The sequence below is a fragment of the Pleurodeles waltl genome, chromosome 2_2 (genome assembly GCF_031143425.1).
Source record: "Pleurodeles waltl isolate 20211129_DDA chromosome 2_2, aPleWal1.hap1.20221129, whole genome shotgun sequence".
Taxonomy (NCBI): Eukaryota; Metazoa; Chordata; class Amphibia; order Caudata; family Salamandridae; genus Pleurodeles; species Pleurodeles waltl.
In genome coordinates, this window is record NC_090439.1 from 375,085,272 (window position 1) to 375,157,207 (window position 71,936).

The window sequence follows — 71,936 nt, forward strand, 5'->3', positions numbered from 1 at the left end:
ATCTAAGTGAACAGTTACCAAACTGCATGAATAGAGGTGTATGAGTTTACATCCAGATAAGTAATCAAGCTGAACAGTGTAACAAATGATCCATGTGAGTCATGTACACTATACTACAAGAGAGCTTACTACCACTCACCTTTATAAGGGTTTCCTTGGACATCAGACTGCAGTCAGACATAACACAGTGTCCCCCATCATAAACCTGGAAGCACTGTATGTGACATTGAAAACATACTTAATGAAAAAAACACGTTTGGATCCATAGTAACTGTGATTGGTGGTTGCAATGAATGGTCTAATCTTTGCAAGTTAGCTTTGGGGTAGCTGCCAATGTTAGAGCTCATTTGTGATTTGTTTGTAGCATAAGACATAAAATGTAATACAAAAGAAATACTGTACACTCATGCCAAGGTCCTGATCTACAAGCATGTCACACATACTGTAAAGGGTTTACAACATATTTATTAAACAGTAAAAACAGAAGTGAAAAATCATGGGAAAGCCTTACCTACTCTAATCTACTCTAACTACTCATAACCCAGAACTGTCCCTAACTAACCTAAGCTAAACTTACTTATCACATTTAACAAAATGTTCTAAACATCAAACCCCCACCCCTCTTATGAGATGGGACACATGGAGGACAACAGATACTAACCTAAACACATAGGGGGTCATTACAACATCAGCGGTAAAAGCCGCTTACCGCTGTGCAGAAGACCGCCAATACACTGCCGCGGAATTCCTCAACAGCTATTATGACACACATCTTGGAATCCGTCAAAATTCAGACACCCACACAAGTCCGCCACACCAAAGGTCAGTGTAAAACTGGCGAAAACAAAACCTCCACCTCCACGCCAACAGAAACCCACCCATGCTATTACGACACACGAATCCACGTGGCAGTCTTTCAACCGTGGTATTCCATTGGCGGTATACACCGCTGCGCTCAAAATACACACACATCTCCAAAACACCGCCACATTGGACAATTACAAATACACACACCTGATACACATACACACACCACTCCCACATACCCAACACAACATAAAACACACACCCACATCACCCACAAACCCCTACAACCACAATTCACGACCGAAGGCCAGAGAGACAGAGAGCACAGCAACTGAGAACCCCACCAAACAGAGGCCCACAACACCACCACCCATACAACATTACACGCACAATACACCACACACCACTACACATCACCACACATATCAACACTGACACCACCCCACACATCACCCACACCACCACATGTCACGCAAAAGACACCACCGGTTTTCCGAGGAGGAGCTCCGGGTCATGGTGGAGGAAATCCTATGGGTAGAGCCACAGCTATTTGGCTCACAGGTGCAGCACACATCCATAGCCAGAAAGATGGAGCTATGGGGCAGAATAGTCGACAGGATCAACGCAGTGGGACAGCATTCCAAGAAATCGGGAGGACATCAGGATGAGGTGGAACGACCTACGGGGGAAGGTGCGTTCAGTGGTCTCTAGGCACAACATTGCGGTTCAGCGGACTGGCGGCGGACCCCCACCTCCTCCCCCACAACTAACAACATGGGAGGAGCAAGTCTTGACCATCATGCATCCAGAGGGCCTCGGAGGAGTCGGTGGAGGAATGGACACTGGTAAGTCAAATCTTAACTATCATATCCCCCACCCTACCTGCATGCTATCACACACCCCCACCCTCACCCCCTCCCCTATCACTCCAACTCCTCACTAATGTACTAATAACACAAACCACCCATCCCAACACCAAGCCCTGCATGACACAACTAAGCATGGTCATCCAGAAATAAAGCATGCTCACTGCACATACCCATAACACCCCCCAACCATCATCAAAGCAACCCACACACAGGAATGCTTGCACTGGGGTACACACACACCCACCCATTGCACACCATTACACACACAGATGCAATAATCATGATCTTATGTCCCTGCAGGACCACTAAGGAACGTCACCACACCGGAGGGTCCAGACAACTCCACTCCACCCACAGAAGAGGCCCACAGTGACGATAGCAGCTCTGGCCTACTGGATCCTGATGACCAGCCCGGACCATCGTGGGCCTCGGGACAGTCGGTTCCCCTTGCACAGGCACAGCCCAACACTGACCTTCCACCCTCTGGTAACACCAGCACAGCACCCACCCAGCGGGCCCATACCGCTGTACCCAGGACAGGTCAATCAGCTGTGTGTCCACCACTACAGGGAACCCAGGATAACCCACCACCCCAACAACAACAGGGACCTGGGGGCAGTGGTAGTGGGCACACGGTCCAGGGGACGGAGGCACAGGAACACAGGGGAACTGGGAGGGCTGCTGTGCGACAGGGGGAGGACAGGCCAAGGGAACCCACTCTCCACGAGGCCCTATCCTCCATCATGGGAGCATACCACCACTCCCAGGAGACGATGACGATGGCGACGGTCCTGGCCAAGTTTCAGGAGACCCAGCGCCTGCAGGAGGAGCAGTATTTGGGGTTCAGGGAGGAACTCAGGACCATCAGCTCCGCCCTGGGCACCATCGTATGGGTGCTGAAGGACATACAGCAGACCATGAGGGACACCGTGGCACTCCAAGGGGCCCCTGACACTAGCGTGGACGATGAACTGCCCACCACCTCTGCCGGCGATAGTGGACAGGACGCCCCGCCACAGGACCACCACACCAGCACCCCACCCCCTGCAGAGGAAAACAACCACGCAAGCGGTCCCTGAGATCCAGGAACAGGACAGAGCAAGATGGCAAGACCCACGCCAGGAAATGAGACCACCCTGATTGTCCTCCCACTATCCCACTTTGTTACCCTGTCCATACTTAAACTGCCCCAGCTCCACTTCCTATGCCCATATGGGCAGTGCACCTGTGTGACCAATGGAATGGACTCTGCCATGGACATTCCTCCACCGTCCCCCATCACCATATTACAACCCCCCTCCATTTTTGAGCACTTCAATAAACACCCTTGAACCACAAAAAAAACCGAAGTCAGTCTGTGATTTTGAAAATATGTATTATCAATGGCGGTGTCATAATGCGTTTCCAATTGTAAAGCCAACATACCTATGTCACACATAACAAGTCCTTGAAGGATGCAAGCAGATGACACACGTTGGTAACCACACCTGTGAAACCGTAATAGAAAGGTACAACTCAGTGACCAAATACTGCTATTAAATGACAGACAGGATAGAGGTAGACGTGTGAAAGTTAATGCAATGGTAAAAATGAATATGTTCTCCCCTGTGTGTCACTGGAAATATTGCTGTATGACTGACTCCCCTGTTGTCGATGTCTTCTTCCTCAGTTTCCTCCTAATCACTGTCCACAGGCTCCACAGGCGCCACAACACCGCCATCTGGACCATCCTCCTGCAGAAAAGGCACCTGGCGTCGCAAAGATTGTGAATATCGAGCAGGCTATGATGATCTGGCACACCTTCTTCGGTGAGTAGAATAGGGAACCACCTGTCATATGGAGGCACCTGAACCTGGCTTTCAGGAGGCAGAAGGTGCGTTCGATCACCCTCCTAGTCCGCCCATGGCCCTCATTATAGCGTTCCTCTGCCCTGGTCCTGGGATTCCTCACTGGGGTCAGTAGCCATGACAGGTTGGGGTAACCAGAGTCCCCTAATAGCCACACCCGGTGCCTCTGGAGTTGACCCATCATATAAGGGATGCTGCTATTCCGCAGGATGTAGGCGTCATGCACTGAGCCAGGGAATATAGCATTTACCTGCAAGATGTACTGCCAAACATACCATCTGTACATTCATCGAATGATAACTCTTCCTGTTCCTGTACACCTGTTCACTCCTGTGGAGGGGGGGACCAGAGCTACATGGGTCCCATCAATGGCACCTATGATGTTAGGGATATGTCCCAGGGCATAAAAGTCACCTTTCACTGTAGCCAAATCCTCCACCTCAGGGAAAACGATGTATCTCCTTACGTGTTTCAGCAGGGCAGCCAACACTCTGGACAACACGTTGGAAAACATAGGTTGGGACATCCCTGATGCCATGGCCACTGTTGTCTGAAAAGACCCACTAGCAAGGAAATGGAGCACTGACAGCACCTGCACGTCAGGGGGAATTTCAGTGGGATGGCGGATTGGTGACATCAGGTCTGGCTCCAACTGGGTACATAGTTCCTGGATAGTGGCACGGTCAAACCTGTAGGTGACGATTAAATGTCGCTCCTCCATTGTCAACAGGTCCACCAGTGGTCGGTACACCGGACGATTCCGCCATCTTCTCAAATGTCCCAGCTGACGGTGCCTAGGAAGGACAACAGGGACCACAGAGTCAACATATTCCCAGTTATGTACCCACAGATACACAGAACAGGACACAAAACACTTCCTGTATGTGCGTTGAGTGCAGGCTTAGCTATGTGTGACGCAGTAGTAAATGAAGCCATGTGGGCCCCTGAAATGGCGGCTGCCTGACCTCTAAACTGGGACAATGGGAATGTGAGGTCACTGCGCTGGCGTTGTACCCCATCGCGGTAGGCGGTCATAGACCACGGCGCAATGCTGCATTGGTTAAGATTGGACCCTATGGGTCCCAGGAGCCAATGACGAAGTGCGCCGGCGGTGATGATACGCATCGCCGCGGACGTCACCACCATTTTCTATCTGTTCAATCACTCGATACCTGATCTTCGACAGGAGAGGACCTACACTGCAAGTGCTGCTGTGACCTTGGTCTGGAAGAGACAATGGCTGCTGCGCCTGGGGAAAGGGCCCCTGCCTTCACTGCTCAGGAGTTGGAGAAGCTAGTTGACGGGGTCCTCCCCAGTACACGCTACTCTACGGTCCTCCAGACCAACAGGTAAGTACACAGGGAGCACGTTGTATGGGCTATGCCTGGGTGGAGAGGGCTGGTTGTAAGAGGGAATGGGGCAGAGTTCAGGGAACATGAACGACTGTGAATGCATGTGCCACATGGCAAGGGTAGGGATGGGGGCAGTGCAGTTGGTAATGACTTGTCTTCTTCCCTTGTGCATGTCATGTAGGTCAATGCCCACCAGAAGAAGGACATTTGGCGTGCCATCGCCAAGGACGTCCAGACCCTGGGGGTCCACCAGAGACGGGGCACCCACTGCCGGAAAAGATGGGAGGACATTCGCCGCTGGAGCAAGAAGACGGCCGAGGCTCAGCTGGAGATGGCCTCCCAACGTGGGAGGGGTGCCCGTCGCCCCATGACCCCCCTGATGTTCTGGATCCTGGCGGTGGCCTACCCTGAGTTGGATGGGCACTTGAGGGCATCACAGCAGACACAACGGGGTGAGTACACTCACATTCTGATGACTTTGCGCGCAGTGGAGGGGTCTGGGTGGGGGAGGAGGGCTGTGGGTTTCCCTAGGCCAGGGCGAGGTCCGTAGGCTAGGCCCTTCCGGAATGCAGGGCATGTGGCACTCCACCCCACCTCAGTAGTGGGCCAAGTACAGGTATAGATGCCCCTGTGGCATCCATGTGTGCAGATATCCACCATAGCCATGTAGGCCATATCCCAGCAACTGCATCAGTAGAGGCCAAGAGCACTGCGTAGTGCAGGGGGCTGCTGTGTCTGTATTGTCCGCCAACGTTAGCGGTAAGCCATGCACTCAACCTGTCTTTCTTCTGTCGCCCCCTCCCCCTTTTTCTGCTCTCCCTGTTCTTTTGTGCATCAGCATCATCAGGCGGAGGTACAGTGGCACCGGGGCACGAGGGAGCTGCATCTCACAATCTCACATGGCCATGGAGGGCCACACCACGGACTCAGATAGCACCAGTGGGATGGAGGGCGAGGGGAGCTACACGTCGGTCACCGGATCACCAACCAGCGACATGGACTCGTCCGCCGATGGGAGCTCCCTTGTGGTGGCGGCACCATCTGTGCCCCCCACTTCTACAGGTACAGCCACCACCTCCCCTACCAGCACCGCCCTCCCAGCAGCCCCTCAGCATTTGCCCCGTGCCCGCTCACCCAGGAGGGTGGGCATCACCTTCGCCCCAGGCACTTCAGCCCCTGCCCCTGTCACCCCTGCTGCCCTCAGTGAGGAGGCCATTGACCTCCTCAGGTCACTCACTGTTGGGCAGTCTACCATTGTGAATGCCATCCAGGGTGTAGAAAGGCAGTTGCAACACACTAATGCATTCCTGGAGGGCATACATTCTGGTCAGGCTGCCCATCATCGAACCCTGCAATCTCTGGCCTCAGCACTGACGGCAGCCATTGTCCCTGTCTCTAGCCTCCCCCTTCCAACTTCCTCCACCCAGACCCAATCCCCTGTACCCCAGCCTGTCCCAAGCACACCATCAGACAAGCATGCATACACCTCAACACCCAAAAGTAGCTCAGGCAAACATAGGCACCACACAACCCACAGGCACTCACACAAGCATCACCCACATGCAGACACAACAACATCCACTGGCTCCACAGTGTCCCCCTCCTCGTGGTCTCCCTCCTCCCTCCCAGTATTGTCTACACTCTCACCCGCATGCACTACATCTACAGGCACTAGGACTCGCACCAGAACACCCAGCACCATACCCCGCTCACCTGCACTCACCACCCCCACTCCCATTTACACGTCCCCTGTGTCCTCTCCCAGTGTGTCTGTTACGCCCCCTCCCAAAGTACACAAACGCGGGCACCCACACACCCAACATCCATCCACCTCACGACAGCCTCCAGTACCTGCACCTGCACCCAAAACACCTAAAGTGACACCTCCTACAACCACCTCCTCTTCCTCCACTCCCAGACCCCCTCCAGCTACCCATCCCAGTGTTCGTCAGAAACTGTCCCTCAGCAACGGTGACCTCTTTGCCCCCACCCCTCCAAGTCATCAGTCCCGTCGTAGCGACTCAGCCAAAAAGACTCCAGTACTAGTGGTGCGTGTTACAGGTGTGTGGAGTGCACCGGCCACGAGGGCAGGCAGTGTGACACGGAGCCAAGGCACTGCCAGTCCACCCCCTGTAAAGCATCTCAAGTTGGAAAGTGGCCGACGGGACCGGGTGAAGACTCCTGGAGGAAAAACTACTCACAAGGGTCCCAGGGGGATTGCAGAGTCAACTGTGACTCCTCCAAAGGTGGGGAAGGGCCAGAAGAAGTCTGCACAGCCTGGTGTGAGCAGCACGGCGGAGAAGCGCGGCATCCTTCCCGGCTGGCGGGACGCCACCGACAGCACCGTCGTCACTGGTCAGGAGACCACCGCCGGAGTCATTGCCCAAGAGGGCACAAGTATCGTCACTGGTCAGGAGACCACCGCCGGAGTCATTGTCCAGGAGGGCACAAGTATCGTCACTGGTCAGGAGACCACCGCCACCGCCGGAGTCATTGCCCAGGAGGGCACAAGTATCGTCACTGGTCAGGAGACCACCGCCGGAGTCAATGCCCAGGAGGGCACAAGTATCGTCACTGGTCAGGAGACCACCGCCACCGCAGGAGTCAGTGCCCAGGAGGGCCCCGGCTGCCACAGCCCCGCTGGGCCATGAGAGACCGTCATGCCACACACCAATGCACAGGTCAGAGACCGCCATGGCAAAGCACCGCTGAACAGGGCAAGCACCGCTGAACAGCCCAGAGACCGCATTGGCAAAGCACCGCTGAACAGGGCAGAGAACCGCTGAACAGCCCAGAGACCGCCATGGCAAAGCACCGCTGAACAGGGCAGAGCACCGCTGAACAGCCCAAAGACCGCCATGGTAAAGCACCGCTGAACAGGGCAAAGAACGCCATGGCAAGCACCGCTAGCCCATGAGCGGCAGGGGCAGTGACGCAACTGAGACCGTCACGAGGAGAGTGATGCACTCTGGGCACCAGTCCCCCGCCAGAACCAGTGGAGAAAGACATCCACTCAGTCTGTCCTTGGCAGGATGAAGCACTCTGGGCACCAGTCCCCCTCCAGAACCAGTGGAGAAAGGCATCCACTCAGTCTGTCCTGCACAGGATGAAGCACTCTGGGCACCAGTCCCCCTCCAGAACCAGTGGAGAAAGGCATCCACTCAGTCTGTCCTGCACAGGATGAAGCACTCTGGGCACCAGTCCCCCTCCAGAACCAGTGGAGAAAGGCATCCACTCAGTCTGTCCTGCACAGGATGAAGCACTCTGGGCACCAGTCCCCCTCCAGAACCAGTGGAGAAAGGCATCCACTCAGTCTGTCCTGCACAGGATGAAGCACTCTGGGCACCAGTCCCCCTCCAGAACCAGTGGAGAAAGGCATCCACTCAGTCTGTCCTGCACAGGATGAAGCACTCTGGGCACCAGTCCCCCTCCAGAACCAGTGGAGAAAGGCATCTACTCAGTCTGTCCTGCACAGGATAAAGCACTCTGGGCACCAGTCCAGCTCCAGAACCACTGGAGACTGTTTTCCACTTGAGAGACTGTGGCTTTGCACTCCCCAGGATTGATCAGTGGGCAACCTACCCACTGTATAGACTTGAGAGACTGTGGCTTTGCACTCCCCATGATGATACAGTGGGCAACCCACCCACTGTATAGACTTGAGAGACTGTGGCTTTGCACTCCCCAGGATGGAACAGTGGGCAACCCACCCACTGTAGAGACTTGAGAGACTGTGGCTTTGCACTCCCCAGGATGTAACAGTGGGCAACCCACCCACTGTAGAGACTTGAGAGGCTGTGGCTTTGCACTCCCCAGGATGTAACAGTGGGCAACCCACCCACTGTAGAGACTTGAGAGGCTGTGGCTTTGCACTCCCCAGGATGTTACAGTGGTCAACCCACCCACTGTAGAGACTTGAGAGGCTGTGGCTTTGCACTCCCCAGGATGTTACAGTGGGCAACCCACCCACTGTAGAGACTTGGGAGACTGTGGCTTTGCACTCCCCAGGATGTTACAGTGGGCAACCCACCCACTGTAGAGACTTGAGAGGCTGTGGCTTTGCACTCCCCAGGATGGAACAGCGGGCAACCCACCCACTGTAGAGACTTGAGAGACTGTGGCTTTGCACTCCCCAGGATACATCAATGGGCATGGAGCCCCGTCGTGGATCTGGTGTGGTGCACTCTGCAGTGTTCTCTCCGTTTGTGGACAGGTATCTAGTGTGGGTTTCGCCCATGCATTGTAGTCCCAGTGGTCCACGGACATTGAAATGTGCATACCTGCACTACTAATCGTGATGTATATATTTTGAATGTGTATATAGTTCTGTATATATGAGCTTACTGTATGTGGATACATTACAATGGTTCAAGTAATTTGGTTTTGTCTTTGCATTCTTCCGGGGCGTTTGTGGGTTGTTCCTGTGATGTTTGGAAATGCATTGGTGTGTGTGTTGTAGTGTGTGAGGGTCGGGTTGAGGGTGGGGGTGTTGCGTGTGTGTGTCCCTGACTTTTGCCTCCCCCCTCCCCTATGTCGTAGGTGCAGTACTCACCGTTGTCTTCGGCGCCGCCATTGCTGGTGTTCGTAGAGGAGCAGGTAGACAAGCGCAGGGAGTATTTGGAGTTCGGGCTCCATGGTGGCCTCCTTCCTCGTGGAGTGTGTTCAGGTGAGCGTTTTCCCATTGCAAAAGCTGTTTCCACCATGTTTTTATCCACGGTGAATCCGCCCCGGAAAATGTGGCGGATTGGTGTGTTGTAATACTGTGGGCGGTACTTTGTCTTCCGCCTGTCTGTTGGCGGTGACCGCCGCTCTGCTTGTCTGTACCGCCGTGGCAGGCGGAGTGTTAAAGTGGCTGTCTATGTTGGCGGTTTCCACCACGGTCATAATTCCCTTTTTTTTCGCCGGCCTGTTTGCGGTATTACCGCGGCTTTGACACCGTCCGCCACGGTTGTAATGACCCCCATTGTACGGAATGGAAATCTAGGGCCACATGATCTGCAAGTTGTAAATGGACTTGCTAGTATAGTACTCATGTGGGAAAAATGAGTGTGTATACTAGGTTCAGACAAAAGATTTACTGATTTACATGTCTGTGTACCAAACTTGTATCATCAGTCCTAGGTACACTATTCACAAACCCATGCCTGTGTTTGAGGGTGGGGGTGGACTAACAACTAACAATTCCAAACAACCAGGACATCCAGGAAGCTTAGGAAAGCTGGACATGTGTTTGGCTCAACACACACACCACAGGTAAGGAGTATCTACAAATAGGAGACAGCAAACCCTTGACCAATCCCAGCGCCACACATGTCTGGAAATGCAGACCTTTGTCCACATCATATACTTCCAGTAAGCTATGACTTACAACAAACACAGTGATGCAAGAACACCCCTGGCCATGAGTTGCATGCACACCTAGGCCATTGCACTCAAGTGCCACATACTCGTAGCACTACACGTGGTGCTACATGCTGCTAGGAAGTTCAACCTACAGTTTAATAAGTACATTAGTGAATTGGGAAGAAGAAGTCTGTGGGTAAGCATTTAGCAACCCCATTCTGGGAGAATGCCGGTCTGACAGGCTGACTAAATCACAAATTAGGTCCAGTGCGACTCTTTCTGATACAAGTGTTATCCACATGACTCATCCCCATTCACATTGTGGGGCCTACAGGACTGACCTAGAATCCCTAAATAAGACAATAGGATAAGGATTGGCCGACTCAAAGATGGTGATAAAATGAAATTTTACTCATGGAACAAAACAAATGATTGGCCAGCGCATCACACCTTGCTATGTGTTCAATACACAGGAGTCCATCACACATCACCAGCAAACACAACACATAACAGGCATATCAACACTTACTGGAGTTGTCTGGGTCCTCGAATGTAGCCACCTCACCAACAGTGTAGGGTGCCGGTCCACCTGTAAGGCGTGGAAGGGAGAAATGTGCTCAATTTCTGTGCACTGACCAACAATTACAAAGACAAATACTATGTGTAATATTACATAAGTAAGTAAAGCCACTCAGACATGATGATACTGCATCCGATATAGCACAGCTAACATGTACATACCATTGGTCTCCAGTGAGTGTTACACACATATCTGCACACATGCAATGGCCCTAACTATGATGTGGGGGCAAACATGCTCCTTCATTAGTGAGCAGACATAATAATGGAGTGCATTTGTCTTATCATGTGTATCCAAGAAAGACCTCCAAAGCCACTTTCCTTGAGAAGTGCATTACCAGTCAACCAGCCATTGTGCCCATGACAAATTTATGACATACAGATACAATGTACAGAGGGACAGGGACAGTTGTTAGCCCTCATGTTGTTACAGTTTCTTCATTTGATGTGTCCCAGCTATGATGAGTTGCACCAACCATAGAGATATGAACCCATGTGCATACCTTTGGCCAGCCATCCCTAAACGAAAGGTGGAACAACAAACACCAAATACCAGTCTAAGATGTTAGCTGAGGACAGCTATAACTTATTCTCTATGTGTCCAAATCCAGATCTGACATATATCTGAAATGAAGAAGGGCCACAATAATCCTTAAGATTTTTGGAATTTCCGTGATCGCTTTCCTTACACACTCACCAGACACACATGAGACATATGTTTGGGCCTCATTGCTATCATCAATTGAAGTGAAGCCTGCACTCATTTTCAGCCTCATGTAGTGTTTCAAAAGTCAGTCTAGCTGTTGTGTCAACAAATGTTGGTAATGAATTGGAAATTTCTATACCTCACAGGCAAATGTGACCTATATCTATACATAATTGGCTCCTGTTTTGTGTTGCTGTTTGACACAAAGGCGGCACCAACTTACATAAAGAAAAAGTATTCAGTAAGTTTGCAGAGCTCCTGCTTCCTAACAGCTAGCTATTGTGGTCCTTAACATAGTACATAAATGACCCTGTATGTTTCCGAAGCATTCCACACACTCACCAACATTGCCGGAAGATATTGTACAAATCATCTGATGTCACTACAGAGCATTTAATCGTGCACATTTACATGATTTGTACTCACCAACAGGGCCACCAATCACAATCCCCAGGTGGTCCAGCAGATCGTGCTTCCTGGAGATAAGGTCAGCCCAGCGGTGCTTCAGCTGGTGGTCATTCCTTGGTGTCCGATAAATGAGTTGCAGGTGATGCAAGACCTTTGCCCACCGGAGCCTCCGTGCCTCAGTGTGATATCCCTGTATCACCTTCCCACCTGCCTCAATCATAAGGGGGAGGAAATGGCACACCAGCCATATAAAACCACCCAGCATCTCCTCACCCACCTTGCCAAGACGAGGCTTACCCACCATCTTAGCAGCAAAAGATAAATAGGGGATAAAGTGGAACAAAGGAGAATAGGGAGAAGTAAAGTAGAAAAAAATTAAATTAAAAAACTAAAACAGCCCAACTAGACCCAAACTAACACTACCCACAACAGACTCCCAACAAAACAAAGATAATACTATACAACACAATTGTACACAAAAAACACTCAGACAGGATACAACAATTTTTCATTCACAAACTGACAAGAAATGGACTACACAAGAGGCAAAAGCACAATTTGACCAGACAAAACTCTCAACACAGCCACACAGTCAGGAAGTATCACAGATTGCAAAGTGAAAGTGAAAGTACACCCACTGTACATAATCTGTAAACAGGATATCCTATGACATCATTTCCTGCCTAAAATGGCAGCTGTTTTTATCATTATGCGTCAAAAACATTGACGCATACAGTCTGGGTGTCATTTCTTTCGACGCACAGGAGTAGAAATGAGCCCGCATCCATATGTTTGGAAATAGTTTAACAATTAACCAATTTTCTGAGGTGCAGTGTGGAAGAGTCAATGGTGTTTTCAGGGCATTATGCGCCATTTTTTGATGCGTATGCGTCAAAATTTCAGGTCATTAACTGGGTTTGGTTCATTTTACCATTTCAATGTTATGTTACATTTGTGACACAACTGAGATAGGCTGATTGCACCCACTATGGTCATGACAGTGTATGGGCACATGTGAGGCATCATACTACTGCGGACCATGATCCGCTACTTCATTTACAGGATTTTCACTCTTGACTGACGCACTAGATGGCCAAACGTGTGGCCTACGTATATGTATTGCTCAAATTGGGCATGTTTGGTGTCAGGGGAGGATAGCAAGGTGAAGCACATAAGTACAATACCTCAATGCCTATGGCTCAATGTGTGCGCATTGGCTACTAATGTAGTTGTTGACCCAGTGTGTGTACATCATAAGATGCATAATTGCAAATATGCTTGTATGAATGTGAAGTCAATGTGTCCAACCCTCAGATGCAAGTCAGTGTGGAAATGAGAGAGGATATGTGTTACTCATACATGTAGCAACATCTGTTGTGTGCACCTCCTAGTTTTTGGGTAACGTAAACACCACAAATGACAGAGCATGCACCGAATAGATGGCAGATGCTTGTTCATGTCAATGGTCCCAAACTTGCCCATCACATGTCCTGGAATTTTGGATACTGCTTCCTAGGCACTTGTTGGTGAACCCACCGTGACTCAGGCACATGTACAGACTAAGTGGGTACCATGTTATTGACACGGAAAGCCAAAGGTGAACCATAAATGTAATGTCACACCACAGTTATGGTCATATGACTGAGCTACAACTCTCCTGTGGCAGTGGTGGACCAGCAGACGAAGCAGCACATGGCCACATATTTCCAGTGATCAATTGCACAGAGGTGTCTGGTTCAAGTGTGTGGTACAATGTTGATCCTGTATATTTTTAGGGGTCTATGTTGTCACAGTTACATCCAGGTCTCATCATGAGTCAGTGGCGGCTATTCCTGTGTTTATTGAGTATCCTCTGGAGATCAATGGAAGTAAAGCCAATGAGGACATAAGAACCTACATGGGGATGGTCCCACCCTGTCACTGCAGACGTGTTATGAGACTGTCAACAGGGCAACCTTGGTGTGCTGAGTGAGATCATATCTCAGGAGTCATGTTCCGGCAGGTGTCATTACAACATTTCTACACAGGTTGGCCTGTAAAGTTCCCACTGCATCTGGGAATTTCAAAGCCTCTGTGTTGATTAATCTTGCAGCTATTCAGCAGGCACAGGCCATCAATATGTTGTAAGCAATGTGATTCAGCGTGTGAACTGTCAGGGTCCTAACATGTGTGGACTTTTCATGCACATTATCAGGGGTTGCTGGTTCTGCTGGAGGCACCATACCCAAACGGCCCTGGTACACTGTCACACTTTGTCGCTCATGCATACATGAGACCCACCAAGGTATAGGCCATAATTTGGGTATTTGGAGACAAGTTCCCAATTATGGTACAATAAAAAAGCAGATTATGCTATACAATGTCTTTGAGTATGCATTGAGGAAGCACCTGACAAAATACCACTGGAGGAATGTGAGGGTTAGGAAAGCAAGTATGCTAAATGTGTAGCCACAAGGAACCTTGAGGGTACGCACAGACAGGTGCCAGTCAGGCTGACAGGATGCAGGGTCAATCAGGATCCAGCAATTTCACAAGGTACATACTCAGTGGTCTGACTAAGACTGGTCGGAGGAAGAACAAGACAGTTGACATGGAAAACTGTGTTTGTCCTGTGTTTTGGAAGGTGACACATAAACCCAAGGGCTGTGTTACACGGCTTATTTTTCTAGCAATGCATAACAGTGTAATCGACAAAATGGCAGCTTCTATGCTGTTCCAAGAATCTGCAAGGGCAGTGCATGTTCAAATGAGTGGTCTGCATGGAGGTGCTCACAGGTACGTGCTGCATCAGTTTCTCACAAGTCCTGTAGGTGAGATTTGAGTTCAAATGGTGAACAGTATCTTTCACATGGGAAGCAATCTAAAGGTGATAACAGGGCTTAGAGACTACAAGCCAGTGCATTATTTAACCTGACGTCCATGCAGACAGATGTACTATGACTATGGCATACCATAAAAAAGGGTGAAGCACACTGGATTCCTATTGTTAGTCTGTGTATGTGTAGAGGAGGGAATATCTGGGTACACATATTATCATTCCAGGGACCTTTTAAGACAGGTGGGGTGAGATCAGGAGCATGGGTGTGTCAGGAGTTAGGACATGGGCTGACATGTACATGGAATGCTTGTCACAGGTGTGGCACTTGTGCTGTCTATGTTCTGCTTATATGGAACTCTAGTCACAGATAGTCCTTCCAAAGATAGGTGCTGTATGACTTACTGCTGTCAAGGGTCTGGTCACACATTCCTGTTACCAATGCAATAGCACATCCACTGCCTCATGTATGAGGCTTTTTTCCCCTTATTGACTGATGGTGTCTTAGTTGTGCGCCATAAGTTGCGATGAACCATGTTGCCAACATGTATGTGTGAAATAGGTGTGGTCCTCTGCTATTGCCCTTCAAAGGTGAAATGTACAGGATATATGTAATTTACAGTGTGTGTGAATGTGACTGTTGTATAATACGCATCACAATTGCTTTGGAAATTTCTGTGTCCTGATCGGTATGTCAGCAATGCTCCATGAGGCTGCACTCTTATTCTGATAGTTAGAGATAAAGGTGAGCAAAAATGTTTACCCAGACCATGATATGGTGATTATTATCGGTGTTTATTTACATATGTTGATACAGAGGTGATGGTGAGTTGTTTCAAAAGAAATTGTTCACAATATGTTGGCGCCTACGCAATCCAGCAGCTGTGTTTTGTTGTTCCCCCGCATGTTGCAGGCCAGCATCCTCCTCTTCAGGCATTTGTGGCACTGGTTCTAATAGGGGAATGTTCCTTCATACACAAATGTTGTGCAGGATGGCACATGTTAAAATGATCTTGCAGACCATTTCTGGTGAATATAGGAGGCTGCCACCAGTGATGTCAAGGAACCTGAATATCGACTTGAGGATGCCAAAGGTCCTCTCGACTATGGTACGTGTCCTCCTATGTGCCTCGTTGTAGGCACGCTCTGCTTCAGTGCTTGGGTTGCCAAATGGTGTCATAATCCATGGCTGGATCCCATACCCCTGATCACCTGAAAGAGAAAATGATTGGGATCATGTTGATGTAGCTTGCCCCATTAATATCACCTTGCATGGTAGTAGTTGTCTTGTGTTGTCTGTGACTCTTTTGTGTTATTGTGTTGATTCCTAGGATTCTAGGATGTACCATCTGTATTGGGCTGTTTCCTTGGCTGAACGAGTGTTTGCCTGCTGACCGGTTGTCAGCAGTATGTTTCGGGATTTGCAGTACAGTGTGCACTCTCTAGCAATTAGACTTGTGATACAGGTGTTCCTGTGTCTTCACTGGGGTGAGATGATAGTTCCATACACAAATTCAATTTTACAGTAGTGGTAACACGTTAGCATCTATGTACCCTGGACATCCCATACCTTTAGACATATGCAATGGATTAATTTAAACATCAGTGAGACTCTTACACTTTACAATTAGCCAAACCTCTCCATACGTTGTGATCATTGACGTCTTGACATTAGACTCTACACTAATTTCAGATGTGTGACAAGTTCACTGCAGACCTATCAAACATGCCTAGCGGTGTCACAACGTCAGTGTGTTCCTGTTCACATGTCGCTGTCGTGGTGTATGTGTTGTTTGTCCTAGAGGGTTGCTGTGCAGTGTGTATATAAGTAGGTTTCTGTACTTACCAACAAGTAGTCCATTGCCATATCGTCCATCCTGGAAGTGTTGAGTGATGGTACAGCGACGGAAGATGAATGAGTCATGGACACTCCCAGGATACTTTGCCACGATATTGGTAAACAATCCTTGATGATCCACAATGGCCTGTACATTGATGGAGTGTGTGTGCTTCCTGTTGCGGTATAGGTGTTCAGTTACAGCAGGTGGCACAAGGCGTACATGTGCGCAGTCAATGGCACCAAGGACGTGTGGGAATTCATTAATGAGGTAAAACCCCTGTTTTGCCTCCTGCTGCTTCTGCTGTGTGTTTGGGAAGCAGATGTGGCGGGGTGTGAGTCCAATGATGACATCCAGTACTTTGGGCAGGAAGGCGGAGAATTATGGCTGTGATATCCCAGCAACCAGGGCGCCAGTGGTTTGAAAGGGGACACTTGCCAACATGTGAAGTACAGCTAGCAGCTTGTTTTCTGTTGGAATGGTGCAGGGCGTCAGCAAGCTGGGTGCCAACTGTGGCTCAATGTTGCGCAGCAGCTGCTGAATGGCTTGCCAGTTCAACCTGTACCTCTGGATGATGTCATATTGCCTGAGGCCATGAATGGTTGTCCTGCCTTCTGCGATGCCTTTGGGGTCCCTTCTGGTGTTGTGGTAGCTGCTGTTGTTGTTGCTGTGCTCTGCGTCTGCGTGCACGCTGGATGAAAAGCACCTCCATGTCTCCCTTTTGCTGCTCTGCTGTTGCTTCTGTGTGTTCTGATTAAATACAGGTGTGTTTGCCCCATTTTAATGCCTGCCCTGACCCAGGTGTTAATTTTTGACGCAAATCGGGCTGTGTGTCATTTTCCGACTCCGCCTCCCGGCCGTGTGGGATTTTTGCCCGGTAGCATAAATACGACGCACAGGCGTTTAAGTCATATTTTGGACGGGAACGCCTACCTTGCATATGATTAACACAAAGCGGTTTCCCGCTTACAGAAAAGGACACACACAGCGGGATTTTGATGTACGTGGGCTCGGGTGTCAAAGTTTAAAAATGGGGCAAAGTTTTTGGCGCACATTCGTCGCAGACGGAGTATAAATATGCCCCCAAGTGCCTGCACCAGGAGTCATGGTCAATGCTGAGTGAAATGACCATGTGCTGAGGGCTTGTAATTTAAATGCTACCTGTGGGCCTGCAGCATTGATTGAGTCACCCACATCATTTCATCTGCTGCTGTCAGGAGATGCTGCTACCACTGTGCCACTTCCTTCTTCATGACCCCACAATCTTGAAGATCCATTTCTATTTGTCCTGGTTCGGGGCCAACCACCCCTCAGCTCTTAAGCCACGCATTTGCTTGGTAAATCTAAAATCAACACGGCATCCCTGGTGTTACCATTCATCCGGGCCAACCTTCCAAGAGGCTAAGCCTCTAAAAAAAGGAGAAAAGAAGCTCGGGGGGACCAAACATCCTTGTCTGCTTCACATCCCCTTTAGTAAGGTAAGCATAATTTTTGCCTGTGATATTATCACACCCCTGGCAGCTGCTCCCAACTAGCCACTAGCCAGCCACCATGTTCCCCTACATCTGACTTTTCAAAAAACACCACTATCTATGTTGAGATTCTAATAATCTGGCAAGTATTAAGCACTTCTTGACCCATATTAGATCATATTAGATCATATACTTACTCATACATCCTCAACCATTTCATAAGCAATACACTGGATTTCATATCATTACCCATCCCTTCATTCACCTCTTTAAATACAGTCCTGTTTGATTTGTGCACTCTTTGTAGGTCACACACAATGATAAGCCTCACAAGGATAACTTGTATTCACATTTTTACAATATTTTAATGGGAAGGTCAAATAATCTATCATCATACTATAGTCAACATCATAATACTACATTGATTTACTCATCCACTAGCACTGTACCCTGTAGCATGACTAACAAGAACGCTTCACAAAATATATCAATCCTATAATTGTAGCACCTTTGTATTCCAGAAGAAAAATACAAAACATGTGCTAAAGAAAATTTCTATAGGATTTCACTGCAAGGAAACATATATGTAAAGCAGCCAACTGATCTCTCATAATAGCCTTATCCAAAAATGATTTTCACACAATGGCACAGAGCATAACATTCTGAAGAGCTGAAACATGACCAACTTAGTCCATGTCATCATTCACAAATCATTATTGACTACATAATCATTTCCTTTGTGCAAATTAAGAACAATAAAACAAACCTAGCTAACAACTGCTCCAATATACTGTAATTTCCTATTCAAAACAAGCATCTTCCATTGTTTACTAGACTTTACACTTCCCTTGAAATTGCACAACATTTTACTACAATGATTGGTAAGCTTCCACCATTATTAAACTATTCCCTAGAGAACTATCCTGCACTAAACAACTCAACCACCATAGATGCTTCAATCTTACCTTGGAAAGCAGGTCATATCTAACTTTTGAGGAAATCACTGCACAATTTGAACAAATGCTCCTACTACTTTCCCATTTTACACTTGACAACATCTTAGGAATGGTATGTACGCTCCAACTGTAGTCTCAAATTTGATCACAAAGTTTTCTTGAATGTAATTGAATTCATATAACAAAAACAAAGTTGTGCACATCCAGGGAATTATGTGTATTTTTGCTTCACACCTTTATTGGTGTTACACTCAGACACTATTTGGGGGCACAAGGAGATTAAGGGATGTCTTTTTGCTAACTGAAAAATCTGATATTTCAAACAACATGTTTGACGATCCAAAGAGAACAAATACCCACAGGACCACATCTAATTTTTCATAACAATGTTCAACCATACTCTCAGGAGACAAGGCTTACATTTTACGTCTTGTCAGGTATAGAGATATAATACTCCAATCCCACTTACACCAAGTGTATTTTAGAGATGGTAAGGCTATCAATACTCACAGAGATCATGAATGGGTAGTGGGACAGGGATCTCCATGTACTGGCAGGGGGGCCCTCAAGCTTTGTTACGTCACTGCAGCACACATGCAAAATGGTTCCCCTTTCAGTGAAAAAACCTATGATTGACAGGACATAAAAACCTTTTTGCCTTAAGCTACAAATGCGTATTGGGCATGACAACAGAAAGTTTGGCAGCACTGGAATAGAGAACAACAGCTACATATCTTACTAGATGTGGTTCTGATTTTCACTCTCCCCTTGACTTAACACAGTGCAGCCACTTTGGTAAATCTCTCCTAAATTTACCAGCAGCCTCTGAACTCTCAGATTGCTTGGGGATGGTGGTCATCAACTTGGATCAAGAGTTATAACATTAAACATGCTTCATGCTAGGCATCCATGCCACAATTCAGCTGCAGCAGACTTTGCTATTTTGGATTCAGGGTTTTTGTTTTGCAAAGAACTATTGCTTACTTGAGAGTTTACTAAAGGAGAGACTTGGAAGAAAGGGAAGTATTCTGAATATCAAGTCATGTTGGAAACTTAAATTTGAACTCTTTCATTTGACTTTGAACATTGTAAAAAATATTACAAAACATTGCATTTAAATTAGGAGTTTGATCATGTGATGGAACAGAAATAATTCTCATGTCAAGATAATGGTTATATGTTGTATGTTCAAATTCTTATGTACAATTGTTCTTAGCAAGTGATATGTGTAGAGATACAATTGAAGCATAGGATGGTATGCATGTTAATCCAAAGCTTTAATACTGTTTCAGAAGTGGTAAAATGCTTTTGTCATTTTTTTTTTTCTCGTGGATGGCACTAGCTAATCTTGTGCCACGCTTAAAGGCTTTGCTGTAAAAATGGCAGGAAACTTTGTCACTTACTGGTTCAATGTTGGTGGCAGTGCACTAATCCTATGCCTCAAAACTTTGCTAGAAAAAAATATATTTGAGATGAGCAAATACAGAGTGCTCCTGGTGTTGTAGGGTGTTATATATTGGAGCTGATCTCCACCTAAATTCAAAGGCTACCCAGAGTGCCATGCTTCTTGATTGCATATTTAGATACATATCAGAGAAAATTGTCCTACCTGGTCCAATGAAATGGAAACTTGTATCTGCATTCCTTACCTCTGCTGTGCAATTATATGAATGTAAGAGTATAAAATCTACTCCACCCAAAAAATTAAGATGATGAATTTAAACATCGAAACCAAGGACACCAAAATTAAATTGCAAATAATGCTTTTATTTGGCTCACTGTTGAAACTATTGTGTGTAACATGTAATGCTTTTAATAAAAAAATACTATAATGTAAATTTTTAAAATACAGAAAAAGCTTCCAAACACATTTTTAGAAGATAATGTATATTTAATACACTGTAAAAGCGTGGGCAAATTTTCTTGCATACCAAAATAATTTGTTACATGTTTATTATAAAGAGGATTTTATGTGAATGTTTCAGTGTGAAACAATGTAATTAGTTATTTTCCAAAAGTGCATTAATCTCTAACCCTTATTTTGTTACTCGCAACATGAAACCTCTTAACTTTGATTCTTTCCATTTATGAAACAATGGCTTCTTTAACCATATAAATGATGCATGAATTAATCAGTTTTAACTTTTTTATTTTCAAAATCAAATGGATGTATTTTTTTAAAAGGATATAACCGCTGAATGTCTTAAAAATGATTAAGACAACTATAATTACAAAATACCTATGATAGTAGTATTTATTACTTTTAGATTGTTTAACACTGTTTTATTTCATGTATTGAAATAATGCAATACTGATTTAATCATAGACCAAACACATTATGAAATGTACATAAATTGACAAGGTCACATTTACTGTTCTAAATCCAACACCAGGGGAAGTGAATAAGGCTGAGAGGGGTGCAGACTTGCTATTCTAACTTCTATTTAAAAAATAGTTTAAAAATACATTTATCTGAGGAGTTAAAGAATTATAAACCAAAAGCCTAAAAATGTGTTTCCACTCACACATTTAAAATAAGGACCCAAGTAATAAGAACTACTGATATTAATCCCATATGTAACCAACAATTCCATTACATTTTATAGAACACTAACATTTGTGTATTTAAAAGCAGCTTAGTATGAACACACTATCCAGAGCAACACCATACACCCCCCAAAATTAATAACAACATATATTGAAAACAACTTAGGCCCAATAATTACAACCAATATGACACCCTTATTATATAAATGTACTGTTTATGTAAGTGATAACAATAATGACCCATTCACCATCAAAATAACATTTACCCCTGAAATACAACTAAAGACAAGCTAGGAAAATATATACCAAACAAATCACAAATATAACTTACTATGAATGAATTTTCACTTAAACTCCAAAAATATTTATTAACTACCCTAACATTAAAATACTACCTACCTAGTTCTGTCAATAATATCCCTTAAGGTTGCCACTGTGTAGTTATAGTTAGGATTGTGTTTCCATAGAAAATTCACTTTTTTGTTTGCTCATATTTTTGGCAAATCTCAACGGAGCTTTCATAAAAAAGGTGTTTTTGCCTCAACTACTTCTTAGAAATTTTCAGGGGATCCATCAAGCAACGGCCAAGAAAAAGGGGGGAGGGTTTACACCAAGATTGACAGAAAGGAAGATAATGGACCAGAAAGAGGGCTTTTTGTGATTTGGTGGAAATCCGTTCAGTAGTTCTTGAAGCAATTAATGCTCAATAACTTTGTATATGTCACGCAGCAGAGACTCAGGGGGTCATTCTAACCCTGGCGGTAATTACCGCCATGGCGGAGGTCGGCGGTAGCACCGCCAACAGGCTGGTGGTGCACCGCTGGGCATTCTGACCGCGGCGGTTCAGCCGCGGCCAGAAACGGAAAGTCGGCGGTGTCCCGCCGACTTTCCGCTGCCCTTGAGAATCCTCCATGGCGGCAGAGCGCGCTCCGCCGCCATGGGGATTCTGACACCCCCTACCGCCATCCTGTTCCTGGCGGTTCTCTCGCCGGGAACAGGATGGCGGTAGGGGGTGCCGCGGGGCCCCTGCAGTGCCCATGCCAATGGCACTGCAGGGGCCCCCGTAAGAGGGCCCCAAAAAGAATTTCAGTGTCTGCCTAGCAGACACTGAAATTCGCGACGGGTGCAACTGCACCCGTCGCACCTTCCCACACCGCCGGCTCAATTCTGAGCCGGCGTCCTCGTGGGAAGGGTGTTTCCCGCTGGGCTGGCGGGCGGACTTTCGGCGGTCGCCCACCAGCCCAGTGGGAAAGCCAGAATGACCGCTGCGGTCTTTTGACCGCGGAGCGGTCTTTCGGCGGGAACCACGTGGCGGGCAGCGACCGCCGTCCACCGCGGTCAGAATGACCCCCTCAGTTTGGCTGCCACCATATCAACCAGGAAAGTGGTGGAAGCAATCTTAGGGCACAGAGCTCAGTTCAGAGTCCCATAGTAAATAGGAAAAACCTAGGCCTGGTGGTAGGAACCCTTCACTGCAGTGAACAAAAGACATGAGCGGTTGCAAGGACCCGGTCTCAGAGCCTAAATAGGCCCCAGGGGTCCTATCCCCAGATGTCAAAATGTATAATAGAAGGAAAGTGACTCTGCCCCCCTCATGAAGCCTGAAAAGGGTCTGGGGACCCTATCCTACAGGGGTCAAAATCTGTAATAAAAGGGGATGGATGCCACAGGGCCCACTCCCCAAGCCTTAAACAGGAGCAAGGGGCCTATAGTAAAATTAAAGTTGGCGGGGCAAACAGCCCACAGCCCACTTCCCTGAGCCTTAAATAACCCAGGGCCCTCATCCCCCAGGGCTGTCTCAGTTACACTGTCCTGGGAAGCCCACTCACTTGACACAGTAGTTACATAAGTACATAGTGCAGAAGCATATGTTAGCTCACACCTTCAGGAGCATTTTGAAATCTCCTGACAAACAGGAGCAAACATGCAAATCTGCTCACACCTGGAGGGAGATTTTAACATGCTCCCACCAATTGCGAACATATTTCTGTTCTGCAATCTTGCCTGCAAGGGAAACAGCACTGATATTGGTCCAGTCCAGAGGGAGCACACAAAATATAACTGAGTGGGCACAATGGTTGCTCTTACATTATGTGGCAAGCCAGCTGGTATCACAGGGGCCCTGGGGATTCTTCTGCAGCCCCCACCATGTGTGGAGTCCCAGAGCCAGGAGCAGATCCCATTACTTTCAGAGCTTCTGCAAATCAGCCATGTTGGGGTCAACAGTCTTGAGCAGCTCCATCTTTCTCCATTGTCGTAAAAGAAAGGATGAGAGGTATACTAACATTTAAAAAAGGGAGGAGCATTGGCAAACTAAGGAAAATTTAAATAGAGAGCAAATGCAGACTAAAAATATTTATCTGGGATTTTAGTATTACTCTAATCACTGTGTGGTACTGCAAAATCACAAGTACTAGATCCCACCATTGAGCACCAACGTGAGAAATTGGGTTGTTGGTTGAGGGGGTGTGAGCCCTTCTCGAGCCGAAGACACAACCTTTGTCAGAGTGAACCACAAAAAGTTACTAAACTAACCTGTGCTTGACTCTCTGGTAGCTTGGCGGGAAAGCAGCCAGTCTTAACATAGAGACAATACGTATAGTATATGCAGCACTCAAACAGTAATAAAAGGAAAACACAACACAAGAAAAATCCTACACCACTTTACAAAACTAGAGTGAATCTTAACCGGTTCTGTGCCTTGGACGAGATGATCTCGTCCAAGGCTACAGTTCCCCTGTGCCTTGGACGAGATCATCTCGTCCTAGGCACAGGGGAACTTGGGGGCGCGCTAGCGCAACCCCCGTGCACCCCCCTTCCCCTCCCAGGCGGGGATGGAAGGGGAAGACCTTCCCCTTCCACCCCCGCCCCCCCCCACGGCAATCCGATGACGTCAGCGCGCGCACAGCGCGCTGACGTCATCTAGTGTTGCCGGCGCGCTGGAAGCCATTTGCTTCCAGCGTGTCTTCGGAGCAGGAGCTCAAAGGTGAGTCCTCTCCGTTTTTGGGGGGCGGGGGGGTTGAGAAAACAGACACGGTGGGAAAGGAAAGGGTTTTTCCTTTCCCCCTGTGTCTGTTTTCTCAAGATTCCTGCTCCACGATCGCTGGCAGGGCCCGCGATCGTGGAGCAGGAATCTCCACTAGCCACCAGGGATTTTCTTTTTGCCTAAATTTGGGGGTCGCCCGGGGGCAATTTTTATTTGTATTTCGCCCCCCCTGGGGGCAGATCCGCCGATTTTTCGGCGGATCTGCACCCAGGGGGGGGCGAAAACCACTAGACACCAGGGATATCTTTTTTTATGTTTGTTTTTGGGGGCAATTTTTATTTGTATTTCGCCCCCCCCTGGGGGCAGATCCGCCGTTTTTTCGGCGGATCTGCCCCCAGGGGGGGGGCGAAAACCACTAGACTCCAGGGATATCTTTGTTTATGTGTGTTTTTGGGGGCGACCCCTTGGGCAAGGGTCGCCCCCCCCCCGGGGGCAATTTTTATTTGTATTTCGCCCCCCCTGGGGGCAGATCCGCCGATTTTTCGGCGGATCTGCCCCCGGGGGGGGCGAAAACCACTAGACACCAGGGATATCTTTGTTTATGTGTGTTTTTGGGGGCGACCCCTTGGGCAAGGGTCGCCCCCCCGGGGGCAATTTTTATTTGTATTTCGCCCCCCCTGGGGGCAGATCCGCTGATTTTTCGGCGGATCTGCACCCAGGGGGTTACGAAAACCACTAGACACCAGGGATATCTTTGTTTATGTTTGTTTTTGGGGGCGACCCCTTGGGCAAGGGTCGCCCCCCCCGGGGGCAATTTTTATTTGTATTTTGCCCCCCCCGGGGGCAGATCAGCCAATTTTTGGGCTGATCTGCACCCGGGGGGGGGGGCGAAAACCACTAGACACCAGGGATTTTGTTTTTATTGTTTATTTTGGGGGCAACTCCTGTGGCAAGGGTCGCTCCCCTGGGGAGCTTTTTTTTTCTGTTTCGGCCCCCCCCGATGGCAGACCAGCCATTTTTTGGACGATCTGGCCCCGGGGGGGGGTGGAAGCACACTAGGTGCCAGGGATTGTGTTTGGTGTGTGTTTGGGGGCACCCCTTGGGCAACGGTCGCCCCCCTAAGGTGGGGAAAATTTGTATTGCCCATAATTTTGTAGGGCCATCTGCCCCCAAGGAGGGCTGAGACCACCAATACGGCAGGGATTTTTTTGTTTTGTGTTGTGCTGGGGGTGCCCCCTTGGGGAAGGGTCGCCCCCTGAAAGGGGGCACAGAGGTGTTGCCCATTTCTGCCTTGGGGTCAGATTGGCCAATTATTTTACGCCCATCTACCCCGAGGGGGGCAAGATCCACTTAGGTACCAGGGACAACTTCTAAGCTCTTGGTGGTGGGGTGTTTGTCAACTGGCAAAGTATTTGTATTTGTGATTATAACAATTTATTTCTTCTTTTTCTTCTAGTTCAACGCTTTTGCTTCCTTTGCTGTGGATCTTTGCGGTTTTGGCAGTAGTTGTCCTGTGGTTTGCATAGTTGCATGTTTTAGGTAAGTGAACGCAATTTACTCCAAAGGAGTATTGTTGACATGTTTGTAGGTGGTGTACTAAGGCCCGTATTTATACTTTTTGACGCTAAACTGCGCTAACGCAGTTTAGCGTCAAAAAGTTTTGCGCCGGCTAACGCCATTCTGAAGCGCCATGCGGGCGCCGTATTTATTGAATGGCGTTAGCCGGCGCAAGCAGACCGGCGCTGCCTGGTGTGCGTGGAAAAAAAACACGTACACCAGGCAGCGCCGGCGTTGGGAAAAATGGCGCTAGGGCGTCTTAAAAATGGTGCAAGTCAGGTTGACGCAAAAAATCGCCTCCACCCGATTTGCGCCATTTTTAACGACGCCCAGACGCCATTTACATGACTCCTGTCTTAGTAAAGACAGGAGTCATGCCCCCTTGCCCAATGGCCATGTCCCCTGGGCATGGTCATTGGGCATTGAGGAATGTAGGGGGGCACAAATCAGGCCCCCCTATGCCAATTTTTTTTTTTTTTAAATAAAAAAATTATACTTACCTGAACTTACCTGAATGTCCCTGGGGTGGGTCCCTCCATCCTTGGGTGTCCTCCTGGGGTAGGCAAGGGTGGCAGGGGGGGTCCCTGGGGGCATGGGAGGGCAGCTGTGGGCTCATTTTGAGCCCACAGGTCCCTTAACGCCTGCCCTGACCCAGGCGCTAAAATCCGGCGCAAATGCGGGGTTTTTTGCCCCGCCCACTCCCGGGCGTCATTTTTGGCCGGGAGTATAAATACGACGCATTTGCGGCGCAGTCATTTTTTTAGACGGGAACGCCTACCTTGCATCTCATTAATGCAAGGAAGGCGTTCACGCAAAAAAATGACGCTCTTTCCTCATACTTTGGCGCTAGACGCGTCTAACGCCAAAGTATAAATATGGCGTTAGTTTTGCGCCGAATTTGCGTCGAAAAAAACGACGCTAATTCGGCGCAAACGGAGTATAAATATGCCCCTAAATGCAGTATTGTGTGTTTGACATTGTCCTTAGATTTGAGCACAGTGGTGTTTGTGTTGTCATATGTCTAAATTGCTTTTTTCTTTTTTCTTTTTAGTGGGATATCATTGGTGATTGCTGTCTGTGCAGAGTAGTTGCTTGGTGAGTAGCTATTTCAGGCAACTGTGTGGTATAGTTTTTTGTAGTATATAACTCTTTGTGATAAAGCTACACTTTGTTTATTACTTATTTTAGTGCTAGTTGTTGTTGGCAATCCATTTGTTGTTAGGATCATGGCTAGCCGCAAAGTGACCGCTCAGCAGGTTGTTCGCATGCTCTTTGAGTCGTCTTAATACCATGATTACGACACTGACTCTGCATCTGAGGCAGAGGAGGAAGCAGGAGATTCTGGAAGTGAGTTTTCTGTCCGAGAGTATTCTTCTGATGAGGAAGCTACTCTCAGTGCAGATGAAGGGCCTGTGTTAGAGGAGGACATTGATGTGCCAAGAGTGCAGCAGCCTGGGGCTGCAGGGTTTCCCATTGGAAGACTTGACACCTGGATTGCCCCAAACATGGAGCAGCCACAGTTACCTGCATTTACTGGTCTCCCAGGGTGTAGAGTTAATACGGAAAACTTTCTGCCTGTCCATTTCTTTCACTTGTTTATGGACGATGTATTTTTGGAAGAGATTGTGGAGCAGACAAATGTGTATGCAGAGCAATATTTGCGGGACACCGCTGCCAGACTTAAGCCTCAGTCTAGAGCTACTCATTGGGTTCCCACATATCTGGAAGAGATGAAAAGGTTTTTAGGTTTGTCTTTTTTGATGGGGTTGATCAGGAAGCCGTCACTGGCTTCTTATTGGTCTACTAGTCCCTTGATGGCAACTGCTATATTTCCTGCAACTATGACACGTAATCGGTATTTGCTTCTTCTTCGTATGCTGCATTTTGTAGACAATGCTTTAGCCTTGCCACGAGATCACCCTGATTGTGACCGCCTTTTTAAGATTAGGCCTGTCCTTGATCATTTTGTGGATCGGTTTTCAGAGGTCTATGTCCCAGGCAAAGAGATAAGTGTGGACGAGTCTTTGGTCCTTTTCAAGGGGCGTTTAGTTTTTAAGCAGTACATTCCTAGTAAGAGGGCACGGTATGGGATAAAATTGTATCTGCTGTCAGAAAGCAGTACAGGATATGTGTATAATTTCCGGGTCTACACTGGTAGGGATTCCAGTATTGACCCTCCTGGTTGTCCGGCCACTTTTGGAGTTAGCGAAATAATTGTGTGGGAACTTGCTAGACGGCTGTTTAACAAAGGTCACCATTTGTACGTAGATAATTTCTACACTGGAGTGCAGTTGTTCAAGGAGTTGTTTAGGGTGGACACTGTTGCTTGTGGCACAATCCGTTCTAACCGGAAAGGCTATCCAGGGGAGCTTGTCTGTAAAAAACTTGAGAGGGGACAGTGCAGTGCCTTGCGGAATAATGAGCTGCTAGCTCTGAAATTTTCAGACAGGAGGGATGTGTACATGCTATCGACCATCCATGATGAGAGTACTTCCCCTGTGGCTGTTTGGGGTCAGGTTGCGGAAGTGCGCAAACCTGCGTGCATTTTGGACTACAATAGGCACATGGGTGGTGTTGATAGAGTAGATCAGAGGTTAGAACCTTACACTGCTCTTCGTAAGTCATATGTGTGGTATAAAAAGTTGGCCCTACATTTATTTCATTTGGCATCTTTTAATGCCTTTATTGTATACAAGGATTGTTCACCCGAGTCAAGGATGACATTTGTTAAATTTCAGGAGTCGGTGATAGAAAGCCTTATTGTGGTGGAACAGGCAAGAGTTCCTAGAGTAGAAGTGGTGGAGGATGTGGCTAGATTGAAAGATCAGCACTTTCCAGATCACATTCCTCCCACTCCCAAAAAAGACATGCCCACAAAGAAATGTAGAGTATGTGCCCGGAGATTAATCCGGAGGGAGAGCCGGATGTACTGCCCCGAATGCCCTTCAAAGCCTGGGCTGTGTGTTCCCGGCTGTTACAGAAGTTACCATACCCAAAAAAAATTCTGGGAAATACCTTGAGCGTAAGCTGTCTGTTTTATATTTTCATATGTTTCACGGTTGGCATCTGTTGTGTATTTAGTTAGAGCTTTTGTGTTTGTAGTTTTGTGCTTATTTTATAATTAGTAGTTTCTTTGTTGTTTATAAATAAAAAAAAGTGATTGCGGTGTGCGTGGGGTGGCGCTTGGCTGGCGGTGTGCGTGGGGTGGCGCTTGGCTAGCGGTGCCAGCCGAACGGCAGTCCACACTCCCATCAGCTGGTGTGATTCTTGTATCAGGCATGTGGGCGTATGTAAGTGATGGGCCCTTGAGTGGCGCGGTCTGTCGATGTGAGTGTTGTAATGTGCTGGGCCCGTGGCTGGTGGTGTGAATGGTCTTGTGCGTGTCATGTATGAAAGGTGTGTGCATGGCCTGAAAAGCGGCTGGTGCCTTGTCGCGGCTTTACAGCTCACGAGCTGTGAGTCATTGGTTCACTTTTTTGCCTTCCAGTTATTAGCAGTGCATTTCATTTTTGTGAAATCTCTTGTTAATAAAATTTGATCCACTGAACCATCACTCACCCTCGTGCCAAATCCAACCAGTATGTGTTGTAAAAAAAGACAAAACCTGCTCCGCTGTAATCAGGCGTCGCAGCACACCTGTGACACGCTAGGTGCCTCGGGTGGGACCCCGATGATGAAGCATGCCACCAACTTGGTTGGTGGGTGAGGGGTCTTCTTCACATAACCTAAGTGTGTTTCTTTTCACAATTTTAGTGTTTGGCACATCACGGACGTATGTGCACACATCAAAGTGATATATTCCAAAAATGCCTGTGTTTGGGGGGGGAGGGCCCACCTATGTTTTTGGTCCAGGGTGCGGCTGTCATGTAGGGAAACCTACAAAACCCAGAAACTTTTTTAAAATAGGCACCCCAAGGAGTCCAGGGAGGTGTGGCTTGCGTGGCTCCCCCAACTATCCCTTCTATCCCTTCAGGTTTTGGGCCTTATTCTGTTGCAGGCACCTGGCCCACCCACACAAGTGAGGTATCATTTTTATCGGGAGACTTGGGGGAACGCTGGGTGGAAGGAAATTTGTAGCTCCTCTCAGATTCCAGAACTTTCTGCCACAAAAATGTGAGGAGCATGTGTTTTTTTAGCCAAATTTTGAGGTTTGCAAAGGATTCTGGGTAACAGAACCTGGTCCGAGCCCCACAAGTCACCCCTCCTTGGATTCCCCTAGGTCTCTAGTTTTCAGAAATGCACAGGTTTGGTAGGTTTCCCTAGGTGCCGGCTGAGCTAGAGGCCAAAATCTACAGGTAGGCACTTCGCAAAAAACACCTCTGTTTTCTCCCAAAATTTTGGATGTGTCCACGTTGCGCTTTGGGGTGTTTCCTGTTGCAGGCGCTAGGCCTACCCACGCAAGTGAGGTATCATTTTTATCGGGAGACTTGGGGGAACGCTGGGTGGAAGAAGATTTGTAGCTCCACTCAGATTCCAGAACTTTCTGCCTCAGAAATGTGAGGAACGTGTTTTTTTAGCCACATTTTGAGGTTTGCAAAGGATTCTGGGTAACAGAACCTGGTCCGAGCCCCGCAAGTCACCCCATCTTGGATTCCCCTAGGTCTCTAGTTTTCAGAAATGCACAGGTTTGGTAGGTTTCCCTAGGTGCCGGGTGAGCTACAGGCCAAAATCCACAGGTAGGCACTGTTTTCTTTCAAAAAATGGGATGTGTCCACGTTGCGTTTTGGGGCGTTTCCTGTTGCGGGCGCTAGGCCTACCCACGCAAGTGAGGTATCATTTTTATCGGGTGACTTGGGGGAACACTGGGTGGCAGGAAATTTGTAGCTCCTCTCAGATTCCAGAACTTTCTGCCACAGAAATGTGAGGAACATGTGTTTTTTTAGCCAAATTTTGAGGTTTGCAAAGGATTCTGGGTAACAGAACCTGGTCCGAGCCCCGCAAGTCACGCCTCCTTGGATTTCCCTAGGTCTCTAGTTTTCAGAAATGCACAGGTTTGGTAGGTTTCCCTAGGTGCCGGCTGAGCTAGAGGCCAAAATCTACAGGTAGGCACTTAGCAAAAAACACCTCTGTTTTTTTCCAAAATTTAGGATGTGTCCACGTTGCGCTTTGGGGTGTTTCCTGTCGCCGGCGCTAGGCCTATCCACGCAAGTGAGGTATCATTTTTATCGGGAGACTTGGGGGAACGCTGGGTGGAAGGACATTTGTAGCTCCTCTCAGATTCCAGAACTTTCTGCCACAAAAATGTGAGGAGCATGTGTTTTTTTAGCCAAATTTTGAGGTTTGCAAAGGATTCTGGGTAACAGAACCTGGTCCGAGCCCCACAAGTCACCCCTCCTTGGATTCCCCTAGGTCTCTAGTTTTCAGAAATGCACAGGTTTGGTAGGTTTCCCTAGGTGCCGGCTGAGCTAGAGGCTAAAATCTACAGGTAGGCACTTCGCAAAAAACACCTCTGTTTTCTCCCAAAATTTTGGATGTGTCCACGTTGCGCTTTGGGATGTTTCCTGTCGCAGGCGCTAGGCCTACCCACGCAAGTGAGGTATCATTTTTATCGGGACACTTGGGGGAACGCTGGGTGGAAGGAGATTTGTAGCTCCTCTCAGATTCCAGAACTTTCTGCCACAGAAATGTGAGGAACATGTGTTTTTTTAGCCACATTTTGAGGTTTGCAAAGGATTCTGGGTAACAGAACCTGGTCCGAGCCCCGCAAGTCACCCCATCTTGGATTCCCCTAGGTCTCTAGTTTTCAGAAATGCACAGGTTTGGTAGGTTTCCCTAGGTGCCGGGTGAGCTACAGGCCAAAATCCACAGGTAGGCACTGTTTTCTTTCAAAAAATGGGATGTGCCCACGTTGCGTTTTGGGGCGTTTCCTGTTGCGGGCGCTAGGCCTACCCACGCAAGTGAGGTATCATTTTTATCGGGAGACTTGGGGGAACGCTGGGTGGAAGGAAATTTGTAGCTCCTCTCAGATTCCAGAACTTTCTGCAACAGAAATGTGAGGAGCATGTGTTTTTTTAGCCAAATTTTGAGGTTTGCAAAGGATTCTGGGTAACAGAACCTGGTCCGAGCCCCGCAAGTCACCCCTCCTTGGATTCCCCTAGGTCTCTAGTTTTCAGAAATGCACAGGTTTGGTAGGTTTCCCTAGGTGCCGGCTGAGCTAGAGGCCAAAATCTACAGGTAGGCACTTCGCAAAAAACACCTCTGTTTTTTTCCAAAATTTAGGATGTGTCCACGTTGCGCTTTGGGGTGTTTCCTGTCGCCGGCGCTAGGCCTACCCACGCAAGTGAGGTATCATTTTTATCGGGAGACTTGGGGGAACGCTGGGTGGAAGGAAATTTGTAGCTCCTCTCAGATTCCAGAACTTTCTGCCACAGAAATGTGAGGAACATGTGTTTTTTTAGCCAAATTTTGAGGTTTGCAAATGATTCTGGGTAACAGAACCTGGTCCGAGCCCCGCAAGTCACCCCTCCTTGGATTCCCCTAGGTCTCTAGTTTTCAGAAATGCACAGGTTTCGTAGGTTTCCCTAGGTGCCGGCTGAGCTAGAGGCCAAAATCTACAGGTAGGCACTTCGCAAAAAACACCTCTGTTTTTTTCAAAAATTTAGGTTGTGTCCACGTTGCGCTTTGGGGTGTTTCCTGTCGCCGGCGCTAGGCCTACCCACGCAAGTGAGGTATCATTTTTATCGGGAGACTTGGGGGAATGCTGGGTGGAAGGACATTTGTAGCTCCTCTCAGATTCCAGAACTTTCTGCCACAAAAATGTGATGAGCATGTGTTTTTTTAGCCAAATTTTTAGGTTTGCAAAGGATTCTGGGTAACAGAACCTGGTCCGAGCCCCGCAAGTCACCCCTCCTTGGATTCCCCTAGTTCTCTAGTTTTCAGAAATGCACAGGTTCGGTAGGTTTCCCTAGGTGCCGGCGGAGCTAGAGGCCAAAATCTACAGGTAGGCTCTTCGCAAAAAACACCTCAGTTTTTTTCCAAAATTTAGGATGTGTCCACGTTGCGCTTTGGGGTGTTTCCTGTCGCCGGCGCTAGGCCTACCCACGCAAGTGAGGTATCATTTTTATCGGGAGACTTGGGGGAATGCTGGGTGGAAGGAAATTTGTAACTCCTCTCAGATTCCAGAACTTTCTGCCACAGAAATGTGAGGAACATGTGTTTTTTTAGCCACATTTTGAGGTTTGCAAAGGATTCTGGGTAACAGAACCTGGTCCGAGCCCCACAAGTCACCCCTCCTTGGATTCCCCTAGGTCTCTAGTTTTCAGACATGCACAGGTTTGGTAGGTTTCCCTAGGTGCCGGCTGAGCTAGAGGCCAAAATCTACAGGTAGGCACTTCGCAAAAAACACCTCTGTTTTTTTCCAAAATTTAGGATGTGTCCACGTTGCGCTTTGGGGTGTTTCCTGTCACCGGTCCTAGGCCTACCCACGCAAGTGAGGTATCATTTTTATCGGGAGACTTGGGGGAACGCTGGGTGGAAGGAAATTTGTAGCTCCTCTCAGATTCCAGAACTTTCTGCCACAGAAATGTGAGGAACATGTTTTTTTTTTAGCCAAATTTTGAGGTTTGCAAAGGATTTTGGGTAACAGAACCTGGTCCGTGCCCCGCAGGTCACCCCTCCTTGGATTCCCCTAGGTCTCTAGTTTTCAGAAATGCACAGGTTTGGTAGGTTTCCCTAGGTGCCGGCTGAGCTAGAGGCCAAAATCTACAGGTAGGCACTTCGCAAAAAACACCTCTGTTTTTTTCCAAAATTTAGGATGTGTCCACGTTGCGCTTTGGGGTGTTTCCTGTCACCGGTCCTAGGCCTACCCACGCAAGTGAGGTATCATTTTTATCGGGAGACTTGGGGGAACGCTGGGTGGAAGGAAATTTGTAGCTCCTCTCAGATTCCAGAACTTTCTGCCACAGAAATGTGAGGAACATGTGTTTTTTTAGCCAAATTTTGAGGTTTGCAAAGGATTCTGGGTAACAGAACCTGGTCCGAGCCTGCAAGTCACCCCTCCTTGGATTCCCCTAGGTCTCTAGTTTTCAGAAATGCACAGGTTTGGTAGGTTTCCCTAGGTGCCGGCTGAGCTAGAGGCCAAAATCTACAGGTAGGCACTTCGCAAAAAACACCTCCGTTTTTTTCCAAAATTTAGGATGTGTCCACGTTGCGCTTTGGGGTGTTTCCTGTCGCCGGCGCTAGGCCTACCCACGCAAGTGAGGTATCATTTTTATCGGGAGACTTGGGGGAACGCTGGGTGGAAGGAAATTTGTAGCTCCTCTCAGATTCCAGAACTTTCTGCCACAGAAATGTGAGGAACATGTTTTTTTTTTAGCCAAATTTTGAGGTTTGCAAAGGATTCTGGGTAACAGAACCTGGTCCGAGCCCCGCAAGTCACCCCTCCTTGGATTCCCCTAGGTCTCTAGTTTTCAGAAATGCACAGGTTTGGTAGGTTTCCCTAGGTGCCGGCTGAGCTAGAGGCCAAAATCTACAGGTAGGCACTTCGCAAAAAACACCTCTGTTTTTTTCCAAAATTTAGGATGTGTCCACGTTGCGCTTTGGGGTGCTTCCTGTCACCGGTCCTAGGCCTACCCACGCAAGTGAGGTATCATTTTTATCGGGAGACTTGGGGGAACGCTGGGTACAAGGAAATTTGTAGCTCCTCTCAGATTCCAGAACTTTCTGCCACAGAAATGTGAGGAACATGTGTTTTTTTAGCCAAATTTTGAGGTTTGCAAAGGATTCTGGGTAACAGAACCTGGTCCGAGCCCCGCAAATCACCCCTCCTTGGATTCCCCTAGGTCTCTAGTTTTCAGAAATGCACAGGCTTGGTAGGTTTCCCTAGGTGCCGGCTGAGCTAGAGGCCAAAATCTACAGGTAGGCACTTCGCAAAAAACACCTCTGTTTTTTTCCAAAATTTATGATGTGTCCACGTTGCGCTTTGGGGTGTTTCCTGTCGCCGGCGCTAGGCCTACCCACTCAAGTGAGGTATAATTTTTATAGGGAGACTTGGGGGAACGCTGGGTGGAAGGAAATTTGTAGCTCTTCTCAGATTCCAGAACTTTCTGCCACAGAAATGTGATGAACATGTTTTTTTTTAGCCAAATTTTGAGTTTTGCAAAGGATTCTGGGTAACAGAACCTGGTCCGAGCCCCGCAAGTCACCCCTCCTTGGATTCCCCTAGGTCTCTAGTTTTCAGAAATGCACAGGTGTGGTAGGTTTCCCTAGGTGCCGGCTGAGCTAGAGGCCAAAATCTACTGGTAGGCACTTCGCAAAAAACACCTCTGTTTTTTTCCAAAATTTAGGATGTGTCCACGTTGCGCTTTGGGGTGTTTCCTGTCGCCGGCGGTAGGCCTACCCACGCAAGTGAGGTATCATTTTTATCGGGAGACTTGGGGGAACGCTGGGTACAAGGAAATTTGTAGCTCCTCTCAGATTCCAGAACTTTCTGCCACAGAAATGTGAGGAACATGTGTTTTTTTAGCCAAATTTTGAGGTTTGCAAAGGATTCTGGGTAACAGAACCTGGTCCGAGCCCCGCAAATCACCCCTCCTTGGATTCCCCTAGGTCTCTAGTTTTCAGAAATGCACAGGCTTGGTAGGTTTCCCTAGGTGCCGGCTGAGCTAGAGGCCAAAATCTACAGGTAGGCACTTCGCAAAAAACACCTCTGTTTTTTTCCAAAATTTATGATGTGTCCACGTTGCGCTTTGGGGTGTTTCCTGTCGCCGGCGCTAGGCCTACCCACTCAAGTGAGGTATAATTTTTATAGGGAGACTTGGGGGAACGCTGGGTGGAAGGAAATTTGTAGCTCTTCTCAGATTCCAGAACTTTCTGCCACAGAAATGTGAGGAACATGTGTTTTTTTAGCCAAATTTTGAGTTTTGCAATGGATTCTGGGTAACAGAACCTGGTCCGAGCCCCGCAAGTCACCCCTCCTTGGATTCCCCTAGGTCTCTAGTTTTCAGAAATGCACAGGCTTGGTAGGTTTCCCTAGGTGCCGGCTGAGCTAGAGGCCAAAATCTACAGGTAGGCACTTCGCAAAAAACACCTCTGTTTTTTTCCAAAATTTATGATGTGTCCACGTTGCGCTTTGGGGTGTTTCCTGTCGCCGGCGCTAGGCCTACCCACTCAAGTGAGGTATAATTTTTATAGGGAGACTTGGGGGAACGCTGGGTGGAAGGAAATTTGTAGCTCTTCTCAGATTCCAGAACTTTCTGCCACAGAAATGTGAGGAACATGTGTTTTTTTAGCCAAATTTTGAGTTTTGCAAAGGATTCTGGGTAACAGAACCTGGTCCGAGCCCCGCAAGTCACCCCTCCTTGGATTCCCCTAGGTCTCTAGTTTTCAGAAATGCACAGGTTAGGTAGGTTTCCCTAGGTGCCGGCTGAGCTAGAGGCCAAAATCTACTGGTAGGCACTTCGCAAAAAACACCTCTGTTTTTTTCCAAAATTTAGGATGTGTCCACGTTGCGCTTTGGGGTGTTTCCTGTCGCCGGCGGTAGGCCTACCCACGCAAGTGAGGTATCATTTTTATCGGGAGACTTGGGGGAACGCTGGGTACAAGGAAATTTGTAGCTCCTCTCAGATTCCAGAACTTTCTGCCACAGAAATGTGAGGAACATGTGTTTTTTTAGCCAAATTTTGAGGTTTGCAAAGGATTCTGGGTAACAGAACCTGGTCCGAGCCCCGCAAATCACCCCTCCTTGGATTCCCCTAGGTCTCTAGTTTTCAGAAATGCACAGGCTTGGTAGGTTTCCCTAGGTGCCGGCTGAGCTAGAGGCCAAAATCTACAGGTAGGCACTTCGCAAAAAACACCTCTGTTTTTTTCCAAAATTTATGATGTGTCCACGTTGCGCTTTGGGGTGTTTCCTGTCGCCGGCGCTAGGCCTACCCACTCAAGTGAGGTATAATTTTTATAGGGAGACTTGGGGGAATGCTGGGTGGAAGGAAATTTGTAGCTCTTCTCAGATTCCAGAACTTTCTGCCACAGAAATGTGAGGAACATGTGTTTTTTTAGCCAAATTTTGAGTTTTGCAATGGATTCTGGGTAACAGAACCTGGTCCGAGCCCCGCAAGTCACCCCTCCTTGGATTCCCCTAGGTCTCTAGTTTTCAGAAATGCACAGGTTTGGTAGGTTTCCCTAGGTGCCGGCTGAGCTAGAGGCCAAAATCTACTGGTAGGCACTTCGCAAAAAACACCTCTGTTTTTTTCCAAAATTTAGGATGTGTCCACGTTGCGCTTTGGGGTGTTTCCTGTCGCCGGCGGTAGGCCTACCCACGCAAGTGAGGTATCATTTTTATCGGGAGACTTGGGGGAACGCTGGGTGGAAGGAAATTTGTAGCTCCTCTCAGATTCCAGAACTTTCTGCCACAGAAATGTGAGGAACATGTGTTTTTTTAGCCAAATTTTGAGGTTTGCAAAGGATTCTGGGTAACAGAACCTGGTCCATGCCCCACAAGTCACCCCTCCTTGGATTCCCCTAGGTCTCTAGTTTTCAGAAATGCACAGGTTTGGTAGGTTTCCCTAGGTGCCGGCTGAGCTAGAGGCCAAAATCTACAGGTAGGCACTTCGCAAAAAACACCTCTGTTTTTTTCCAAAATTTAGGATGTGTCCACGTTGCGCTTTGGGGTGTTTCCTGTCGCCGGCGCTAGGCCTACCCACGCAAGTGAGGTATCATTTTTATCGGGAGACTTGGGGGAACGCTGGGTGGAAGGAAATTTGTAGCTCCTCTCAGATTCCAGAACTTTCTGCCACAGAAATGTGAGGAACATGTGTTTTTGTAGCCAAATTTTGAGGTTTGCAAAGGATTCTGGGTAACAGAACCTGGTCCGAGCCCCGCAAGTCACCCCTCCTTGGATTCCCCTAGGTCTCTAGTTTTCAGAAATGCACAGGTTTGGTAGGTTTCCCTAGGTGCCGGCTGAGCTAGAGGCCAAAATCTACAGGTAGGCACTTCGCAAAAAACACCTCCGTTTTTTTCCAAAATTTAGGATGTGTCCACGTTGCGCTTTGGGGTGTTTCCTGTCGCCGGCGTAAAGGCCTACCCACGCAAGTGAGGTATCATTTTTATCGGGAGACTTGGGGGAACGCTGGGTGGAAGGAAATTTGTAGCTCCTCTCAGATTCCAGAACTTACTGCCACAGAAATGTGAGGAACATGTTTTTTTTTTAGCCAAATTTTGAGGTTTGCAAAGGATTCTGGGTAACAGAACCTGGTCCGTGCCCCGCAGGTCACCCCTCCTTGGATTCCCCTAGGTCTCTAGTTTTCAGAAATGCACAGGTTTGGTAGGTTTCCCTAGGTGCCGGCTGAGCTAGAGGCCAAAATCTACAGGTAGGCACTTCGCAAAAAACACCTCTGTTTTTTTCCAAAATTTAGGATGTGTCCACGTTGCGCTTTGGGGTGTTTCCTGTCACCGGTCCTAGGCCTACCCACGCAAGTGAGGTATCATTTTTATCGGGAGACTTGGGGGAACGCTGGGTGGAAGGAAATTTGTAGCTCCTCTCAGATTCCAGAACTTTCTGCCACAGAAATGTGAGGAACATGTGTTTTTTTAGCCAAATTTTGAGGTTTGCAAAGGATTCTGGGTAACAGAACCTGGTCCGAGCCCCGCAAGTCACCCCTCCTTGGATTCCCCTAGGTCTCTAGTTTTCAGAAATGCACAGGTTTGGTAGGTTTCCCTAGGTGCCGGCTGAGCTAGAGGCCAAAATCTACAGGTAGGCACTTCGCAAAAAACACCTCCGTTTTTTTCCAAAATTTAGGATGTGTCCACGTTGCGCTTTGGGGTGTTTCCTGTCGCCGGCGCTAGGCCTACCCACGCAAGTGAGGTATCATTTTTATCGGGAGACTTGGGGGAACGCTGGGTGGAAGGAAATTTGTAGCTCCTCTCAGATTCCAGAACTTTCTGCCACAGAAATGTGAGGAACATGTTTTTTTTTTAGCCAAATTTTGAGTTTTGCAAAGGATTCTGGGTAACAGAACCTGGTCCGAGCCCCGCAAGTCACCCCTCCTTGGATTCCCCTAGGTCTCTAGTTTTCAGAAATGCACAGGTTTGGTAGGTTTCCCTAGGTGCCGGCTGAGCTAGAGGCCAAAATCTACTGGTAGGCACTTCGCAAAAAACACCTCTGTTTTTTTCCAAAATTTAGGATGTGTCCACGTTGCGCTTTGGGGTGTTTCCTGTCGCCGGCGGTAGGCCTACCCACGCAAGTGAGGTATCATTTTTATCGGGAGACTTGGGGGAACGCTGGGTACAAGGAAATTTGTAGCTCCTCTCAGATTCCAGAACTTTCTGCCACAGAAATGTGAGGAACATGTGTTTTTTTAGCCAAATTTTGAGGTTTGCAAAGGATTCTGGGTAACAGAACCTGGTCCGAGCCCCGCAAATCACCCCTCCTTGGATTCCCCTAGGTCTCTAGTTTTCAGAAATGCACAGGCTTGGTAGGTTTCCCTAGGTGCCGGCTGAGCTAGAGGCCAAAATCTACAGGTAGGCACTTCGCAAAAAACACCTCTGTTTTTTTCCAAAATTTATGATGTGTCCACGTTGCGCTTTGGGGTGTTTCCTGTCGCCGGCGCTAGGCCTACCCACTCAAGTGAGGTATAATTTTTATAGGGAGACTTGGGGGAACGCTGGGTGGAAGGAAATTTGTAGCTCTTCTCAGATTCCAGAACTTTCTGCCACAGAAATGTGAGGAACATGTGTTTTTTTAGCCAAATTTTGAGTTTTGCAATGGATTCTGGGTAACAGAACCTGGTCCGAGCCCCGCAAGTCACCCCTCCTTGGATTCCCCTAGGTCTCTAGTTTTCAGAAATGCACAGGCTTGGTAGGTTTCCCTAGGTGCCGGCTGAGCTAGAGGCCAAAATCTACAGGTAGGCACTTCGCAAAAAACACCTCTGTTTTTTTCCAAAATTTATGATGTGTCCACGTTGCGCTTTGGGGTGTTTCCTGTCGCCGGCGCTAGGCCTACCCACTCAAGTGAGGTATAATTTTTATAGGGAGACTTGGGGGAACGCTGGGTGGAAGGAAATTTGTAGCTCTTCTCAGATTCCAGAACTTTCTGCCACAGAAATGTGAGGAACATGTGTTTTTTTAGCCAAATTTTGAGTTTTGCAAAGGATTCTGGGTAACAGAACCTGGTCCGAGCCCCGCAAGTCACCCCTCCTTGGATTCCCCTAGGTCTCTAGTTTTCAGAAATGCACAGGTTTGGTAGGTTTCCCTAGGTGCCGGCTGAGCTAGAGGCCAAAATCTACTGGTAGGCACTTCGCAAAAAACACCTCTGTTTTTTTCCAAAATTTAGGATGTGTCCACGTTGCGCTTTGGGGTGTTTCCTGTCGCCGGCGGTAGGCCTACCCACGCAAGTGAGGTATCATTTTTATCGGGAGACTTGGGGGAACGCTGGGTACAAGGAAATTTGTAGCTCCTCTCAGATTCCAGAACTTTCTGCCACAGAAATGTGAGGAACATGTGTTTTTTTAGCCAAATTTTGAGGTTTGCAAAGGATTCTGGGTAACAGAACCTGGTCCGAGCCCCGCAAATCACCCCTCCTTGGATTCCCCTAGGTCTCTAGTTTTCAGAAATGCACAGGCTTGGTAGGTTTCCCTAGGTGCCGGCTGAGCTAGAGGCCAAAATCTACAGGTAGGCACTTCGCAAAAAACACCTCTGTTTTTTTCCAAAATTTATGATGTGTCCACGTTGCGCTTTGGGGTGTTTCCTGTCGCCGGCGCTAGGCCTACCCACTCAAGTGAGGTATAATTTTTATAGGGAGACTTGGGGGAACGCTGGGTGGAAGGAAATTTGTAGCTCTTCTCAGATTCCAGAACTTTCTGCCACAGAAATGTGAGGAACATGTGTTTTTTTAGCCAAATTTTGAGTTTTGCAATGGATTCTGGGTAACAGAACCTGGTCCGAGCCCCTCAAGTCACCCCTCCTTGGATTCCCCTAGGTCTCTAGTTTTCAGAAATGCACAGGTTTGGTAGGTTTCCCTAGGTGCCGGCTGAGCTAGAGGCCAAAATCTACTGGTAGGCACTTCGCAAAAAACACCTCTGTTTTTTTCCAAAATTTAGGATGTGTCCACGTTGCGCTTTGGGGTGTTTCCTGTCGCCGGCGGTAGGCCTACCCACGCAAGTGAGGTATCATTTTTATCAGGAGACTTGGGGGAACGCTGGGTGGAAGGAAATTTGTAGCTCCTCTCAGATTCCAGAACTTTCTGCCACAGAAATGTGAGGAACATGTGTTTTTTTAGCCAAATTTTGAGGTTTGCAAAGGATTCTGGGTAACAGAACCTGGTCCATGCCCCACAAGTCACCCCTCCTTGGATTCCCCTAGGTCTCTAGTTTTCAGAAATGCACAGGTTTGGTAGGTTTCCCTAGGTGCCGGCTGAGCTAGAGGCCAAAATCTACAGGTAGGCACTTCGCAAAAAACACCTCTGTTTTTTTCCAAAATTTAGGATGTGTCCACGTTGCGCTTTGGGGTGTTTCCTGTCGCCGGCGCTAGGCCTACCCACGCAAGTGAGGTATCATTTTTATCGGGAGACTTGGGGGAACGCTGGGTGGAAGGAAATTTGTAGCTCCTCTCAGATTCCAGAACTTTCTGCCACAGAAATGTGAGGAACATGTGTTTTTGTAGCCAAATTTTGAGGTTTGCAAAGGATTCTGGGTAACAGAACCTGGTCCGAGCCCCGCAAGTCACCCCTCCTTGGATTCCCCTAGGTCTCTAGTTTTCAGAAATGCACAGGTTTGGTAGGTTTCCCTAGGTGCCGGCTGAGCTAGAGGCCAAAATCTACAGGTAGGCACTTCGCAAAAAACACCTCCGTTTTTTTCCAAAATTTAGGATGTGTCCACGTTGCGCTTTGGGGTGTTTCCTGTCGCCGGCGCTAGGCCTACCCACGCAAGTGAGGTATCATTTTTATCGGGAGACTTGGGGGAACGCTGGGTGGAAGGAAATTTGTAGCTCCTCTCAGATTCCAGAACTTTCTGCCACAGAAATGTGAGGAACATGTTTTTTTTTTAGCCAAATTTTGAGGTTTGCAAAGGATTCTGGGTAACAGAACCTGGTCCGTGCCCCGCAGGTCACCCCTCCTTGGATTCCCCTAGGTCTCTAGTTTTCAGAAATGCACAGGTTTGGTAGGTTTCCCTAGGTGCCGGCTGAGCTAGAGGCCAAAATCTACAGGTAAGCACTTCGCAAAAAACACCTCTGTTTTTTTCCAAAATTTAGGATGTGTCCACGTTGCGCTTTGGGGTGTTTCCTGTCACCGGTCCTAGGCCTACCCACGCAAGTGAGGTATCATTTTTATCGGGAGACTTGGGGGAACGCTGAGTGGAAGGAAATTTGTAGCTCCTCTCAGATTCCAGAACTTTCTGCCACAGAAATGTGAGGAACATGTGTTTTTTTAGCCAAATTTTGAGGTTTGCAAAGGATTCTGGGTAACAGAACCTGGTCCGAGCCCCGCAAGTCACCCCTCCTTGGATTCCCCTAGGTCTCTAGTTTTCAGAAATGCACAGGTTTGGTAGGTTTCCCTAGGTGCCGGCTGAGCTAGAGGCCAAAATCTACAGGTAGGCACTTCGCAAAAAACACCTCCGTTTTTTTCCAAAATTTAGGATGTGTCCACGTTGCGCTTTGGGGTGTTTCCTGTCGCCGGCGCTAGGCCTACCCACGCAAGTGAGGTATCATTTTTATCGGGAGACTTGGGGGAACGCTGGGTGGAAGGAAATTTGTAGCTCCTCTCAGATTCCAGAACTTTCTGCCACAGAAATGTGAGGAACATGTGTTTTTTTAGCCAAATTTTGAGGTTTGCAAAGGATTCTGGGTAACAGAACCTGGTCCGTGCCCCGCAGGTCACCCCTCCTTGGATTCCCCTAGGTCTCTAGTTTTCAGAAATGCACAGGTTTGGTAGGTTTCCCTAGGTGCCGGCTGAGCTAGAGGCCAAAATCTACAGGTAGGCACTTCGCAAAAAACACCTCTGTTTTTTTCCAAAATTTAGGATGTGTCCACGTTGCGCTTTGGGGTGTTTCCTGTCACCGGTCCTAGGCCTACCCACGCAAGTGAGGTATCATTTTTATCGGGAGACTTGGGGGAACGCTGGGTGGAAGGAAATTTGTAGCTCCTCTCAGATTCCAGAACTTTCTGCCACAGAAATGTGAGGAACATGTGTTTTTTTAGCCAAATTTTGAGGTTTGCAAAGGATTCTGGGTAACAGAACCTGGTCCGAGCCCCGCAAATCACCCCTCCTTGGATTCCCCTAGGTCTCTAGTTTTCAGAAATGCACAGGTTTGGTAGGTTTCCCTAGGTGCCGGCTGAGCTAGAGGCCAAAATCTACAGGTAGGCACTTCGCAAAAAACACCTCTGTTTTTTTCCAAAATTTATGATGTGTCCACGTTGCGCTTTGGGGTGTTTCCTGTCGCCGGCGCTAGGCCTACCCACGCAAGTGAGGTATCATTTTTATAGGGAGACTTGGGGGAACGCTGGGTGGAAGGAAATTTGTAGCTCCTCTCAGATTCCAGAACTTTCTGCCACAGAAATGTGAGGAACATGTGTTTTTTTAGCCAAATTTTGAGGTTTGCAAAGGATTCTGGGTAACAGAACCTGGTCCGAGCCCCGCAAGTCACCCCTCCTTGGATTCCCCTAGGTCTCTAGTTTTCAGAAATGCACAGGTTTGGTAGGTTTCCCTAGGTGCCGGCTGAGCTAGAGGCCAAAATCTACAGGTAGGCACTTCGCAAAAAACACCTCCGTTTTTTTCCAAAATTTAGGATGTGTCCACGTTGCGCTTTGGGGTGTTTCCTGTCGCCGGCGCTAGGCCTACCCACGCAAGTGAGGTATCATTTTTATCGGGAGACTTGGGGGAACGCTGGGTGGAAGGAAATTTGTAGCTCCTCTCAGATTCCAGAACTTTCTGCCACAGAAATGTGAGGAACATGTTTTTTTTTTAGCCAAATTTTGAGGTTTGCAAAGGATTTTGGGTAACAGAACCTGGTCCGTGCCCCGCAGGTCACCCCTCCTTGGATTCCCCTAGGTCTCTAGTTTTCAGAAATGCACAGGTTTGGTAGGTTTCCCTAGGTGCCGGCTGAGCTAGAGGCCAAAATCTACAGGTAGGCACTTCGCAAAAAACACCTCTGTTTTTTTCCAAAATTTAGGATGTGTCCACGTTGCGCTTTGGGGTGTTTCCTGTCACCGGTCCTAGGCCTACCCACGCAAGTGAGGTATCATTTTTATCGGGAGACTTGGGGGAACGCTGGGTGGAAGGAAATTTGTAGCTCCTCTCAGATTCCAGAACTTTCTGCCACAGAAATGTGAGGAACATGTGTTTTTTTAGCCAAATTTTGAGGTTTGCAAAGGATTCTGGGTAACAGAACCTGGTCCGAGCCCCGCAAATCACCCCTCCTTGGATTCCCCTAGGTCTCTAGTTTTCAGAAATGCACAGGTTTGGTAGGTTTCCCTAGGTGCCGGCTGAGCTAGAGGCCAAAATCTAGAGGTAGGCACTTCGCAAAAAACACCTCTGTTTTTTTCCAAAATTTATGATGTGTCCACGTTGCGCTTTGGGGTGTTTCCTGTCACCGGCGCTAGGCCTACCCACGCAAGTGAGGTATCATTTTTATAGGGAGACTTGGGGGAACGCTGGGTGGAAGGAAATTTGTAGCTCCTCTCAGATTCCAGAACTTTCTGCCACAGAAATGTGAGGAACATGTGTTTTTTTAGCCAAATTTTGAGGTTTGCAAAGGATTCTGGGTAACAGAACCTGGTCCGAGCCCCGCAAGTCACCCCTCCTTGGATTCCCCTAGGACTCTAGTTTTCAGAAATGCACAGGTTTGGTAGGTTTCCCTAGGTGCCGGCTGAGCTAGAGGCCAAAATCTACTGGTAGGCACTTCGCAAAAAACACCTCAGTTTTTTTCCAAAATTTAGGATGTGTCCACGTTGCGCTTTGGGGTGTTTCCTGTCGCCGGCGCTAGGCCTACCCACGCAAGTGAGGTATCATTTTTATCGGGAGACTTGGGGGAACGCTGGGTGGAAGGAAATTTGTAGCTCCTCTCAGATTCCAGAACTTTCTGCCACAGAAATGTGAGGAACATGTGTTTTTTTAGCCAAATTTTGAGGTTTGCAAAGGATTCTGGGTAACAGAACCTGGTCCATGCCCCACAAGTCACCCCTCCTTGGATTCCCCTAGGTCTCTAGTTTTCAGAAATGCACAGGTTTGGTAGGTTTCCCTAGGTGCCGGCTGAGCTAGAGGCCAAAATCTACAGGTAGGCACTTCGCAAAAAACACCTCTGTTTTTTTCCAAAATTTAGGATGTGTCCACGTTGCGCTTTGGGGTGTTTCCTGTCGCCGGCGCTAGGCCTACCCACGCAAGTGATGTATCATTTTTATCGGGAGACTTGGGGGAACGCTGGGTGGAAGGAAATTTGTAGCTCCTCTCAGATTCCAGAACTTTCTGCCACAGAAATGTGAGGAACATGTTTTTTTTTAGCCAAATTTTGAGGTTTGCAAAGGATTCTGGGTAACAGAACCTGGTCCGTGCCCCGCAAGTCACCCCTCCTTGGATTCCCCTAGGTCTCTAGTTTTCAGAAATGCACAGGTTTGGTAGGTTTCCCTAGGTGCCGGCTGAGCTAGAGGCCAAAATCTACAGGTAGGCACTTCGCAAAAAACACCTCTGTTTTTTTCCACAATTTAGGATGTGTCCACGTTGCGCTTTGGGGTGTTTCCTGTCGCCGGCGGTAGGCCTACCCACGCAAGTGAGGTATCATTTTTATCGGGAGACTTGGGGGAACGCTGGGTGGAAGGAAATTTGTAGCTCCTCTCAGATTCCAGAACTTTCTGCCACAGAAATGTGAGGAACATGTGTTTTTTTAGCCAAATTTTGAGGTTTGCAATGGATTCTGGGTAACAGAACCTGGTCCGAGCCCCGCAAGTCACCCCTCCTTGGATTCCCCTAGGTCTCTAGTTTTCAGAAATGCACAGGTTTCGTAGGTTTCCCTAGGTGCCGGCTGAGCTAGAGGCCAAAATCTACTGGTAGGCACTTCGCAAAAAACACCTCTGTTTTTTTCCAAAATTTAGGATGTGTCCACGTTGCGCTTTGGGGTGTTTCCTGTCGCCGGCGGTAGGCCTACCCACGCAAGTGAGGTATCATTTTTATCGGGAGACTTGGGGGAACGCTGGGTGGAAGGAAATTTGTAGCTCCTCTCAGATTCCAGAACTTTCTGCCACAGAAATGTGAGGAACATGTGTTTTTTTAGTCAAATTTTGAGGTTTGCAAAGGATTCTGGGTAACAGAACCTGGTCCATGCCCCACAAGTCACCCCTCCTTGGATTCCCCTAGGTCTCTAGTTTTCAGAAATGCACAGGTTTGGTAGGTTTCCCTAGGTGCCGGCTGAGCTAGAGGCCAAAATCTACAGGTAGGCACTTCGCAAAAAACACCTCTGTTTTTTCCCAAAATTTAGGATGTGTCCACGTTGCGCTTTGGGGTGTTTCCTGTCGCCGGCGCTAGGCCTACCCACGCAAGTGAGGTATAATTTTTATCGGGAGACTTGGGGGAACGCTGGGTGGAAGGAAATTTGTAGCTCCTCTCAGATTCCAGAACTTTCTGCCACAGAAATGTGAGGAACATGTTTTTTTTTAGCCAAATTTTGAGGTTTGCAAAGGATTCTGGGTAACAGAACCTGGTCCGTGCCCCGCAAGTCACCCCTCCTTGGATTCCCCTAGGTCTCTAGTTTTCAGAAATGCACAGGTTTGGTAGGTTTCCCTAGGTGCCGGCTGAGCTAGAGGCCAAAATCTACAGGTAGGCACTTCGCAAAAAACACCTCTGTTTTTTTCCACAATTTAGGATGTGTCCACGTTGCGCTTTGGGGTGTTTCCTGTCGCCGGCGGTAGGCCTACCCACGCAAGTGAGGTATCATTTTTATCGGGAGACTTGGGGGAACGCTGGGTGGAAGGAAATTTGTAGCTCCTCTCAGATTCCAGAACTTTCTGCCACAGAAATATGAGGAACATGTGTTTTTTTAGCCAAATTTTGAGGTTTGCAAAGGATTCTGGGTAACAGAACCTGTTCCGAGCCCCGCAAGTCACCCCTCCTTGGATTCCCCTAGGTCTCTAGTTTTCAGAAATGCACAGGTTTTGTAGGTTTCCCTAGGTGCCGGCTGAGCAAGAGGCCAAAATCTACAGGTAGGCACTTCGCAAAAAACACCTCTGTTTTTTTCCAAAATTTAGGATGTGTCCACGTTGCGCTTTGGGGTGTTTCCTGTCGCCGGCGCTAGGCCTACCCACGCAAGTGAGGTATCATTTTTATCGGGAGACTTGGGGGAATACTGGGTGGAAGGAAATTTGTAGCTCCTCTCAGATTCCAGAACTTTCTGCCACAGAAATGTGAGGAACATGTGTTTTTGTAGCCAAATTTTGAGGTTTGCAAAGGATTCTGGGTAACAGAACCTGGTCCGAGCCCCGCAAGTCACCCCTCCTTGGATTCCCCTAGGTCTCTAGTTTTCAGAAATGCACAGGTTTGGTAGGTTTCCCTAGGTGCCGGCTGAGCTAGAGGCCAAAATCTACAGGTAGGCACTTCGCAAAAAACACCTCTGTTTTTTTCCAAAATTTAGGATGTGTCCACGTTGCGCTTTGGGGTGTTTCCTGTCGCCGGCGCTAGGCCTACCCACGCAAGTGAGGTATCATTTTTATCGGGAGACTTGGGGGAATACTGGGTGGAAGGAAATTTGTAGCTCCTCTCAGATTCCAGAACTTTCTGCCACAGAAATGTGAGGAACATGTGTTTTTGTAGCCAAATTTTGAGGTTTGCAAAGGATTCTGGGTAACAGAACCTGGTCCGAGCCCCGCAAGTCACCCCTCCTTGGATTCCCCTAGGTCTCTAGTTTTCAGAAATGCACAGGTTTGGTAGGTTTCCCTAGGTGCCGGCTGAGCTAGAGGCCAAAATCTACAGGTAGGCACTTCGCAAAAAACACCTCCTTTTTTTCCAAAATTTAGGATGTGTCCACGTTGCGCTTTGGGGTGTTTCCTGTCGCCGGCGCTAGGCCTACCCACGCAAGTGAGGTATCATTTTTATCGGGAGACTTGGGGGAACGCTGGGTGGAAGGAAATTTTTAGCTCCTCTCAGATTCCAGAACTTTCTGCCACAGAAATGTGAGGAACATGTTTTTTTTTTAGCCAAATTTTGAGGTTTGCAAAGGATTCTGGGTAACAGAACCTGGTCCGTGCCCCGCAAGTCACCCCTCCTTGGATTCCCCTAGGTCTCTAGTTTTCAGAAATGCACAGGTTTGGTAGGTTTCCCTAGGTGCCGGCTGAGCTAGAGGCCAAAATCTACAGGTAGGCACTTCGCAAAAAACACCTCTGTTTTTTTCCAAAATTTAGGATGTGTCCACGTTGCGCTTTGGGGTGTTTCCTGTCACCGGTCCTAGGCCTACCCACGCAAGTGAGGTATCATTTTTATCGGTAGACTTGGGGGAATGCTGGGTGGAAGGAAATTTGTAGCTCCTCTCAGATTCCAGAACTTTCTGCCACAGAAATGTGAGGAACATGTGTTTTTTTAGCCAAATTTTGAGGTTTGCAAAGGATTCTGGGTAACAGAACCTGGTCCGAGCCCCGCAAATCACCCCTCCTTGGATTCCCCTAGGTCTCTAGTTTTCAGAAATGCACAGGTTTGGTAGGTTTCCCTAGGTGCCGGCTGAGCTAGAGGCCAAAATCTACAGGTAGGCACTACGCAAAAAACACCTCTGTTTTTTTCCAAAATTTATGATGTGTCCACGTTGCGCTTTGGGGTGTTTCCTGTCGCCGGCGCTAGGCCTACCCACGCAAGTGAGGTATAATTTTTATAGGGAGACTTGGGGGAACGCTGGGTGGAAGGAAATTTGTAGCTCCTCTCAGATTCCAGAACTTTCTGCCACAGAAATGTGAGGAACATGTGTTTTTTTAGCCAAATTTTGAGGTTTGCAAAGGATTCTGGGTAACAGAACCTGGTCCGAGCCCCGCAAGTCACCCCTCCTTGGATTCCCCTAGGTCTCTAGTTTTCAGAAATGCACAGGTTTGGTAGGTTTCCCTAGGTGCCGGCTGAGCTAGAGGCCAAAATCTACTGGTAGGCACTTCGCAAAAAACACCTCTGTTTTTTTCCAAAATTTAGGATGTGTCCACGTTGCGCTTTGGGGTGTTTCCTGTCGCCGGCGCTAGGCCTACCCACGCAAGTGAGGTATCATTTTTATCGGGAGACTTGGGGGAACGCTGGGTGGAAGGAAATTTGTAGCTCCTCTCAGATTCCAGAACTTTCTGCCACAGAAATGTGAGGAACATGTGTTTTTTTAGCCAAATTTTGAGGTTTGCAAAGGATTCTGGGTAACAGAACCTGGTCCATGCCCCACAAGTCACCCCTCCTTGGATTCCCCTAGGTCTCTAGTTTTCAGAAACGCACAGGTTTGGTAGGTTTCCCTAGGTGCCGGCTGAGCTAGAGGCCAAAATCTACAGGTAGGCACTTCGCAAAAAACACCTCTGTTTTTTTCCAAAATTTAGGATGTGTCCACGTTGCGCTTTGGGGTGTTTCCTGTCGCCGGCGCTAGGCATACCCACGCAAGTGAGGTATCATTTTTATCGGGAGACTTGGGGGAACGCTGGGTGGAAGGAAATTTGTAGCTCCTCTCAGATTCCAGAACTTTCTGCCACAGAAATGTGAGGAACATGTTTTTTTTTAGCCAAATTTTGAGGTTTGCAAAGGATTCTGGGTAACAGAACCTGGTCCGTGCCCCGCAAGTCACCCCTCCTTGGATTCCCCTAGGTCTCTAGTTTTCAGAAATGCACAGGTTTGGTAGGTTTCCCTAGGTGCCGGCTGAGCTAGAGGCCAAAATCTACAGGTAGGCACTTCGCAAAAAACACCTCTGTTTTTTTCCACAATTTAGGATGTGTCCACGTTGCGCTTTGGGGTGTTTCCTGTCGCCGGCGCTAGGCCTACCCACGCAAGTGAGGTATCATTTTTATCGGGAGACTTGGGGGAACGCTGGGTGGAAGGAAATTTGTAGCTCCTCTCAGATTCCAGAACTTTCTGCCACAGAAATGTGAGGAACATGTTTTTTTTTTAGCCAAATTTTGAGGTTTGCAAAGGATTCTGGGTAACAGAACCTGGTCCGTGCCCCGCAGGTCACCCCTCCTTGGATTCCCCTAGGTCTCTAGTTTTCAGAAATGCACAGGTTTGGTAGGTTTCCCTAGGTGCCGGCTGAGCTAGAGGCCAAAATCTACAGGTAAGCACTTCGCAAAAAACACCTCTGTTTTTTTCCAAAATTTAGGATGTGTCCACGTTGCGCTTTGGGGTGTTTCCTGTCACCGGTCCTAGGCCTACCCACGCAAGTGAGGTATCATTTTTATCGGGAGACTTGGGGGAACGCTGAGTGGAAGGAAATTTGTAGCTCCTCTCAGATTCCAGAACTTTCTGCCACAGAAATGTGAGGAACATGTGTTTTTTTAGCCAAATTTTGAGGTTTGCAAAGGATTCTGGGTAACAGAACCTGGTCCGAGCCCCGCAAGTCACCCCTCCTTGGATTCCCCTAGGTCTCTAGTTTTCAGAAATGCACAGGTTTGGTAGGTTTCCCTAGGTGCCGGCTGAGCTAGAGGCCAAAATCTACAGGTAGGCACTTCGCAAAAAACACCTCCGTTTTTTTCCAAAATTTAGGATGTGTCCACGTTGCGCTTTGGGGTGTTTCCTGTCGCCGGCGCTAGGCCTACCCACGCAAGTGAGGTATCATTTTTATCGGGAGACTTGGGGGAACGCTGGGTGGAAGGAAATTTGTAGCTCCTCTCAGATTCCAGAACTTTCTGCCACAGAAATGTGAGGAACATGTGTTTTTTTAGCCAAATTTTGAGGTTTGCAAAGGATTCTGGGTAACAGAACCTGGTCCGTGCCCCGCAGGTCACCCCTCCTTGGATTCCCCTAGGTCTCTAGTTTTCAGAAATGCACAGGTTTGGTAGGTTTCCCTAGGTGCCGGCTGAGCTAGAGGCCAAAATCTACAGGTAGGCACTTCGCAAAAAACACCTCTGTTTTTTTCCAAAATTTAGGATGTGTCCACGTTGCGCTTTGGGGTGTTTCCTGTCACCGGTCCTAGGCCTACCCACGCAAGTGAGGTATCATTTTTATCGGGAGACTTGGGGGAACGCTGGGTGGAAGGAAATTTGTAGCTCCTCTCAGATTCCAGAACTTTCTGCCACAGAAATGTGAGGAACATGTGTTTTTTTAGCCAAATTTTGAGGTTTGCAAAGGATTCTGGGTAACAGAACCTGGTCCGAGCCCCGCAAATCACCCCTCCTTGGATTCCCCTAGGTCTCTAGTTTTCAGAAATGCACAGGTTTGGTAGGTTTCCCTAGGTGCCGGCTGAGCTAGAGGCCAAAATCTACAGGTAGGCACTTCGCAAAAAACACCTCTGTTTTTTTCCAAAATTTATGATGTGTCCACGTTGCGCTTTGGGGTGTTTCCTGTCGCCGGCGCTAGGCCTACCCACGCAAGTGAGGTATCATTTTTATAGGGAGACTTGGGGGAACGCTGGGTGGAAGGAAATTTGTAGCTCCTCTCAGATTCCAGAACTTTCTGCCACAGAAATGTGAGGAACATGTGTTTTTTTAGCCAAATTTTGAGGTTTGCAAAGGATTCTGGGTAACAGAACCTGGTCCGAGCCCCGCAAGTCACCCCTCCTTGGATTCCCCTAGGTCTCTAGTTTTCAGAAATGCACAGGTTTGGTAGGTTTCCCTAGGTGCCGGCTGAGCTAGAGGCCAAAATCTACAGGTAGGCACTTCGCAAAAAACACCTCCGTTTTTTTCCAAAATTTAGGATGTGTCCACGTTGCGCTTTGGGGTGTTTCCTGTCGCCGGCGCTAGGCCTACCCACGCAAGTGAGGTATCATTTTTATCGGGAGACTTGGGGGAACGCTGGGTGGAAGGAAATTTGTAGCTCCTCTCAGATTCCAGAACTTTCTGCCACAGAAATGTGAGGAACATGTTTTTTTTTTAGCCAAATTTTGAGGTTTGCAAAGGATTTTGGGTAACAGAACCTGGTCCGTGCCCCGCAGGTCACCCCTCCTTGGATTCCCCTAGGTCTCTAGTTTTCAGAAATGCACAGGTTTGGTAGGTTTCCCTAGGTGCCGGCTGAGCTAGAGGCCAAAATCTACAGGTAGGCACTTCGCAAAAAACACCTCTGTTTTTTTCCAAAATTTAGGATGTGTCCACGTTGCGCTTTGGGGTGTTTCCTGTCACCGGTCCTAGGCCTACCCACGCAAGTGAGGTATCATTTTTATCGGGAGACTTGGGGGAACGCTGGGTGGAAGGAAATTTGTAGCTCCTCTCAGATTCCAGAACTTTCTGCCACAGAAATGTGAGGAACATGTGTTTTTTTAGCCAAATTTTGAGGTTTGCAAAGGATTCTGGGTAACAGAACCTGGTCCGAGCCCCGCAAATCACCCCTCCTTGGATTCCCCTAGGTCTCTAGTTTTCAGAAATGCACAGGTTTGGTAGGTTTCCCTAGGTGCCGGCTGAGCTAGAGGCCAAAATCTAGAGGTAGGCACTTCGCAAAAAACACCTCTGTTTTTTTCCAAAATTTATGATGTGTCCACGTTGCGCTTTGGGGTGTTTCCTGTCACCGGCGCTAGGCCTACCCACGCAAGTGAGGTATCATTTTTATAGGGAGACTTGGGGGAACGCTGGGTGGAAGGAAATTTGTAGCTCCTCTCAGATTCCAGAACTTTCTGCCACAGAAATGTGAGGAACATGTGTTTTTTTAGCCAAATTTTGAGGTTTGCAAAGGATTCTGGGTAACAGAACCTGGTCCGAGCCCCGCAAGTCACCCCTCCTTGGATTCCCCTAGGACTCTAGTTTTCAGAAATGCACAGGTTTGGTAGGTTTCCCTAGGTGCCGGCTGAGCTAGAGGCCAAAATCTACTGGTAGGCACTTCGCAAAAAACACCTCAGTTTTTTTCCAAAATTTAGGATGTGTCCACGTTGCGCTTTGGGGTGTTTCCTGTCGCCGGCGCTAGGCCTACCCACGCAAGTGAGGTATCATTTTTATCGGGAGACTTGGGGGAACGCTGGGTGGAAGGAAATTTGTAGCTCCTCTCAGATTCCAGAACTTTCTGCCACAGAAATGTGAGGAACATGTGTTTTTTTAGCCAAATTTTGAGGTTTGCAAAGGATTCTGGGTAACAGAACCTGGTCCATGCCCCACAAGTCACCCCTCCTTGGATTCCCCTAGGTCTCTAGTTTTCAGAAATGCACAGGTTTGGTAGGTTTCCCTAGGTGCCGGCTGAGCTAGAGGCCAAAATCTACAGGTAGGCACTTCGCAAAAAACACCTCTGTTTTTTTCCAAAATTTAGGATGTGTCCACGTTGCGCTTTGGGGTGTTTCCTGTCGCCGGCGCTAGGCCTACCCACGCAAGTGATGTATCATTTTTATCGGGAGACTTGGGGGAACGCTGGGTGGAAGGAAATTTGTAGCTCCTCTCAGATTCCAGAACTTTCTGCCACAGAAATGTGAGGAACATGTTTTTTTTTAGCCAAATTTTGAGGTTTGCAAAGGATTCTGGGTAACAGAACCTGGTCCGTGCCCCGCAAGTCACCCCTCCTTGGATTCCCCTAGGTCTCTAGTTTTCAGAAATGCACAGGTTTGGTAGGTTTCCCTAGGTGCCGGCTGAGCTAGAGGCCAAAATCTACAGGTAGGCACTTCGCAAAAAACACCTCTGTTTTTTTCCACAATTTAGGATGTGTCCACGTTGCGCTTTGGGGTGTTTCCTGTCGCCGGCGGTAGGCCTACCCACGCAAGTGAGGTATCATTTTTATCGGGAGACTTGGGGGAACGCTGGGTGGAAGGAAATTTGTAGCTCCTCTCAGATTCCAGAACTTTCTGCCACAGAAATGTGAGGAACATGTGTTTTTTTAGCCAAATTTTGAGGTTTGCAATGGATTCTGGGTAACAGAACCTGGTCCGAGCCCCGCAAGTCACCCCTCCTTGGATTCCCCTAGGTCTCTAGTTTTCAGAAATGCACAGGTTTCGTAGGTTTCCCTAGGTGCCGGCTGAGCTAGAGGCCAAAATCTACTGGTAGGCACTTCGCAAAAAACACCTCTGTTTTTTTCCAAAATTTAGGATGTGTCCACGTTGCGCTTTGGGGTGTTTCCTGTCGCCGGCGGTAGGCCTACCCACGCAAGTGAGGTATCATTTTTATCGGGAGACTTGGGGGAACGCTGGGTGGAAGGAAATTTGTAGCTCCTCTCAGATTCCAGAACTTTCTGCCACAGAAATGTGAGGAACATGTGTTTTTTTAGTCAAATTTTGAGGTTTGCAAAGGATTCTGGGTAACAGAACCTGGTCCATGCCCCACAAGTCACCCCTCCTTGGATTCCCCTAGGTCTCTAGTTTTCAGAAATGCACAGGTTTGGTAGGTTTCCCTAGGTGCCGGCTGAGCTAGAGGCCAAAATCTACAGGTAGGCACTTCGCAAAAAACACCTCTGTTTTTTTCCAAAATTTAGGATGTGTCCACGTTGCGCTTTGGGGTGTTTCCTGTCGCCGGCGCTAGGCCTACCCACGCAAGTGAGGTATAATTTTTATCGGGAGACTTGGGGGAACGCTGGGTGGAAGGAAATTTGTAGCTCCTCTCAGATTCCAGAACTTTCTGCCACAGAAATGTGAGGAACATGTTTTTTTTTAGCCAAATTTTGAGGTTTGCAAAGGATTCTGGGTAACAGAACCTGGTCCGTGCCCCGCAAGTCACCCCTCCTTGGATTCCCCTAGGTCTCTAGTTTTCAGAAATGCACAGGTTTGGTAGGTTTCCCTAGGTGCCGGCTGAGCTAGAGGCCAAAATCTACAGGTAGGCACTTCGCAAAAAACACCTCTGTTTTTTTCCACAATTTAGGATGTGTCCACGTTGCGCTTTGGGGTGTTTCCTGTCGCCGGCGGTAGGCCTACCCACGCAAGTGAGGTATCATTTTTATCGGGAGACTTGGGGGAACGCTGGGTGGAAGGAAATTTGTAGCTCCTCTCAGATTCCAGAACTTTCTGCCACAGAAATATGAGGAACATGTGTTTTTTTAGCCAAATTTTGAGGTTTGCAAAGGATTCTGGGTAACAGAACCTGTTCCGAGCCCCGCAAGTCACCCCTCCTTGGATTCCCCTAGGTCTCTAGTTTTCAGAAATGCACAGGTTTTGTAGGTTTCCCTAGGTGCCGGCTGAGCAAGAGGCCAAAATCTACAGGTAGGCACTTCGCAAAAAACACCTCTGTTTTTTTCCAAAATTTAGGATGTGTCCACGTTGCGCTTTGGGGTGTTTCCTGTCGCCGGCGCTAGGCCTACCCACGCAAGTGAGGTATCATTTTTATCGGGAGACTTGGGGGAATACTGGGTGGAAGGAAATTTGTAGCTCCTCTCAGATTCCAGAACTTTCTGCCACAGAAATGTGAGGAACATGTGTTTTTGTAGCCAAATTTTGAGGTTTGCAAAGGATTCTGGGTAACAGAACCTGGTCCGAGCCCCGCAAGTCACCCCTCCTTGGATTCCCCTAGGTCTCTAGTTTTCAGAAATGCACAGGTTTGGTAGGTTTCCCTAGGTGCCGGCTGAGCTAGAGGCCAAAATCTACAGGTAGGCACTTCGCAAAAAACACCTCTGTTTTTTTCCAAAATTTAGGATGTGTCCACGTTGCGCTTTGGGGTGTTTCCTGTCGCCGGCGCTAGGCCTACCCACGCAAGTGAGGTATCATTTTTATCGGGAGACTTGGGGGAATACTGGGTGGAAGGAAATTTGTAGCTCCTCTCAGATTCCAGAACTTTCTGCCACAGAAATGTGAGGAACATGTGTTTTTGTAGCCAAATTTTGAGGTTTGCAAAGGATTCTGGGTAACAGAACCTGGTCCGAGCCCCGCAAGTCACCCCTCCTTGGATTCCCCTAGGTCTCTAGTTTTCAGAAATGCACAGGTTTGGTAGGTTTCCCTAGGTGCCGGCTGAGCTAGAGGCCAAAATCTACAGGTAGGCACTTCGCAAAAAACACCTCCGTTTTTTTCCAAAATTTAGGATGTGTCCACGTTGCGCTTTGGGGTGTTTCCTGTCGCCGGCGCTAGGCCTACCCACGCAAGTGAGGTATCATTTTTATCGGGAGACTTGGGGGAACGCTGGGTGGAAGGAAATTTTTAGCTCCTCTCAGATTCCAGAACTTTCTGCCACAGAAATGTGAGGAACATGTTTTTTTTTTAGCCAAATTTTGAGGTTTGCAAAGGATTCTGGGTAACAGAACCTGGTCCGTGCCCCGCAAGTCACCCCTCCTTGGATTCCCCTAGGTCTCTAGTTTTCAGAAATGCACAGGTTTGGTAGGTTTCCCTAGGTGCCGGCTGAGCTAGAGGCCAAAATCTACAGGTAGGCACTTCGCAAAAAACACCTCTGTTTTTTTCCAAAATTTAGGATGTGTCCACGTTGCGCTTTGGGGTGTTTCCTGTCACCGGTCCTAGGCCTACCCACGCAAGTGAGGTATCATTTTTATCGGTAGACTTGGGGGAACGCTGGGTGGAAGGAAATTTGTAGCTCCTCTCAGATTCCAGAACTTTCTGCCACAGAAATGTGAGGAACATGTGTTTTTTTAGCCAAATTTTGAGGTTTGCAAAGGATTCTGGGTAACAGAACCTGGTCCGAGCCCCGCAAATCACCCCTCCTTGGATTCCCCTAGGTCTCTAGTTTTCAGAAATGCACAGGTTTGGTAGGTTTCCCTAGGTGCCGGCTGAGCTAGAGGCCAAAATCTACAGGTAGGCACTACGCAAAAAACACCTCTGTTTTTTTCCAAAATTTATGATGTGTCCACGTTGCGCTTTGGGGTGTTTCCTGTCGCCGGCGCTAGGCCTACCCACGCAAGTGAGGTATAATTTTTATAGGGAGACTTGGGGGAACGCTGGGTGGAAGGAAATTTGTAGCTCCTCTCAGATTCCAGAACTTTCTGCCACAGAAATGTGAGGAACATGTGTTTTTTTAGCCAAATTTTGAGGTTTGCAAAGGATTCTGGGTAACAGAACCTGGTCCGAGCCCCGCAAGTCACCCCTCCTTGGATTCCCCTAGGTCTCTAGTTTTCAGAAATGCACAGGTTTGGTAGGTTTCCCTAGGTGCCGGCTGAGCTAGAGGCCAAAATCTACTGGTAGGCACTTCGCAAAAAACACCTCTGTTTTTTTCCAAAATTTAGGATGTGTCCACGTTGCGCTTTGGGGTGTTTCCTGTCGCCGGCGCTAGGCCTACCCACGCAAGTGAGGTATCATTTTTATCGGGAGACTTGGGGGAACGCTGGGTGGAAGGAAATTTGTAGCTCCTCTCAGATTCCAGAACTTTCTGCCACAGAAATGTGAGGAACATGTGTTTTTTTAGCCAAATTTTGAGGTTTGCAAAGGATTCTGGGTAACAGAACCTGGTCCATGCCCCACAAGTCACCCCTCCTTGGATTCCCCTAGGTCTCTAGTTTTCAGAAACGCACAGGTTTGGTAGGTTTCCCTAGGTGCCGGCTGAGCTAGAGGCCAAAATCTACAGGTAGGCACTTCGCAAAAAACACCTCTGTTTTTTTCCAAAATTTAGGATGTGTCCACGTTGCGCTTTGGGGTGTTTCCTGTCGCCGGCGCTAGGCATACCCACGCAAGTGAGGTATCATTTTTATCGGGAGACTTGGGGGAACGCTGGGTGGAAGGAAATTTGTAGCTCCTCTCAGATTCCAGAACTTTCTGCCACAGAAATGTGAGGAACATGTTTTTTTTTAGCCAAATTTTGAGGTTTGCAAAGGATTCTGGGTAACAGAACCTGGTCCGTGCCCCGCAAGTCACCCCTCCTTGGATTCCCCTAGGTCTCTAGTTTTCAGAAATGCACAGGTTTGGTAGGTTTCCCTAGGTGCCGGCTGAGCTAGAGGCCAAAATCTACAGGTAGGCACTTCGCAAAAAACACCTCTGTTTTTTTCCACAATTTAGGATGTGTCCACGTTGCGCTTTGGGGTGTTTCCTGTCGCCGGCGCTAGGCCTACCCACGCAAGTGAGGTATCATTTTTATCGGGAGACTTGGGGGAACGCTGGGTGGAAGGAAATTTGTAGCTCCTCTCAGATTCCAGAACTTTCTGCCACAGAAATGTGAGGAATATGTGTTTTTTTAGCCAAATTTTGAGGTTTGCAAAGGATTCTGGGTAACAAATCCTGGTCCGTGCCCCGCAAGTCACCCCTCCTTGGATTCCCCTAGGTCTCTAGTTTTCAGAAATGCACAGGTTTGGTAGGTTTCCCTAGGTGCCGGCTGAGCTAGAGGCCAAAATCTACAGGTAGGCACTTCGCAAAAAACACCTCTGTTTTTTTCCAAAATTTAGGATGTGTCCACGTTGTGCTTTGGGGTGTTTCCTGTCGCCGGCGCTAGGCCTACCCACGCAAGTGAGGTATCATTTTTATCGGGAGACTTGGGGGAACGCTGGGTGGAAGGAAATTTGTAGCTCCTCTCAGATTCCAGAACTTTCTGCCACAGAAATGTGAGGAACATGTGTTTTTTTAGCCAAATTTTGAGGTTTGCAAAGGATTCTGGGTAACAGAACCTGGTCCGAGCCCCGCAAATCACCCCTCCTTGGATTCCCCTAGGTCTCTAGTTTTCAGAAATGCACAGGTTTGGTACGTTTCCCTAGGTGCCGGCTGAGCTAGAGGCCAAAATCTACAGGTAGGCACTTCGCAAAAAACACCTCTGTTTTTTTCCAAAATTTATGATGTGTCCACGTTGCGCTTTGGGGTGTTTCCTGTCGCCGGCGCTAGGCCTACCCACGCAAGTGAGGTATAATTTTTATAGGGAGACTTGGGGGAACGCTGGGTGGAAGGAAATTTGTAGCTCCTCTCAGATTCCAGAACTTTCTGCCACAGAAATGTGAGGAACATGTGTTTTTTTAGCCAAATTTTGAGGTTTGCAAAGGATTCTGGGTAACAGAACCTGGTCCGAGCCCCGCAAGTCACCCCTCCTTGGATTCCCCTAGGTCTCTAGTTTTCAGAAATGCACAGGTTTGGTAGGTTTCCCTAGGTGCCGGCTGAGCTAGAGGCCAAAATCTACTGGTAGGCACTTCGCAAAAAACACCTCTGTTTTTTTCCAAAATTTAGGATGTGTCCACGTTGCGCTTTGGGGTGTTTCCTGTCGCCGGCGCTAGGCCTACCCACGCAAGTGAGGTATCATTTTTATCGGGAGACTTGGGGGAACGCTGGGTGGAAGGAAATTTGTAGCTCCTCTCAGATTCCAGAACTTTCTGCCACAGAAATGTGAGGAACATGTGTTTTTTTAGCCAAATTTTGAGGTTTGCAAAGGATTCTGGGTAACAGAACCTGGTCCATGCCCCACAAGTCACCCCTCCTTGGATTCCCCTAGGTCTCTAGTTTTCAGAAATGCACAGGTTTGGTAGGTTTCCCTAGGTGCCGGCTGAGCTAGAGGCCAAAATCTACAGGTAGGCACTTCGCAAAAAACACCTCTGTTTTTTTCCAAAATTTAGGATGTGTCCACGTTGCGCTTTGGGGTGTTTCCTGTCGCCGGCGCTAGGCCTACCCACGCAAGTGAGGTATCATTTTTATCGGGAGACTTGGGGGAACGCTGGGTGGAAGGAAATTTGTAGCTCCTCTCAGATTCCAGAACTTTCTGCCACAGAAATGTGAGGAACATGTGTTTTTTTAGCCAAATTTTGAGGTTTGCAAAGGATTCTGGGTAACAGAACCTGGTCCGAGCCCCGCAAGTCACCCCTCCTTGGATTCCCCTAGGTCTCTAGTTTTCAGAAATGCACAGGTTTGGTAGGTTTCCCTAGGTGCCGGCTGAGCTAGAGGCCAAAATCTACTGGTAGGCACTTCGCAAAAAACACCTCTGTTTTTTTCCAAAATTTAGGATGTGTCCACGTTGCGCTTTGGGGTGTTTCCTGTCGCCGGCGCTAGGCCTACCCACGCAAGTGAGGTATCATTTTTATCGGGAGACTTGGGGGAACGCTGGGTGGAAGGAAATTTGTAGCTCCTCTCAGATTCCAGAACTTTCTGCCACAGAAATGTGAGGAACATGTGTTTTTTTAGCCAAATTTTGAGGTTTGCAAAGGATTCTGGGTAACAGAACCTGGTCCATGCCCCACAAGTCACCCCTCCTTGGATTCCCCTAGGTCTCTAGTTTTCAGAAACGCACAGGTTTGGTAGGTTTCCCTAGGTGCCGGCTGAGCTAGAGGCCAAAATCTACAGGTAGGCACTTCGCAAAAAACACCTCTGTTTTTTTCCAAAATTTAGGATGTGTCCACGTTGCGCTTTGGGGTGTTTCCTGTCGCCGGCGCTAGGCCTACCCACGCAAGTGAGGTATCATTTTTATCGGGAGACTTGGGGGAACGCTGGGTGGAAGGAAATTTGTAGCTCCTCTCAGATTCCAGAACTTTCTGCCACAGAAATGTGAGGAACATGTTTTTTTTTAGCCAAATTTTGAGGTTTGCAAAGGATTCTGGGTAACAGAACCTGGTCCGTGCCCCGCAAGTCACCCCTCCTTGGATTCCCCTAGGTCTCTAGTTTTCAGAAATGCACAGGTTTGGTAGGTTTCCCTAGGTGCCGGCTGAGCTAGAGGCCAAAATCTACAGGTAGGCACTTCGCAAAAAACACCTCTGTTTTTTTCCACAATTTAGGATGTGTCCACGTTGCGCTTTGGGGTGTTTCCTGTCGCCGGCGCTAGGCCTACCCACGCAAGTGAGGTATCATTTTTATCGGGAGACTTGGGGGAACGCTGGGTGGAAGGAAATTTGTAGCTCCTCTCAGATTCCAGAACTTTCTGCCACAGAAATGTGAGGAATATGTGTTTTTTTAGCCAAAATTTGAGGTTTGCAAAGGATTCTGGGTAACAGAACCTGGTCCGTGCCCCGCAAGTCACCCCTCCTTGGATTCCCCTAGGTCTCTAGTTTTCAGAAATGCACAGGTTTGGTAGGTTTCCCTAGGTGCCGGCTGAGCTAGAGGCCAAAATCTACAGGTAGGCACTTCGCAAAAAACACCTCTGTTTTTTTCCACAATTTAGGATGTGTCCACGTTGCGCTTTGGGGTGTTTCCTGTCGCCGGCGCTAGGCCTACCCACGCAAGTGAGGTATCATTTTTATCGGGAGACTTGGGGGAACGCTGGGTGGAAGGAAATTTGTAGCTCCTCTCAGATTCCAGAACTTTCTGCCACAGAAATGTGAGGAACATGTGTTTTTTTAGCCAAATTTTGAGGTTTGCAAAGGATTCTGGGTAACAGAACCTGGTCCATGCCCCACAAGTCACCCCTCCTTGGATTCCCCTAGGTCTCTAGTTTTCAGAAATGCACAGGTTTGGTAGGTTTCCCTAGGTGCCGGCTGAGCTAGAGGCCAAAATCTACAGGTAGGCACTTCGCAAAAAACACCTCTGTTTTTTTCCAAAATTTAGGATGTGTCCACGTTGCGCTTTGGGGTGTTTCCTGTCGCCGGCGCTAGGCCTACCCACGCAAGTGAGGTATCATTTTTATCGGGAGACTTGGGGGAACGCTGGGTGGAAGGAAATTTGTAGCTCCTCTCAGATTCCAGAACTTTCTGCCACAGAAATGTGAGGAACATGTGTTTTTTTAGCCAAATTTTGAGGTTTGCAAAGGATTCTGGGTAACAGAACCTGGTCCGAGCCCCGCAAGTCACCCCTCCTTGGATTCCCCTAGGTCTCTAGTTTTCAGAAATGCACAGGTTTGGTAGGTTTCCCTAGGTGCCGGCTGAGCTAGAGGCCAAAATCTACTGGTAGGCACTTCGCAAAAAACACCTCTGTTTTTTTCCAAAATTTAGGATGTGTCCACGTTGCGCTTTGGGGTGTTTCCTGTCGCCGGCGCTAGGCCTACCCACGCAAGTGAGGTATCATTTTTATCGGGAGACTTGGGGGAACGCTGGGTGGAAGGAAATTTGTAGCTCCTCTCAGATTCCAGAACTTTCTGCCACAGAAATGTGAGGAACATGTGTTTTTTTAGCCAAATTTTGAGGTTTGCAAAGGATTCTGGGTAACAGAACCTGGTCCATGCCCCACAAGTCACCCCTCCTTGGATTCCCCTAGGTCTCTAGTTTTCAGAAACGCACAGGTTTGGTAGGTTTCCCTAGGTGCCGGCTGAGCTAGAGGCCAAAATCTACAGGTAGGCACTTCGCAAAAAACACCTCTGTTTTTTTCCAAAATTTAGGATGTGTCCACGTTGCGCTTTGGGGTGTTTCCTGTCGCCGGCGCTAGGCCTACCCACGCAAGTGAGGTATCATTTTTATCGGGAGACTTGGGGGAACGCTGGGTGGAAGGAAATTTGTAGCTCCTCTCAGATTCCAGAACTTTCTGCCACAGAAATGTGAGGAACATGTTTTTTTTTAGCCAAATTTTGAGGTTTGCAAAGGATTCTGGGTAACAGAACCTGGTCCGTGCCCCGCAAGTCACCCCTCCTTGGATTCCCCTAGGTCTCTAGTTTTCAGAAATGCACAGGTTTGGTAGGTTTCCCTAGGTGCCGGCTGAGCTAGAGGCCAAAATCTACAGGTAGGCACTTCGCAAAAAACACCTCTGTTTTTTTCCACAATTTAGGATGTGTCCACGTTGCGCTTTGGGGTGTTTCCTGTCGCCGGCGCTAGGCCTACCCACGCAAGTGAGGTATCATTTTTATCGGGAGACTTGGGGGAACGCTGGGTGGAAGGAAATTTGTAGCTCCTCTCAGATTCCAGAACTTTCTGCCACAGAAATGTGAGGAATATGTGTTTTTTTAGCCAAAATTTGAGGTTTGCAAAGGATTCTGGGTAACAGAACCTGGTCCGTGCCCCGCAAGTCACCCCTCCTTGGATTCCCCTAGGTCTCTAGTTTTCAGAAATGCACAGGTTTGGTAGGTTTCCCTAGGTGCCGGCTGAGCTAGAGGCCAAAATCTACAGGTAGGCACTTCGCAAAAAACACCTCTGTTTTTTTCCACAATTTAGGATGTGTCCACGTTGCGCTTTGGGGTGTTTCCTGTCGCCGGCGCTAGGCCTACCCACGCAAGTGAGGTATCATTTTTATCGGGAGACTTGGGGGAACGCTGGGTGGAAGGAAATTTGTAGCTCCTCTCAGATTCCAGAACTTTCTGCCACAGAAATGTGAGGAACCTGTGTTTTTTTCGCCAAATTTTGAGGTTTGCAAAGGATTCTGGGTAACAAATCCTGGTCCGTGCCCCGCAAGTCACCCCTCCTTGGATTCCCCTAGGTCTCTAGTTTTCAGAAATGCACAGGTTTGGTAGGTTTCCCTAGGTGCCGGCTGAGCTAGAGGCCAAAATCTACAGGTAGGCACTTCGCAAAAAACACCTCTGTTTTTTTCCAAAATTTAGGATGTGTCCACGTTGTGCTTTGGGGTGTTTCCTGTCGCCGGCGCTAGGCCTACCCACGCAAGTGAGGTATCATTTTTATCGGGAGACTTGGGGGAACGCTGGGTGGAAGGAAATTTGTAGCTCCTCTCAGATTCCAGAACTTTCTGCCACAGAAATGTGAGGAACATGTGTTTTTTTAGCCAAATTTTGAGGTTTGCAAAGGATTCTGGGTAACAGAACCTGGTCCGAGCCCCGCAAATCACCCCTCCTTGGATTCCCCTAGGTCTCTAGTTTTCAGAAATGCACAGGTTTGGTAGGTTTCCCTAGGTGGCGGCTGAGCTAGAGGCCAAAATCTACAGGTAGGCACTTCGCAAAAAACACCTCTGTTTTTTTCCAAAATTTAGGATGTGTCCACGTTGCGCTTTGGGGTGTTTCCTGTCGCCGGCGCTAGGCCTACCCACGCAAGTGAGGTATCATTTTTATCGGGAGGCTTGGGGGAACGCTGGGTGGAAGGAAATTTGTAGCTCCTCTCAGATTCCAGAACTTTCTGCCACAGAAATGTGAGGAACATGTTTTTTTTTAGCCAAATTTTGAGGTTTGCAAAGGATTCTGGGTAACAGAACCTGGTCCGTGCCCCGCAAGTCACCCCTCCTTGGATTCCCCTAGGTCTCTAGTTTTCAGAAATGCACAGGTTTGGTAGGTTTCCCTAGGTGCCGGCTGAGCTAGAGGCCAAAATCTACAGGTAGGCACTTCGCAAAAAACACCTCTGTTTTTTTCCACAATTTAGGATGTGTCCACGTTGCGCTTTGGGGTGTTTCCTGTCGCCGGCGCTAGGCCTACCCACGCAAGTGAGGTATCATTTTTATCGGGAGACTTGGGGGAACGCTGGGTGGAAGGAAATTTGTAGCTCCTCTCAGATTACAGAACTTTCTGCCACAGAAATGTGAGGAACATGTTTTTTTTTAGCCAAATTTTGAGGTTTGCAAAGGATTCTGGGTAACAGAACCTGGTCCGTGCCCCGCAAGTCACCCCTCCTTGGATTCCCCTAGGTCTCTAGTTTTCAGAAATGCACAGGTTTGGTAGGTTTCCCTAGGTGCCGGCTGAGCTAGAGGCCAAAATCTACAGGGAGGCACTTCACAAAAAACACCTCTGTTTTTTTCCACAATTTAGGATGTGTCCACGTTGCGCTTTGGTGTGTTTCCTGTCGCCGGCGCTAGGCCTACCCACGCAAGTGAGATCATTTTTATCGGGAGACTTGGGGGAACGCTGGGTGGAAGGAAATTTGTAGCTCCTCTCAGATTACAGAACTTTCTGCCACAGAAATGTGAGGAACATGTTTTTTTTTAGCCAAATTTTGAGGTTTGCAAAGGATTCTGGGTAATAGAACCTGGTCCGTGCCCCGCAAGTCACCCCTCCTTGGATTCCCCTAGGTCTCTAGTTTTCAGAAATGCACAGGTTTGGTAGGTTTCCCTAGGTGCCGGCTGAGCTAGAGGCCAAAATCTACAGGTAGGCACTTCGCAAAAAACACCTCTGTTTTTTTCCACAATTTAGGATGTGTCCACGTTGCGCTTTGGGGTGTTTCCTGTCGCCGGCGCTAGGCCTACCCACGCAAGTGAGGTATCATTTTTATCGGGAGACTTGGGGGAACGCTGGGTGGAAGGAAATTTGTAGCTCCTCTCAGATTCCAGAACTTTCTGCCACAGAAATGTGAGGAATATGTGTTTTTTTAGCCAAATTTTGAGGTTTGCAAAGGATTCTGGGTAACAGAACCTGGTCCGTGCCCCGCAAGTCACCCCTCCTTGGATTCCCCTAGGTCTCTAGTTTTCAGAAATGCACAGGTTTGGTAGGTTTCCCTAGGTGCCGGCTGAGCTAGAGGCCAAAATCTACAGGTAGGCACTTCACAAAAAACACCTCTGTTTTTTTCCACAATTTAGGATGTGTCCACGTTGCGCTTTGGGGTGTTTCCTGTCGCCGGCGCTAGGCCTACCCACGCAAGTGAGGTATCATTTTTATCGGGAGACTTGGGGGAACGCTGGGTGGAAAGAAATTTGTAGCTCCTCTCAGATTGCAGAACTTTCTGCCACAGAAATGTGAGGAACCTGTGTTTTTTTAGCCAAATTTTGAGGTTTGCAAAGGATTCTGGGTAACAGAACCTGGTCCGAGCCCCGCAAGTCACCCCTCCATGGATTCCCCTAGGTCTCTAGTTTTCAGAAATGCACAGGTTTGGTAGGTTTCCCTAGGTGCCGGCTGAGCTAGAGGCCAAAATCTACAGGTAGGCACTTCGCAAAAAACACCTCTGTTTTTTTCCAAAATTTAGGATGTGTCCACGTTGCGCTTTGGGGTGTTTCCTGTCGCCGGCCCTAGGCCTACCCACGCAAGTGAGGTATCATTTTTATCGGGAGACTTGGGGGAACGCTGGGTGGAAGGAAATTTGTAGCTCCTCTCAGATTACAGAACTTTCTGCCACAGAAATGTGAGGAACATGTGTTTTTTTAGCCAAATTTTGAGGTTTGCAAAGGATTCTGGGTAACAGAACCTGGTCCGAGCCCCGCAAGTCACCCCTCCTTGGATTCCCCTAGGTCTCTAGATTTCAGAACTGCACAGGTTTGGTAGGTTTCCCTAGGTGCCGGCTGAGCTAGAGGCCAAAATCTACTGGTAGGCACTTCGCAAAAAACACCTCTGTTTTTTTCCAAAATTTAGGATGTGTCCACGTTGCGCTTTGGGGTGTTTCCTGTCGCCGGCGCTAGGCCTAACTACGCAAGTGAGGTATCATTTTTATCGGGAGACTTGGGGGAACGCTGGGTGGAAGGAAATTTGTAGCTCCTCTCAGATTACAGAACTTTCTGCCACAGAAATGTGAGGAACATGTTTTTTTTTAGCCAAATTTTGAGGTTTGCAAAGGATTCTGGGTAATAGAACCTGGTCCGTGCCCCGCAAGTCACCCCTCCTTGGATTCCCCTAGGTCTCTAGTTTTCAGAAATGCACAGGTTTGGTAGGTTTCCCTAGGTGCCGGCTGAGCTAGAGGCCAAAATCTACAGGTAGGCACTTCGCAAAAAACACCTCTGTTTTTTTCCACAATTTAGGATGTGTCCACGTTGCGCTTTGGGGTGTTTCCTGTCGCCGGCGCTAGGCCTACCCACGCAAGTGAGGTATCATTTTTATCGGGAGACTTGGGGGAACGCTGGGTGGAAGGAAATTTGTAGCTCCTCTCAGATTCCAGAACTTTCTGCCACAGAAATGTGAGGAATATGTGTTTTTTTAGCCAAATTTTGAGGTTTGCAAAGGATTCTGGGTAACAGAACCTGGTCCGTGCCCCGCAAGTCACCCCTCCTTGGATTCCCCTAGGTCTCTAGTTTTCAGAAATGCACAGGTTTGGTAGGTTTCCCTAGGTGCCGGCTGAGCTAGAGGCCAAAATCTACAGGTAGGCACTTCACAAAAAACACCTCTGTTTTTTTCCACAATTTAGGATGTGTCCACGTTGCGCTTTGGGGTGTTTCCTGTCGCCGGCGCTAGGCCTACCCACGCAAGTGAGGTATCATTTTTATCGGGAGACTTGGGGGAACGCTGGGTGGAAAGAAATTTGTAGCTCCTCTCAGATTGCAGAACTTTCTGCCACAGAAATGTGAGGAACCTGTGTTTTTTTAGCCAAATTTTGAGGTTTGCAAAGGATTCTGGGTAACAGAACCTGGTCCGAGCCCCGCAAGTCACCCCTTAATGGATTCCCCTAGGTCTCTAGTTTTCAGAAATGCACAGGTTTGGTAGGTTTCCCTAGGTGCCGGCTGAGCTAGAGGCCAAAATCTACAGGTAGGCACTTCGCAAAAAACACCTCTGTTTTTTTCCAAAATTTAGGATGTGTCCACGTTGCGCTTTGGGGTGTTTCCTGTCGCCGGCCCTAGGCCTACCCACGCAAGTGAGGTATCATTTTTATCGGGAGACTTGGGGGAACGCTGGGTGGAAGGAAATTTGTAGCTCCTCTCAGATTACAGAACTTTCTGCCACAGAAATGTGAGGAACATGTGTTTTTTTAGCCAAATTTTGAGGTTTGCAAAGGATTCTGGGTAACAGAACCTGGTCCGAGCCCCGCAAGTCACCCCTCCTTGGATTCCCCTAGGTCTCTAGATTTCAGAACTGCACAGGTTTGGTAGGTTTCCCTAGGTGCCGGCTGAGCTAGAGGCCAAAATCTACTGGTAGGCACTTCGCAAAAAACACCTCTGTTTTTTTCCAAAATTTAGGATGTGTCCACGTTGCGCTTTGGGGTGTTTCCTGTCGCCGGCGCTAGGCCTAACTACGCAAGTGAGGTATCATTTTTATCGGGAGACTTGGGGGAACGCTGGGTGGAAGGAAATTTGTAGCTCCTCTCAGATTCCAGAACTTTCTGCCACAGAAATTTGAGGAACGTGTGTTTTTTTAGCCAAATTTTGAGGTTTGCAAAGGATTCTGGGTAACAGAACCTGGTCCGAGCCCCGCAAGTCACCCCTCCTTGGATTCCCCTAGGTCTCTAGTTTTCAGAAATGCACAGGTTTGGTAGGTTTCCCTAGGTGCCGGCTGAGCTAGAGGCCAAAATCTACAGGTAGGCACTTCGCAAAAAACACCTCTGTTTTTTTACAAAATTTAGGATGTGTCCACGTTGCGCTTTGGGGTGTTTCCTGTCGCCGGCCCTAGGCCTACCCACGCAAGTGAGGTATCATTTTTATCGGGAGACTTGGGGGAACGCTGGGTGGAAGGAAATTTGTAGCTCCTCTCAGATTACAGAACTTTCTGCCACAGAAATGTGAGGAACATGTTTTTTTTTAGCCAAATTTTGAGGTTTGCAAAGGATTCTGGGTAACAGAACCTGGTCCGTGCCCCGCAAGTCACCCCTCCTTGGATTCCCCTAGGTCTCTAGTTTTCAGAAATGCACAGGTTTGGTAGGTTTCCCTAGGTGCCGGCTGAAATAGAGGCCAAAATCTACAGGTAGGCACTTCGCAAAAAACACCTCTGTTTTTTTCCACAATTTACGAAGTGTCCACGTTGCGCTTTGGGGTGTTTCCTGTCGCCGCCCCTAGGCCTACCCACGCAAGTGATGTATCATTTTTATAGGGAGACTTGGGGGAATGCTGGGTGGAAGGAAATTTGTAGCTCCTCTCAGATTCCAGAACTTTCTGCCACAGAAATGTGAGGAACATGTGTTTTTTAACCAAATTTTGAGGTTTGCAAAGGATTCTGGGTAACAGAACCTGGTCCGAGCCCCGCAAGTCACCCTTCCTTGGATTCCCCTAGGTCTCTAGTTTTCAGAAATGCACAGGTTTGGTAGGTTTCCCTAGGTGCCGGCTGAGATAGAGGCCAAAATCTACAGGTAGGCACTTCACAAAAAACACCTCTGTTTTTTTCCAAAATTTAGGATGTGTCCACGTTGCGCTTTGGGGTGTTTCCTGTCGCCGGCGCTAGGCCTACCCACGCAAGTGAGGTATCATTTTTATCGGGAGACTTGGGGGAACGCTGGGTGGAAGGACATTTGTAGCTCCTCTCAGATTCCAGAACTTTCTGCCACAAAAATGTGAGGGACGTGTGTTTTTTTAGCCAAATTTTGAGGTTTGCAAAGGATTCTGGGTAACAGAACCTGGTCCGAGCCCCGCAAGTCACCCCTCCTTGGATTCCCCTAGGTCTCTAGTTTTCAGAAATGCACAGGTTTTGTAGGTTTCCCTAGGTGCCGGCTGAGCAAGAGGCCAAAATCTACAGGTAGGCACTTCGCAAAAAACACCTCTGTTTTTTTCCAAAATTTAGGATGTGTCCACGTTGCGCTTTGGGGTGTTTCCTGTCGCCAGCGCTAGGCCTACCCACGCAAGTGAGGTATCATTTTTATCGGGAGACTTGGGGGAACACTGGGTGGAAGGAAATTTGTAGCTCCTCTCAGATTCCAGAACTTTCTGCCACAGAAATGTGAGGAACATGTGTTTTTTTAGCCAAATTTTGATGTGTCAAAGGATTCTGGGTAACAGAACCTGGTCCGAGCCCCGCAAGTCACCCCTCCTTGGATTCCCCTAGGTCTCTAGTTTTCAGAAATGCACAGGTTTGGTAGGTTTCCCAAGGTGCCAGCTGAGCAAGAGGCCAAAATCTACAGGTAGGCACTTCGCAAAAAACACCTCTGTTTTTTTCCAAAATTTAGGATGTGTCCACGTTGCGCTTTGGGGTGTTTCCTGTCGCCGGCGCTAGGCCTACCCACGCAAGTGAGGTATCATTTTTATCGGGAGACTTGGGGGAACACTGGGTGGAAGGAAATTTGTAGCTCCTCTCAGATTCCAGAACTTTCTGCCACAGAAATGTGAGGAACATGTGTTTTTGTAGCCAAATTTTGAGGTTTGCAAAGGATTCTGGGTAACAGAACCTGGTCCGAGCCCTGCAAGTCACCCCTCCTTGGATTCCCCTAGGTCTCTAGTTTTCAGAAATGCACAGGTTTGGTAGGTTTCCCTAGGTGGCGGCTGAGCTAGAGGCCAAAATCTACAGGTAGGCACTTCGCAAAAAACAAATCCGTTTTTTTCCAAAATTTAGGATGTGTCCACGTTGCGCTTTGGGGTGTTTCCTGTCGCCGGCGCTAGGCCTACCCACGCAAGTGAGGTATCATTTTTATCGGGAGACTTGGGGGAACGCTGAGTGGAAGGAAATTTGTAGCTCCTCTCAGATTCCAGAACTTTCTGCCACAGAAATGTGAGGAACATGTTTTTTTTTAGCCAAATTTTGAGGTTTGCAAAGGATTCTGGGTAACAGAACCTGGTCCGTGCCCCGCAAGTCACCCCTCCTTGGATTCCCCTAGGTCTCTAGTTTTCAGAAATGCACAGGTTTGGTAGGTTTCCCTAGGTGCCGGCTGAGCTAGAGGCCAAAATCTACAGGTAGGCACTTCGCAAAAAACACCTCTGTTTTTTTCCACAATTTAGGATGTGTCCACGTTGCGCTTTGGGGTGTTTCCTGTCGCCGGCGCTAGGCTTACCCACGCAAGTGAGGTATCATTTTTATCGGGAGACTTGGGGGAACGCTGGGTGGAAGGAAATTTGTAGCTCCTCTCAGATTCCAGAACTTTCTGCCACAGAAATGTGAGGAACATGTGTTTTTTTAGCCAAATTTTGAGGTTTGCAAAGGATTCTGGGTAACAGAACCTGGTCCGTGCCCCGCAAGTCACCCCTCCTTGGATTCCCCTAGGTCTCTAGTTTTCAGAAATGCACAGGTTTGGTAGGTTTCCCTAGGTGCCGGCTGAGCTAGAGGCCAAAATCTACAGGGAGGCACTTCGCAAAAAACACCTCTGTTTTTTTCCACAATTTAGGATGTGTCCACGTTGCGCTTTGGTGTGTTTCCTGTCGCCGGCGCTAGGCCTACCCACGCAAGTGAGGTATCATTTTTATCGGGAGACTTGGGGGAACGCTGGGTGGAAGGAAATTTGTAGCTCCTCTCAGATTACAGAACTTTCTGCCACAGAAATGTGAGGAACATGTTTTTTTTTAGCCAAATTTTGAGGTTTGCAAAGGATTCTGGGTAACAGAACCTGGTCCGTGCCCCGCAAGTCACCCCTCCTTGGATTCCCCTAGGTCTCTAGTTTTCAGAAATGCACAGGTTTGGTAGGTTTCCCTAGGTGCCGGCTGAGCTAGAGGCCAAAATCTACAGGTAGGCACTTCGCAAAAAACACCTCTGTTTTTTTCCACAATTTAGGATGTGTCCACGTTGCGCTTTGGGGTGTTTCCTGTCGCCGGCGCTAGGCCTACCCACGCAAGTGAGGTATCATTTTTATCGGGAGACTTGGGGGAACGCTGGGTGGAAGGAAATTTGTAGCTCCTCTCAGATTCCAGAACTTTCTGCCACAGAAATGTGAGGAACATGTGTTTTTTTAGCCAAATTTTGAGGTTTGCAAAGGATTCTGGGTAACAGAACCTGGTCCGTGCCCCGCAAGTCACCCCTCCTTGGATTCCCCTAGGTCTCTAGTTTTCAGAAATGCACAGGTTTGGTAGGTTTCCCTAGGTGCCGGCTGAGCTAGAGGCCAAAATCTACAGGTAGGCACTTCGCAAAAAACACCTCTGTTTTTTTCCAAAATTTAGGATGTGTCCACGTTGCGCTTTGGGGTGTTTCCTGTCGCCGGCGCTAGGCCTACCCACGCAAGTGAGGTATCATTTTTATCGGGAGACTTGGGGGAACGCTGGGTGGAAGGAAATTTGTAGCTCCTCTCAGATTCCAGAACTTTCTGCCACAGAAATGTGAGGAACGTGTGTTTTTTTAGCCAAATTTTGAGGTTTGCAAAGGATTCTGGGTAACAGAACCTGGTCCGAGCCCCGCAAGTCACCCCTCCATGGATTCCCCTAGGTCTCTAGTTTTCAGAAATGCACAGGTTTGGTAGGTTTCCCTAGGTGCCGGCTGAGCTAGAGGCCAAAATCTTCAGGTAGGCACTTCGCAAAAAACACCTCTGTTTTTTTCCAAAATTTAGGATGTGTCCACGTTGCGCTTTGGGGTGTTTCCTGTCGCCGGCCCTAGGCCTACCCACGCAAGTGAGGTATCATTTTTATCGGGAGACTTGGGGGAACGCTGGGTGGAAGGAAATTTGTAGCTCCTCTCAGATTACAGAACTTTCTGCCACAGAAATGTGAGGAACATGTGTTTTTTTAGCC